The 72,089-nt window shown below is 42.2% G+C and overlaps 1 protein-coding gene across 1 annotated transcript; it reads left to right on the top strand.

Annotated features, from left to right (window-relative positions):
• Positions 1-48,308: 48,308 nt before the first annotated feature.
• lhx1a (LIM homeobox 1a) lies at positions 48,309-54,895 on the top strand. The gene is made up of 5 exons (XM_061073668.1): positions 48,309-48,478; positions 50,363-50,586; positions 51,121-51,404; positions 53,261-53,426; positions 54,516-54,895. The coding sequence occupies exons 1-5, from the start codon at positions 48,309-48,311 to the stop codon at positions 54,893-54,895; spliced, it is 1,224 nt and encodes a 407-aa protein (XP_060929651.1).
• Positions 54,896-72,089: the final 17,194 nt, after the last annotated feature.

Below are 72,089 nucleotides of genomic sequence, written 5' to 3'. Positions count from 1 at the left end.
CTTTTTAAAATTCTGTTTAAAGAACCTTTTTGACCCGGAAGGATTTCCTTACATCCCCAAAGCAGTTACACAACACCCACGCACACACACAAATTAGCACAATGCACAGGCAGGGCACCTCAGCTGGCCTCTACACCCCAGCTGACACGAGCCTGACCTCTGTTCTGTGTGTGTGTCTGGCCGGTGGGCCAATCTCAGAGGTGGGCTATCACTGCACTCACCTCTTGCTGCCAACAACAGACGATGGGAGGGGTCGAGGGGGGGGCAGTCTGACATGGCTTGAGACATGGAGAGGGAGGGCGGCAGGAGGGTGACCTAAAGGCGTGTGTGTGTGTGTGTGTTGCACTTGCCTCCTGGAGTTTCCAGGTCAATTAAATTCACATTGAGGATAAATGATTTGCAAATGATTTACAGACAAGTGAGCGTCCAGTCCTAAAGAGGCTATCGAGGTGTAGGATTGAAATGTAAAGGCACAGGGTCAGAGAATGTTCACTAATGTGAACATGACTTTTAGAAGAAAAAAAACAACCTGACGGTCTGCTGTTCATCCCATTCTCCCCCATTCTGCTTGCTTCCTTGGGCAAGAGGTGTGAGTGATGTATGATTGAGAAAGTGCAGCGTGAATGGGGGAATGGCAAAACGATACTGTAGAGCAGGATTAATGACTCTTTAAATACAGACCATTTAGCATTTATAACACATCTCTCTCCCACACAAGTATGCTCTAATGTTAGTTTGTTTGGTAATTAAAGTTTATTTTCAACATTTCGACTTTATTCTTGAGTCGACTGGCCAGACTACTCCTCCATAACATAACCATCATGGCAAATAGCGGGAAACCAAACAGCTTGGAACAGAATTACGTTCGTGCAAACACTAAAGTAAAGTAATTTGCATTCAAAATGTTTTTTAAATAAAAAAATATGTCAAACTGACCTTTTCATTTGCAAAAAAGCACAACTAGGTATTTTTTCCTATAAAGTAATATATAACAGTGTCTACTCTAAAGGTGTAAATATGACATTTATGAGGTGACATACAGGGAACAACACAATGTAAATGGGTGAAGGACTGATATCTGATGTTTCTGTGTTTAATTCTGCAAAATCTGCACTTGGTGTGTGTGTGCGCGCGCATGTGCATGTGTGTGTGAATGAGACGGAGAAGGAGAGACAGAGAGCATCAGGCTTGGAGGAGACCCCCTTCTGGCTATCCTCTGAGGGGTTGATGATACTAAAGACACTGGAGAGCGCCCCGTCTGTGACCCACCCACCCACACACACACACACACATGCACCAACCCTCCAACCATTCTGTTCTCTTTACAACTTTACAAAATAGGCTTTTAATTTAGCTGGGCGGCCGGGGCGTGTGGGGCCCGCCAGCATCAATCATCATGAGGAGGCTGAGGAGGCCAGGCTGTCCCCTGGGCCCTCTCACTGACGAGGATGTCCCTGTGCACTCCCGCACACACACACACACACACACAGACGTGCACACTCACACACACACAGGCTCAACACACTTCTTTCCCTCTGCTCTCTTATACAGACAGTCTTTTGCGAGACCCCAAAACCTTACCATTCTCTCAAACACACACACATTCACATGTACAAGCATGTTAGAAACCCACACACGCGCACACACACACACACATGCGCACACACATGTGCACACACAAACACACCACCCATCCCCTCCAGGCTGTAGATGATGAGACCAGACTGAACACAGATGGGTAAAGGGGGGAAAATGTGGAAATGAAGCATCTCTCCTGCTCTGTATCATTTCAATTTCGTATTATTTTTAATCACAAACAAGCCCGGACCAAACAACATGGCAGTACACACACACAAGTGTGTTCATTGTGTATGCAGCATAACCAGAGTCTCCTCTCCAGATCATTTCTCTTTCCCTCATCTTTTTTGGAACCCTTTGTACAGTCATGTTCTTCTCTAAGCCAATTTGTATTTACATTGCAAACATTCATTTCCATTTTGGGTTCATGTACACACCTTCTTTGTTAATTGGATTTGGATCATTTCCAAATGTTCAGTGTGTACCCAGCAATAATTATATTCCCGAAGAGATGGGTATGAATTTTTGTCACAGACTTTGAAGTCTTGTCGGCACATCACCAATGTGACACTGATGTTTTATTGCACGTAAAAGACCTCACATGAACCAAAATGTCAGCAGAATGTCTGGAAGCGACATTAGTGCGTTAAGACAGTGAGGTGTGATGAGTCTCCAGACAGTTGTGATTTTATAGTTAATTTTACATTTACTCAAGTACCGTGGAGAATATCTATTTATTGTACTCTATTCTTCTACTTCCCTACATTTGTGTTACTCCACACCACTTACTGGAGAGCTACAGTTTCTTTGCAGATTATAGGTGTTTGCCAATAACTTAGTGTTAAACCCTCACAAGAGACACAGTTAAAATAAGGAATGCTACACATTGATGTCTGAGATATCCTGACTTTTATTCCCCAAACACACTGAATCATGTCCTTGAAAAAGTCTTTCGAATGTCATTCAAAATGAAGATATATAAGAATCTCTCAGACTCATTTAAATATGGCATCAGAATGTGTTTATTGTCCACATTTTATTATGTTGTATTCGTTAATGTTTATGTTTGACTGCCCTCTTGTTACTGTAATATTTTAGGGTTATCTTATTTTATTCTAATAGTTTTCCCATGTTGCCATAGTCAAAATTAATTAAATTCTAATATTTTCTTTTGCTTAGACATTCACATAACGATGCATATGTATTCACTGAATGCAAGCAAAACCAATGAGGAAGTTTGGTCTTAATTTGCAGTACAGTACATATCGACAAAAACATGTTATTATATAAAGTACACAGGGAGAGTAGTTTTACCTTGAATGGGCAGTCTGCAAAGAAACTCATTCGACCTCCAACAGGGAGACAAAGATTGCAGAAAGCCGACCAGTAAAGCCATATTCAAGTGTTCAAGAGAACCACTGCACTTTCTTCACTGCAACAGATGAAAAGGAGATCTCAAAACATCTTCACACATACAGACACTCAAGAATGACAGACAGTGCTTATCCATACAATGACAGGAACAACATTCAAACTCCATTCCTCAAATAATGATCCAGTTATTGAAAGGATCCAAATACACCTTTTGCTTGCCTGATCCTGGCATTGGTGGTGCGGGTATTGACATCCTTCACTTAAGTAACAGTACTAATACCCCACTTGAAAAACACTTAAAGTCCTGCATTCTGACCCTTTCTTTGAGTTCAATATTATGAGTAAAATGTCCCTTAGTATCTAAAGTTAAAGTACTTCAACGTTAAGTGGTTGCCTCCAATGTTTACTCTAAGTTTAAGGATTAGAATTACTACATCATGAATGCGTATGTTGTATTTTACTGCTGTAGATGTTTAAGGTTGAGCCTTTTTTTAAAGTGTATTTATAAACTGTTGCTAGTAATGTACAGTTATGCATCATATTCTATACTCATGTTTGTAGCATCACTGTTTTGTGAAAACCACGTATCTCTAAAAAGTCAACATTTCATGAGCTCAGAAAATCGGCCTGTTTTCATTTGTGTGAAAATGCATTTCCCAGCTAATCCAGGAGGGTTTTAAACAGTTTATTCAGCTTAGGAAGTAGGAGAATTTGTTCAGCTCATAAAGGACAACTTAATCCTGCACTTTATCGCAAACACTCAAAATCAACATATTTGGAGATATATGGTTTTAGTTCTGGACAATGGAGGTTTAAAACTCTAATTTATAAAGTAACAAGTAATTAAAGCTGTCAGACATACAGTTGTAAATAGTGCATTATCTACATTGCAGTCAGGTATAACAGCTATATATTGCATTAAATGAAAATACTCAAGTAACTTAAAAGTACCTCAGGTTTGGACTTAGGTTCATTACTTGAATAAAAGTGAATATGATAAAGGATAGATTTTGGCCTTGTACTTTTGTACTGGTATCTGAAATTTCCCTAAACTTAACTTTAAAAAATCTGAGGGTCAAAGTATAAATAGCCTCTTACTAGAAATGTTCTTCATCAATTGCTAATCATTGTTTCATGTCAAATGTGCTGAAAATATCGAATAACCCAAAAAAATTTGTCATTGTCCAACAGAAACGTAACAGTATGAGATTAGTATATAATGGTATTTGATGATTTATATTATTATTTCCTGTTCTTATGGCCCTAAAAAGAATGAAAACAGAAGGGTTTTTCTTTGAGGGACCATGCTAGAACAAGTAAAATTAGAATAGTGCTGAGACTTTTTTTTTTTTTTTTTTATAAATATATGATCTAAATGTCTGAATATCCCAAACCAACCTTTCAGGATTTCACAAGTGGATCAGGAGATACAATGGGTAGTCGCTTAGAAGGTCAGTGGTTCGATCCCTGGCTCCTCCTTCATTCTACTTGTCAAAATGTCTTTGGGAAAGACACAAGATCCCCAAATTGCTTGTGACGTCTGTCGTGGCTGACGGCAGTGTATCAATGGTGAGTGAAGTGCAGCAAATGGAATTCCAATGTGAATGTGTGTGGAGTGTTAGACAGCACAAGAAAAGCATTGTATAAATGCAGTCCATTTACTATTTTACCGTATATGTGTTCATTATCATACTCTGAGCTAAAACGAATGCAAAACTCAAAATACCACAAAACAAAACAGTATTTATAAAAAACTAAACATTTCAGAATGAGAATTTTTTTTTATAAAACACAACATTTGAGAAAACATCCCTAAAGCAGCAACATTTCAGAAAACAACATTTTACAAAATATTTTTTCCAAAATGTAGAGATGTTCCAATAGCATTTTAACAAACGTACATCATGTATTTAATCAGCTGTATGCTATTAACCCTGTGATGATTGATATCATTGTATCTCCTGATTCAGCCTTTGAAAAATAATACATACAGAGAATATATGCTATAGAACATGGTGCTCTTTCATATGATGCTTCTTCAAATGCTTTATAATATTTTTTGTGCTGCAATTGGTAACACTGGTACCAAAAACTGAAGTGTTGAATACAGTGCACGTGAATGTTGTATATTTACTCCAGCTTAAAATATTGCCAAACTGCTGACATTATAGTTAGCTCTAGCAACTGCTGCACTATGTGAAATCACTTCTTCACTGCTCTATAAACAGTACTTGCAAGTGGCAGCTCAGCGCAACTGCTGATTTGGAGTGATCGATCGCAAGTGATTTCCAGGAAAAGAAATTTCTCGTTTTATCTGGGTGAAACTTAAATATTTTCAAAGACATGGTACTGGATCGGCACGTAGATTTGTGTACTTGCCAATCCCTGCGTTTTTTGGGTCGTAACTGACGCATTTTCGATTCTGGGATCGGCATTCATACCGAAATGTTTTCCAAAATATTCGAAAACTGGTATGTGGGTAACCATTGACATTAGAAACTTTAGGATCTAGAATTTCTAATTGGACCTTGTGTGATGGGACATAGTAACAACAGAGTAAAAAAGTTTGACATGTTACCTTTAATAATCTCAAACATAGAAACACTCTAATAGAGTCAGCCACATTATTCTGTTTACATCATGACAAATATCTGATGCTGGTGACAGTGATTGAATAGGAAAAATAATTTGCCATCAGCACCAATCCCCAGCACTCCATTCTCTCTACTTCTGTGTCTCCCTGTACCTCCGTCTTCCCAGTTGTGTGTAATCAGATAAACTGAGCCGAGAGGTGCGATAAGGAAGGGTCTCCCTGGGGTGCTATGTCGCTCCCTCCTCCCCTCACCTCCCTCCCCACAACCCCTCTTCCCACCACCCCTGCTCCCGTACACCATCCCCCTCCACCCCACAGCTCTATCTTTGCCGCCGGTGGCGATGGCGGTTTTAGTATGCATAGAGCTGAGCTATCTGCTCCGCTGCACCTTGACTCCATCAACACACAAATACAACCACATTCACACCACTCGCCACCACAATATTCATCCATGCACATGCTATTTCAACATGGAACACACGGCACAACACACACCCATACACACACAAACACACACTACCATTACTGACGCCAAGGAAAGGTTGTTCGTAGCCTTCATAACGATTAAAAAACACACACAGTCTACATACATTCACACAATAGGTCTACCTTAGAAACATTGTATGTTGTGCCGGATACTGTGATGTGTCAGACAACTGAAAGGAAGTGGCAGTAAAGTGTCAGAAGCTCTTTCATATGTCAGAGCTCTGAACTGATGATGTGAGCGACAAATAAACACAGCATCCCTTCCCTTATTGGGCCTTAATCACAAATATCCTCTAAGGACTTTAATTACATGTTCTCTTCGGAAGGTTCCGAAGAAAACTCTACAATTCATGAAGTGTTGGGTTAGGCTCAGTGCACGGTGAACCCACACACCTGAAAACGAGAGCTTTAGAAGAAACGATGAAGGTGGAGATGTTGCTAAAAGCTATTGTTAACTAACCCTAATCAACCTGTTTTAAACTGTACTCATCTGGATGTGCAAAATTATAATTATAAAATATGTTCTACTGTGTTTCTTTATATGGGTAGTAGTTAGCAGAGGTGGGACCAAGTCATTTGTTTGCAAGTCCCAAGTAAGTCTCAAGTCTTTGCCCTCAAGTCCCGAGTCAAGTCCCAAGTCAAGACAGGCAAGTCCCGAGTCAAGTCCAAAGTCAAGACTGACAAGTCTCAAGTCAAGTCCAAGTCCTGCAGTTTGAGTTTCGAGTCCTTTCAAGTCCTTTTGATCACAGAGTAATAATATATTTACACAGATCATGTATGCTTTTAAAATCTGTATTTATTTATTAAAACAAGTGCAGGGGCCGCTCCTATGCAGTGCAAAAAAGGACAACGGCTCATAAATCCAATCCAAAAACAGTTATTTTTTAATTAAAGGAGATCTTTACAAATTTAAGTGCAATGACATTAAACATGTCAAACATTAAACATTTAACATGTCAACACAACATTTAAGAACTTTTGGGAGGACATGTCAAGACATGAACCACATGACAGCTAAAATAAAAAGTTAAAATGCCGCTGTCCCACTGAATATTTAAACTTTTGGTTAAACTTTGGTCCACCTTTCGAGCACTAGTCTACAAACATCTTGTTGAGTTTGAGCAGCAGCTGATTTACAAGGTGAGTAGAGCTCATCTGGGCTCACTTTGCATTGAACAGCAATCCAGCACAGCTGAAGAGTCACCCGCAGGCGGCCGAGGCAGGTAGGCCAGTAGGCTATTGAGTTTCAGGCAGTGTTGTGCATGAACGAGTTCAAAAGAACGCGTTCATTGAACACGTTCATTTTTATGAGAACGTTGAACTTAACGCAACTTAATGACAAATAATGAATTTGAACGGTGAACACGTTTATATTATCTGAGGTCAAGCTGAAACGTTACGTAATGTTTTCCTTCTCCTGAGGAGAGACTCTGTCTAAAACGAATGCTTGCACCATGTCGTTGTGATCGTTGTTGTGTTTTTTTTAAATGAAATGCAGTCTTAAAGGGCAAAAATACCGTCTGAAAGTTGCAATTCCGTTTTTCAACTTTTTTTTGTTGAGGGGGGGGGCTCTTGCATAGAGCGCCAAATATGCTAGGACCGCCCCTGTGTAGCGCAGTGATTCTCTGTATGGTGCGCCCCGCCGGTGCGGCGCGGAGGCATAACAGGCGCGCAACCGGGAGGAGGAAATGAGAGGCGGATCTAATATTATAGCCGAATTAATGTTTTGACGTCCGCACTCTTTAACGGCGGAGCAGTAAACAAACAAACAAATCGCTCTTCCGCCGTAGCCAGGGGTCTGCAACCCGCGGCTCTGCAGCCCCTCCGCAGTGGATCCCTGTGCAGTGTTGTGCCTGTCGCGCATATTTTTCGCGAACAGTGAACTTTACGATCAGTTTTCATATGTTGAATGTGCACGTTAGGGAACGTCATCCACTATTTGCAGCATCTACCACTGCGGTGAGAATTGCCTTGCATTTCGTTACTTTACACCCCTGACGCACACATACACAATGAAAGAAACAGAGCGTTCCTTAATAACATACTTTTTAATCTTTGGGTTTTGGGGAAAGGAGCAAGTCTCATCAAGTCAAAAGGCTCAAGTCCATGTGAAGTCACGAGTCATTGATGTCCAAGTCCAAGTCGAGTTGCAAGTCTCTTTACATTTTGTCAAGTCGAGTCTAAAGTCATCAAATTCATGACTCGAGTCTGACTCGAGTCCAAGTCATGTGACTCGAGTCCACACCTCTGGTAGTTAGTTAACAAATATATAAGCCTCAAACTCTCTGACTTTATTTAACTTCAGTAATTGCTGAGACAAAACGTCTAAGCGGCTAAGAAGAGTCTTACAATCAAACATTTTGTAAACAAATGCACATAAGAGAAAAAGTAGGCAAATTAAAAATTCTAGAGCAAGTTTAACAATCCACATTTTATTTTTTAAATTACTTGCAGAACAATTTGGTCCATAATTTGTAACTAGTTTGTTACAACTTTAGTGTGCTTCAAAAAGCAACCACCAACAACCTTCAAAATAGAGATATTTTAACTGAATTACTGCAGCTCCAACCTGTATGAGATATACACTGCACTGTATGTGAATGGCATGTACAGTACATCAGTATGAACATGCATGAGCCTACATAACAGCTTTTAATACTAATTGTGCTTCACATATTAAAGAGCAGTTTGCCAAGGAAAGTCAACATGTTTATTCTGTGAATGGAATTGATCAAACCCAAACTTTGTAACAGCACAGTAAATTGGAATTGTCAGGTAGAGTGATGGTGTGTGTGTGTGTGTGTGTGTGTGTGTGTGTGTGTGTGTGTGTGTGTGTGTCTGTGTGTTTAGCCTGGGCAGCTAGAGTCTGGTGATAAGACAAAGGCAGGTTGTTTGCTGTCTCTTTCTGTGCTGCCCGTCATTAACCCATTGGCTGATGGAGGCCAGGCTGGACATGACCTGTCCGACTGACCAAACTGGACATACTCAAGACATGTGTGTTTGCTCACACACATGCACGTGTGCCTGTCTGCTCTCCAAATGTGGTTTGAAAAATTGTGTTTCTATTCAGCTAATCTGCAAAAGTAAATGTAATATCTAGCTGGATCATGTTCAGAGGCAACATCATTTTTTAAATTTATGATAGGTAATATTTAAGGCTGTGGAGGCACCAGGAGGTGATTGGATGCAAACCAAGACCTCAGCCATCACAACAGTGACCAGGACTCCCAGCCAGTCCTCTGTGGTTTGGTTTAGGCAACAAAAGCACTTTGGTTAAGGTCAGGGAAAGATCATGGTTTAAATGAACATGTATTTAAATTCACTTTGAACATGTGTCTGTATTAAACCAGACATTTATCTTTTACATTTTAACAAATTACCATTTTAGTGTTGTCCTATTCTCTAATGTTTGTGGAGGAACAGTGAAGAGAGGGATGTATTCATTTTGGTCTGGAGTTCAAATATCCCCAGAATCACTTACCCCACCTTTAAGTACTTATATGTTTAGAAACATATATCTGGTCAATTATATAATCCGTAACTCAACCTCTAATCAACCTGTTAATCCATAATGAGTGTGTGTGTGTGTGTGCAATCAGGCTTTATAGCAAACAAACAAAACATGTTTTACACATTCGGACATTTGCTTACATTTGCTTCTGTCACATTATTTATTAGAATTAGAATTTTGTTTGTCGGGTGCATTTTGTATTTGCAAAACAAAATGTATGAGACTGTTAATGGTGTTTTGCAAATCGCACTGTGTTTGCAAGTGAATGTTGGGGGATTTGTAAAACTTCTTTGTTTCTTGAATTTTGGCATGAATCTAGCTCTATATCTATCTGCCTTTATACATAACCAGTGGAGTGGAGCTCCAGCTATCGGCCCACAGCACTGCTTTGTTTTGTTCCTGGAGATTGGATGTGTGCTGTTTTAGAACTGGCTGGTTAAGTGGCTCTTCCCTCATCTGCTGCATCTAGTGTATGTTTGTGTGTGTGTGTGTGTGTGTGTGTGTGTGTGTGTGTGTGTGTGTGTGTGTGTGTGTGTGTGTGTGTGTGTGTGTGTGTGTTTACACCTGTTTCCAGTGTCCAGTCCTCCAAAAAATACAAACCATTACTAAACAACAGCACTTCAGCCTGTAATTCAGCCATGCTCAGACTTGGTTATGTATATGTATTATTATGTATGTCCATCGAGGTTGAAATGTCCTCTCTCCACTTCCACATGTCCATTGCTGCATGTCATTTGGAGAATCTGTGTAGCGAATGCAGGAAGGTGAACTTTGACCTCAAGCCTGCAATCGCAATCTAAATCTGGCTAGTCTAGCAGCTGGTTGCAGCTCTTCATAGTACGGATTTAAAACAATAATGTCTAAACAAATTTAGACAAAAGAGACTCAGGTAGGGAGTTCTGCTTTGTCTCTGACCATCAAGGGAATATTCCAAAAATATTTAAGCAAAGCTACCCAATAACAAAACCTGTTGGAAATGCATGTCATGTTTAATTGCTTATAACCTGTTGTCTTGCTAGAACTTGATTGAAACTACAAAATACTGCTCTTACAAAGAGGAAAGCACTGAGTCACACATCCAGTCCTCACAATACAGCTTTTATACCCTGGACACGTCGCCAGCATTTGGGAGCGTATCACAGGGCTGACATATAGAGACAAACAATCATTAACTCTCACATTCACACCTTCAATCACCATCAATTTAGAGTCTTCAAATCATCTAAACCGAATCTGCATAAACACGATGACCATACAGACTCCACACAGACAGACCCTGTGTTTCCCATTTCACCACCGTGCTGCTTACTCAACAAACCGATCACTTTGTTTGTGCAAGCATCTCTCCTTGTTTACATTTTTTAATTTTACTCACCAATAATTGAGTCTACATTGAGCTGAGTACATGTGGACATTAGTTCACCAAGAGTAACACACTGCTTTAAAAACACACACATGATGTAGTAGTACAACAGGGCTCAATGTTGTCTTCGACATATTTTATTTATACAACACAAATCAAGATTCAAAGAGACTGAAACTAATTTATTGCACAGATTGAGGTACTTCACAGTATATCTCACAGAAATGAAACAGAAACAGATTTGAAACCTCAACATTTAAGCGTGAACGTTACAAAAGTGGTTGTGAAAAACTTGACCAAAAAAAACACAACACGTTATTATACTCGTTTGCTGTCAGCTATAGACAATCAATATACATGTTTGGGAATTGGATATCTTCTGTGTTTCAGACAGCCAACATTCTTCAGTCATTGTGTTCTACACTGCACAGTAGATGACTGGCAGGTCTCTCAGGATGGATGAAAACACCATCTTTCAGTTCTCAGAGTAGCAACCTGTGTGCCAAGTGTTGGAAAAAACATGTGATGAGAAACATGCAGCTACACAATCCGTTCAGATTCTCCGTGAATGTGCTTATGTAAATCTCATGGTGACCATGAAGTTTGTGAGATTTTTTTCATAATTAGGCTACTGAGGTTAGGCCTTCACTGTCACGTTTAAAAGATGTGATTTTCTCTGATGAAAGTAAACAGGATATAGGTCTTTATTTGCCCAGATCAAGAGAGAGCACTGCCTCTTTTAAATCAAAATTACCAGGTAGTCGAAGAGAGACCCGGAGTGCGTCATGTTCAACGTCACAAGTACAACGAAAACCTAGGGTCTCACTCACCTCGCTGTCTTACCAAATTAGTGCGTCCACCCAGGTGTCATGTTTCCATCACGGCCAATCAGAGCCGAATAAAACCCACGTCTACTGCGGACTCGATTGACCTGGGAGTGAATGCCGATTAAATCCATTCCCATTTCAGAAAAAAAACAGATGTTAGCGGGTGTCCCTGGGTTTTTTGACCAGTGTAGAAGTGGCTTTGCTGACAAACACTACTGACTTAATAAATGAGAATATCAGAAAAGAATCACACGAGTTATATTTGAACCAAAGCTGAGCCTACAGCAATGTGGGGGTGTATGGAGTTTGAGCAGACATCAAAAACCAGGCTTCTGCTGACCACAACAAAATTCTAAACCAAACACACATACACACACACACACACACACACACATACACACACACACACACACACACAGAGTGTACTGTAGACAGCTCGGGCAGTGGCAGCAGCTTCTCTGAGCTGTGGCTTCTGCTGGCTTGGCCTCATGCAAAGCTGCTTAACAGGCCTCATCTGGGATCAGTGACCGATGACAACCTGTCCTGGAGGCCAGGGCACCCCCCAAGCTCCAGGTGACAGGTAAACCTGGTCAGAGCCCCGTGGGGACCCTTGGACGCTAATAGTGTAATCACAAGATTTAACTCTCGAGGTGCAAGTGCAAATGACAAAAGAGTGTGGCTGTAAGAGTTGGGGCATGGAACATCTTCAAGCTGCCTCCAGGGGGCTTTGAGGCTTTTAGAAAAAATTACTTTTTTGTCATTTCACTGACTGAAATAAAAGAAAAAGTCTAGTTTTCCTTCTCTCACTTTTCACTTTGCGTCAATGCGTTTGCCATGTTGGACCTGGCCTGTAGACATATACATAATAATAATTGTAATTGGGGGAGCTGGGATTTGTCTGGATAAAAATATTTACATTTATCAATTGATTTCAATGGGGTCGTTGTCCAAAAATTACTATATTTGTATTACACACTCCAGACAAACTGCAGCTCCCCTGTTTACAGGCCTGTCTTACCTGGTCCAATGTGGCTGCAATGTTGATATATGACCCAGGGACCAAAAATGTATATATATTCACACACACACACACACACACATTCTGAGATGAATGAGATGGACAAACCCTTCATTCAGGTCTTGCCTCGTAATCATGAAACTCAATAGTTTGGTTTTGATCAGAAGGTATCCCAGTGATCGTATTGGAAACTCAAGCAGAAGACAGAAGCAGAAGTATTTTACAGATAAAAGTAACAAGGGAAGTCAGTTTAAATGTACTCAGTACATTACCACATTACATTTTTAAAAGGGAGAAATGGGTGATGAAGACAAAAATGTTATAGGGTATTAACAATGTCATAAAATTGACCTATTTAATTAAAGAGTGAGCTACAAGAAGTACATTAAAACATCAGAGTATGTTCCACAGAAACATCTTCACACCATAACAGACTATTCTCTGTGAACTCTGCATCCATTGAACACAAGTGATTATCAGTTACAAATACACGACAGAGTGCCTCTTTACAGCCCCAATGGAATATACCATACATTTATATAGAGATAATAGGCTAGATAAATAAAAATCTGTCACTTATATAATTAACATAAGAATAAAGCATAAGTTAATCAGACAATGTGGACATACAGACAATATAAACATTGCACAAAGCACTCAGAGCTGTCCACTTGTGATCGGATCACAACATGTTAATACCAGGTGTATACGGACACACACACTCACACATTAAATAAAGAGCCTGTAAAGTTTTTTCACCCACACAAAATGCAGTACTGCTACAGGTGGGCAACATAGAGTTGTTGATGTTCTTCTCTGGACAGTGACTGTGTTGTCTCAAAGCAAAATGAAACGGGTCCACCAGGCCTCTCTGTCTGTCTGTGTTCGTCAAGGTGTCCAAACACTGAGCTGGACAAAGGTCATACAGAAGTCACAGCTGCAGGGTCCACTGTGAGCCTTTCAGCATCCAGCATTTGGCCTGTTGGTCAAGCAACATCATGGGGGGGGGGGGGGGGGGGGGGGGCGTCTGATTTGGGTCACTTGCTGTGTGGTGTATTAAATCAGGGATTAATTAGGATGCAACCCTTTTTGAAATTTTTCTTAACTGCTAATTTTGAATGATAAGGTCAGTGATTTTTCTTAATTTTTGTTGTATGTAAATCCCATGAAATGATCTGGACAGTCTTATCTCTCTTTTTCTCATTTGCCATAAAACTCTAACGTGGACCAACAACCACGTGCATATTTCCCTGAGTGAAACCCTTTTTGTAATGAAAAGCTCCACAATCTCTTTTCAGACCCTGGAGATTAGTTCCATTGTGGCCATTACGAAAAATCTTTTTATTTGCTTTGCCTCCTCAACTTGTACCAAGTAATCATTAGAACATGAAGCTCCTTAGCTGGCTGCAGGAATGTTCGGATCACATTAGTATCCATTGCAGCATCTACAATCTACCTCTAAACACCCCAAAACTTAAACCGTGCAAAAAAATCGACATTGTAGCTTCAACGGAATAAATGTAATTTGAAACTTCCTCCCCTGCAGCGAACTCATTCAGTGGCAACATTGTATTAAAAGCTAATGGAAACTCTCTAATGTAATGTAATGTAATTACCCCTACACAGGTCTGTTAATGAAACTCTGTCAGAGCATTCTGGTGCTGCGCGTGCTTAGAGAGGTGATGTAGCACTTTAATTCAGACAATGTCAGTATGTGAAAGTGTGTGGCTTTAGTCTATTTGGCTAATTGCCGTTACGAATATGTATAGAGATTCTGATACGAGATCAGTTTTCACACATGAACCAGCAATGACAAACCCCAGTGGGTAAACAGACAAAGAAAAGAGCGGGATCCACAGAAACTCCTGCAGAGTAAACCAAAGGAAAAATAAGCCACAGTAATGGCTGTGAAAGACAATTTTTAGATAGTGAAATGTAAAAATGGATCATTCTTATACATGCATTAGCAATGGAGGCTAAACCTAATACAACACACCAGGGGATGAATCAGTGACACACGCATATAGGTTGTCCCTAAAAGCTGCCATGACTATGATGGCAGTATATAGCGAGGATAGCCTCTTGTCTGCGTGCTGCCTCACCCAGCACTGTATGCCACGTTGCATTTCACACTCTTTGGGGTCGCCAGTTAAGTCATCAGCAGCTAACGGATGGAATTAACTCCATTGCTGTCATCCTTGGCCTCTTGTCAATGGCTCTTAATGCATTTGTTCTTATTTTGCTGTTGTTTTAGGTCCAAAACGGTATGTGTGGCAATGCCGGGGTGGTGCTGGATGGGTATGCGGGGAGGGCAATAATTAGTGTTGGTATTGAAAAGTAATAACAGTATGGATTAATGTGGGAGAAGTGGAGTGGAGCGCATCATCGAGTGAGACAAATCCAATGCTGGGAATTGGCAGACAAAGCGAGAGGCAGTCAATAGGGATTATGTGGGAGCTAAGCCGACCCACTTTGGCTGGGGGAAGGGAGAGGAGGTGGTGGTGGTGGGGTGCCTTGATAGTGGTGGTGGCAGCTTTTGGACTGGCATCGATACACGCTCATGCAGGTCGGCTTGCCGCCGCCGCCACCGCCTCAGCAGCCGTTGCACATGCTCTCTGGTAAACAGTGTGGGGCAGAAGGGTGGAGATGGCGCAGAGGGGTGGTAGGAAGGGGGAGGGAGGGTGGGTATCTTGCTGCGTCTATTGGGCTCTACTAACTCCTCCCACCCGGCGCCTTCTCCCCTTCCATGAGTCCGTGAGGCCCAAGATCCCTTTGCCCCCTGGGGGAGGTGGTGCATTGGCGATGCCAGAGCCGGGGTCCGTGCCAGCTGGGCAAACACCCAAGTCGTTGACAGAATAAACACCTTGCAAATAGAAGTGGAGATGACACCGCTTTAGAAACGGCGAGCAGCACGATTCCAACCACATCACTCACTCCATCACAACATGAGAGGAAGGATCCATATACCCAGTATCTGTTCTGACTCTATGAAGTGTAACTATGTTGTTAATATGTGAACTATAACTTCAGATGTTTAGCTAGTTTTATAGTGGTTTCCATTATTATCCCTCTGGTACTCTCCATTGTTTTATTAATTTACTAACATACAGTATGTCATCAACCAATGTGGAGATCATATGCATATGGGGAAATAAATTTAAATGGGGGGAAAAAATTGAAACACCAAGCTTAAGCCAATACTTCGACTCAGATCTAGACACTGGACTATTTTAATTTTCACTATTTTCATGTTGGTATCATCACATGAGCTTAATCGAGTCCTGAAGTTTGTACCGGCCACAAACAGTAAGCTGATGTGACTTGTGTGCTGCTTAGAAACCTCCACTTACATCTAATGCCCCTAAACTGCTAAAAAACATGCTTTGTATACAGTTCTGATATAGTCGTTAATGATACAAAATAAACATATTGCTATAGGTGTATTATTTTAAAAGCAAATCAAATGATTATCTACCAACCCTTATGTGTAATACTGTCTACAGGAGATTTAAGTAACAACCTGGAGATGCTGGGAATGTGTAACTCGGAAAGTAAAACATGTTCACGGATGACCTCTTCAGTATGGAAGCTGCAGTTTGACATGTCAGGAAGTGTCGAGGTCAGCGGGTCAGTGTGTGAGCTGGTGTCGGTCACTCGTGCTCCATACTGTTGATGCAAACCAAGCTTTGCCACAAATTTCACAAGTGAGTTTGGAACACTATGAGTGGGGATGTAATGCTTTCATATAGCTGATGGCTGATAGCTAGTTTGAGAGCATAAAACAAATGGCTAAGCCAGAGAAGTTGAACGTTCTCGTCAGTATGGGTCAGGACCAGTTGGTGCCAACAAATCATGTTTTTCCTGTTCACTGTTTGGCATACCCATCATTAGTTTGATTAACATATCCTAATGATTATTCTATCCACTTTACCAGACTATGGTCAGCCAGCACAACCACCCACATCACCTCCATCTGAAGTTGATACTTATTTGGTCATATCTTGAATTTTACACTGGACACTGATACTTTTCAACACTTTCCAGTTCCACCAATAATTAAGTGGACACTGTGATATGTAGTACCATGAACGAATTACATGAATACCGTAACACTATGATACAAGACTTCTGTCAACTGTCCACCCAAGGTTCTCAAGGTTAAAAACTTCTTCCGAAGATTTCTTCCAAAGGTTTCGATCAGTGGAATGTCCCCTCCTCTTTGCCTCAATGACAGTTGCTTGTCCTCTAAGGAGAAGAAGAAGCAAGGACTTGATGTTATGAATCAAATCTAAATGAATTACTTCAGCAGGGGAGACGAACACAACAGCATTCGTGGTTGATCTGTATAGAACCTTCAGGGCGTTTACCTTTAAACTGTCATGCAACTGGATAAAGGAAATACTATATGCTGGCTTAATCTTAGTTTAACAGAAGAGAAACCTGGCTCTAAACTACATATACATTCTGTAGTATTTACTGCAATAGTAGTCATTGTGGTACTAGAGTGACAACAGCAGTTAATTTCCTCTTTACAACTAAGCATAACAGGATAAGTAGCGTTGTCACGGTATACAAACCTGATGATAAAAGTGACAATTAGGAAATAAAATATCAATATCATGTCAATAATACACATATTATATGATATTGTGTGAATATTTGAGAAACCTCATAAAGGTTCAGGGTGTAAGATTTAGGTGACGGTGATCTATTGGCAGAAGCTGAATGATTGATGTTATCACATGCAACTTCACCACTAAATGTCACTAAATCTTGTCACACTGAACCTTTAAGCAATGTCCATTTCTCTCCAATGTGACAAATTTGTATCATAGCAAGTGTTATTATTGTCTTATATGTTGAGTGGAATTGATTTGTCATAAAACAGACAAACACCAAATGAGTAGAATATTGGGATAAAAGTTTATGTCGACTGTAGTAAAAGTCTGATATTGTGAAGGTCCTTAAAAAACATTGATATGTCAATTCATGGTTTATCAGATCTAATATGTTAATTTCCCAAATAAGCAGCGACTCAGATATAAAAATGTATGTAATTTAGTTTGGAAAAAATAAATAATGTCAGGAGATTTCCAAATTCAGACTATTCGACATGTATGGTGTTACATAGCCTTTTGACATGGAAAGTGGAGTGAGAGGACAACTTTCACTGGAATTTGTATATGTTTCCATGCATGGCTGGTGGTCAGCATTTCCTCTCAGCTTTGGAGTTGATCAGTTTTTGAACATTTACAAGCACATGAGCTACTGCGACACCTCCAGGGCGCTTGGGCGAGCATCATCCTCTCCCTCCCATCCTGAACAAACTGCTCACTGCCTGTTCACATCTCTGTCTTCCTGTAAGTCATTTGTAAACATGTGTTTAGGCTCACTTCTAAACAAATAATCCAATAAGATAGGAGCAGCCTCATTCTGTCACTTTCTCTCAGCAAAGAGGGGCGCCACAGAGCGGACCAGGAGATGGCTGGCTGGGAGATTTATACATTTTTCATTTATTTATTCATTCATTCATTCATTCGCTGCCCATTTTCTCTGCATATAAGTCTTTAATTTTTATGTTAATGGCCACATGGGGTGGTGGCCGGGTTTTGATTACATATCTCCAGTGGAGATCCTTGGACGGCTTAGCCCGCCCAGCCCAAAATAGCTGTGAAATCCGACGAAATAATGGAAGGGTGGTGGGAGCGGTGGATGGGGGCGGGAGGGGGGGGATTTGCAGCAGCTGAGGCTTTGCATTCGAATGGCATGGTCTGTCTGGAGTGAAGGGACCCCCCTCCCCACTCCTCCACCACCGCCACAACACCCAAGAGAGAGAGGGAGAGAGGAGGTGTTATCGGGTCCTTGCAGCCAGTGCCCCGACTTGTTCCTGAATACCAAATGTGGCAGAGGACCAGAAAAGTGAGTTGTCTTTGTTTTGTCAAGTGTGCCATGACAAAATGCCGGGGAGCCCCCTCCTCGTGACCCCTCTCTCTCCCCGGCCCGCACCCCCATGCACCCACACACACATACATGCAGGTGAGCTTGCTTGGCAAGGACACCTGCTTGTTTGACCTGCTAATTATCTTTGCTTAAATAAAAAGACACGCACACACACACACATAGACACTTAGAGGATGGGGAATTCAGGTGTCTTTACAGGAGCGTCCCCAGTACCTGAGGCATAAGAATAGCGGTCCCTGTGATCATCATGCACACATGCTTCCATACAAAAAAGAATACACACATGGAGAAATGCACAAATACAATTTTAAGAAATCTGTTAAAGCGTGTACACACACACACACAAACGCACACACAAAGACAAAGCAGAAACACAACGAACAGACTATTGGGAACTGTGTTTGAATATATACACACGCTTACTCAAACACACACACACAGAGAGAGAGAGAGAGAGAGAGAGAGAGAGAGAGAGAGAGAGAGAGAGAGAGAGAGAGAGAGAGAGAGAGAGAGAGAGAGAGAGAGAGAGAGAGAGAGAGAGAGAGAGAGAGAGAGAGAGAGAGAGAGAGAGAGAGAGAGAGAGAGAGAGAGAGAGAGAGAGAGAGAGAGAGAGAGAGAGAGAGAGAGAGAGAGAGAGAGAGAGAGAGAGAGAGAGAGCAAACCTCTATCTTCACTCCAACAAGTCCTGCTAAATATTCATGAAGCTTGACAACAACAGTGTCCTCCCTCTCCCCGTCTGCCTCGCTCTGTCCCTGGTGGTCTTTGTCTTAGTCTCTTGTCCATGTGGTGATTTTACATCTGCGTGTGTGTGTGTGTGTGTGTGTGTGTGTGTGTGTGTGTGTGTGTGAGAGAGAGAGAGAGAGAGAGAGAGAGAGAGAGAGAGAGAGAGAGAGAGAGAGTTTGTGTCACCTCAGACAGTCTTTGAAGGGTTTATTATTATTAAGCAACTGGTTGCTGTCTACCTCTGATGGTCGACAATGACATGAGCATGCACAGCCATACATCACACACAGTATCTCACAACACACACAAAATGTGCACACACGTGGAAGCCTCAATGCCTGTATCTGCACACGTCTGCACATGTTCGAATTGACCACTCACACCGACTAAATCCCAAATGCACATGCCCCCAACGGGGAGCTACAGCACGGTTCAGCCATGTGTAGTGTCAAGTCCTAGGAACAGAGCTAGTTCATTGGACATGCCGTGTTCATCATTGTTCTGAATGGCAGGCATAGTCTTGTGCTTATGAGAGAAGTAAAAACCCAGACTGCTTCCTCACCTACACAAACCTGTCCACTGCATGAAGTGGCTGTGAATGTAAGATTATTCATTTTTGAAAGATACAGTGGGCATTACCATTACCAGGGTTTGGAGACCATCCAAGTTCCTTTGAGTATTCTGGTGCCACAGAGCTTTTGTTGATGTTGTCAAGTGACTACCAGTCTAAGCAATTCCATGTCTTTAGCTTGCTGGCAGTAGAGTTCTTGAAAAGTTGAAGCTACGGTTTGGAGGTTTCACTTGCCTAGAATTTACATTAAAATTGCAAAAATAATTCATATTCAATAATAGTCAATAAGTACTGACATGTAGCGTCTGGATTTAGTTAAGTTCTCAAATTTGACAATGCTAGTGTATGTAAACACTAGCATGACAGTTTGCTGAATATTGTCTTATTTTGTTAATTTACCCAGACAGAAATTAAAATTAAAAAAAATGATTGGACAACCAAAACCACTAAAAAGTGGATGCGGTTGGAGTGTAATGGAAACCTCACCTTGGAAGAATGACAGAATGGTTGTTCAAATCTGTCAATTTGAAGAATGGACACAAAGAGATTGTGCAGTAGGCCTGCTGAAGACCTTAAGTGCAAACTCGGCTGCAACAATGCACCACATTGCCACTCTAACCTTTTGTTTCTCTCCGTAGTATCAACACAAGGTTCAAACTGGGCTAGCGGTGTACACTTTCAATCTCTCCTTGAAGGTATTCATCCTTTTGCATCAGTGGGCCATCAGACCAATCACTGCATTCAGCTTATGGACTGTCTGTTTGACAAAGTGTCAGATGCAGCCCCCTGAAGTCAACCAGTCAGATGACGTGAGACAGTCCAGCAAGAAGTTTGACCGACATGCCTGGATCACACTTTCAGGAAGCACTATACACTCCACCATCTGCGTAAATCTTTCACATAACAAAAATATTGTCAAAAGCAACCAAGGGCATCATCCACGGCATCTTCCACTGTTTATGTTTCTGAAAATTTTTTCAGGAGAGGGTAAGAGTGAGTGTTGTCACATCTGATGTCCTTGAATTGTCCCTTGCAGCTGCAAAAATAAGCTGCAGTAGTCCACAGTGAAGTGGATAATCCACAAACCTGAAGGTGGACTGTTTTCTCCTTTTTGGGAATAAAATAGTTCATGTGAAAACTGAAGTCTGTGAATTTACCACAGAAGGAAGGATATTCTATCTGGACAAAAACACCACTGTTGCGTTAATCAAATGTCAAAGCTAATGGTTGAGGTAGTGCTAGGGCTAAGCAGCAAGGGGTAAAGTTAGGTTTATGGTTGAAATGCCCAGATTCTGCATTCTGTATTAAGAGACTAATGGCAGATATGATGTACGGACTAAAATAATACAAATGGTAAAATAAAAAAGGGTAAAATAATGCTGATAGCAGCATATCACAAGCACTAAACTTGTGGCTTAGACGTGAGAGCAGATTGTCCACTAGTTGGGGGTTCAATTCCGCAGCTCCTCAAGTCCACATGTCGAATTGTCCTTTGGCAAAATACTGAACCCTGAATTGTGTGTGTGTGTGGGGGTGTGTGTAAATGAAGAGATGTATGTATAGCATAATGTTAATGAGTGAATGTGATTTGTACTTTAAAGTGCTTTGCGTGGGCCATAATACTAGAAAGTGCTATATAAATGCAGACCAATGAAACTGATTTCTTGTTTTATAGTGGAGCTGGATAAACGCTGCTGATATCCATCAAACCACTACATTGGTCTGACTCCAAGACACACACTCACAGGGTAAACAGGCGGCCCCTATTGTCTGTATGTGCTTGTGGGCATGGTGGCCGAGGTGTGAATGTGTGTCAGATGGTTTGGTGGGCAGCCTGGCAGCCTACAATGTGGCGCTGCCCACACCTACAGGGAGACACACACACAAACACACATACACACACACACACACACACACACACACACACTGCTTGACCTGCATATCAACCTTGCATGAATAAACACACATACTCATTGCCACAGGTCACTTTTGGACACATTACATAGACATAAATACATAAATGTAATAAATAAAACTTACTCTACCCATAACCACCAACTAACTAAGCCTACCTAGACCTAAGTTTAACCTTACCTTATTTAGAAACACACAGACACTTACATGCACACTGCTTTGGTCTGTCATCCAAATTTGAGTCTTTACTGTATAATTGATCCATATTGTCACTAGAAGTGAATTGAAATAACATTTCTGATTGCTTTGATATCACTTTATAGTTTATACGGTAAATAGTTCAGTCTTGGGCATTGATATATGTTGTAGTTCTGGAAATAGCTAGAACTGGAGCCTGAGAACAACTAAATCTAGGCAATTTAGTAGTAATCATTTATCTATTCACCCCTTTTTTTGTATCCTTGTCAACCTTTCATGGTAACAGCAGGCATTGGGTTTCCATGCAAATGCCGCAGAGACCCACAACCCACAAACTGTGAGGTAAACTAAAGGCTTGGTGTGGGTCAGCTCATCTCCAGAACTCATTTATGTAAGGATACATATTGTAGCAGCTGAAAACATAATATTATATTGAAATATTGACCTTTTTAATCTCCAAGACTATGCAGGAGCTATCATTTTGGGGATTTTTATTATTATTATGGGGAAAATAATGTGATTAATTCCAGTTCTAGTGTAACCTAACCCTTTCATGGTAACATCGTATCTGGCCTGCAGACCAAGAAGAGGACAATGCCTACCCATAGTATATATAACTATCTTTTAACCATTTAGTACTAGGGAAAACAAAGCTCAAGACATTTTTCAATACTTTGCTGTTAAGGCCAATTTATGAGAGGATTCAAGCTACCAGTAATGACAGAGTTAATTTGTTGTTATTTCACTGAAAATGAAGATTGATATTCTACCTGATATTAAACATCTATGTTAGAGACGGTGTGTGTCAAGATATGTTTGTCTTCAACCAATCAAATCACTTATATTCTAATGGACTGCCCTGTCTCCAAATCATGACAATGTATGCTCCTTGTTTGTATGTTGCTCCGCTCTCAATTTATCATCCCTCTCCTGCCCTCATCATCACGGGCCCCCTCTCTCTGTCTTACTCTCACTCTCCCACTCCCTCTTTTTTCTGTGCCCCCCCCTCCCCTCCTCCCCCTCTGTCTCTCTGTTCCCTCTCTCAGCAGTAAGCCCTCTAATCTCTCCTGTTCAATTGCCTGGCAGACACATGCCCTCTGTCTGCAGAGCCAGCGGGGATGCTTCCTGTGCAGGTGCACCACAGAGCGTGCACAATAGGTACAGTGAGCGCGACACCTTTGGTACGGCATGCAGGGCAAGGTGAGGTAGTTTGGTTAAGTATGCTCCGTGCCCCGATATGGTGAGTAAAGCAAACATGGCCTGTACGGTGGGAAATGCAGCAATGTGGGACATTGTACTCAGCGATGAAGGTGATTGGGAGGGATTTGCACCGGGCAGGGTGCACATGGGAAAGCAGGGTGGGTGCGGCCGGCGTGGTGGGCACAGTGCGACCGGCAGATGGTGGACACAGTGAGCACGGTACATGGCAGACACTCTGAGTACAGTGAGCGTGGCAGGAATGGTAGCCGTGGTAGTCACAGTGTGACCCCATGCAGGGTGGCGGGACCAGGGGCCAAGGCTGCCAGTCATGCCTGGACCTGCGCCCAAGCTGCCTGACGTCCAACATGACGTGTCCTCTCTTGCTGAGTCATTAGTCATTTCTGATAGTTGGTCGCTTTTTCCCCCCTTGTTGCTGGCATCTCTTAATCAATGTTAATTGGCTGGGAATTAGCATATGTTAATTAATGATATTTACTTCAAATTAAAGGTATGAGTGGTCCCACAGGGTTTCCTGTTCATCTAATTAGAACCAATTAGCTGCAATTAACACGTGTAAATGAGACGGTACTGAGTCCAAAACAAACAGTGGGTACATGCAGGCTGCTGCCCAGCTTCCCTTGTGTTGCTGAACACGCACTGGGCCTGTGTTTTCTTTCGTATTGGTATCTTTCTGTGTGAATATATGTTTATAAATATGTATTCAAATTACATTCATAACAGTTAGGTGTGTTTTTACAAACCAGATGAAACATGAAGCCATTCTAGCTCAGACAAATAACCATTCAGGACCTCCTTGCTCCCAGTTTTCCTGCTCACATCGTCAGCGCGTCTCCTATTTTTAGAGAGTGCTGCCAAACTAATTTGCTTTACAGACCTTTCTATCAAGTGAAGAAAATCCCGGAGGTGTATTAATTGAAATTCAGTCGACGGCACATCTTGTTTTGGTCTAAGAAACCACCAGCCGTGCTGAGTGTGGAGAGTAATCTCGCACAGGGAAAATTGCCAGGAAATGAGAAGATGTAAACAAGGGAGAAGGTAGAAAATAAACAGAAGTCATTCGAGCATCTACGGCATCTCACCATACTCTATTAAAGTATGCCGCCTGTTTTAGTTTCAACTTGCTCAGTATACTAACTAGCTCTTAGTTCACTCTTGTCCCAGTGTCTGTTGAGTCGCACAATAAGCCAAGATGGGAGAGAGGACATGTCCTTGTTTGTAGATACTAAGTGTAATGTGGGTTGGGCTTCACAGTCTGGGGCTTTGTTGGCAGCTGTGTGTTGTCGGTCTGTGTCCCCATCAGCCAATGGTAGAGGAGTTGAGTTCTGCAAATCCATTTTAAAATCAAATGATTCCATTGTCCTTATGCAACGATGTGAACTCAAAGAGGAAGCTATAAAGCTATTGTATGTATTACTAGTATTTATCATCCAAGTCTACTGGGTTGTCTTTACAGCATATTGTGTTTACACATTACCTTTGCCAAGAAGGTAAGACAATGTGGTGTTGTGTTGCTTATTTTTGTGTGCAGGAAAAAAAATAAAATGTACTCAACTGATTTACCCCAGACATGATGGAGGGATGGGGGAAGGGTCGGGGAAGGACCCATTGCAATTGTTGGCAGATCCAACTAAAGATATCAATAATATTTATCTTTTTTTTTTCAGCTGTACTTTTAAAAGTCACATTTCTTATGTGTGTAACTCAATTGTGCCAGGTCATTTGTGTTGTATCTCCATGCTGTTCTTTCCCCTCTCTCTGCTCTTGTATCGGGATTACAGGTCTGTCCGGATGAGTGAAATCCACAAAGAACTGCAAAAACAACATTCTCCGCATCTGTGCTCGGCTCCTAAACCGACCTAAAGCACTGGCTGGAGTGTTTTGGCAGACGTAACACTCGTCTTTTCATTCCACCTGGGTATTATAAGTTCTTCCTATGCACGTCCCTTTTGAAAATCCCCAGACTTCAATTATCCATCCAGCATTGGCAAGGTATCAAACGAAGAACCCGGTAGTGACATCCGCAACTTTCCACGCTGCTCTTTAATGATGAATAGATGCAGATTATATATTTCTTTTTGTGTCGTTTCATCACCCTCACCTAAACCCCGCCACCACCACCCACTGAGGTAAAAGAAGGTGTCTTGTTGAAATCCGTCTCAGCTCAGAGCGGAGTCTAATCTTGAGTTAGTGGTTGTGTGGATGCAGCATTGACAGGTCTCTCTCTCTCTCTCTCTCTCTTTCCTCTCTGTATGTAGCATTTGGAAGACTCCCCCTATTAGTCTCTAGGTTTAGCGGCAGGAAGCGGCAAGATGCTTCTGCGTACTTACCAATATAACAATCAGGGGGATGGAGGCTGTGGGGGTAACATTGCAGGAGGTTTTCGCTGCTGAAAATACAGCATCCGCCTCCTTTGTTGGGCGATAAGGGAAAGGTGGAGGGTGGGGGGGGGGCTGGAGGGATACATGCACACAAGGAGCGATCTTGGGAGCTGAACAAATCTGAGAGCGGCATTATGGGTTGGTAAACATGAATGCCATAAGAGGCTGCAGGATTTGCCAGTTTCCTATTTTCTTTTCTTTTTTTTCCCCCTCTCTTTTCTTTCGGAGGGCTGGAGTGCAAGACACAATGATGAGATTGGAGACAGACAAAATGAAAGGCAGAAAGAGAAAAAAAAAAGGGGATGGCAGACATGAGAGTGAGGGGGGGGCGGGGTGAGGGAAACAGAGGGATAGGACAGTGACTGGAAAAAGTAGAAGGGCGAAAGAAAAGGCCTGACAGAGGAGGACATGGAGAGAGAGCCCAGTGACATCCAAGCGCATTGTAAAGGCGGAATTTAGTGTAGCTTTAATTCACTTTCACTCACCTCCACACCCGCCTGGTGTCACTCCACTGTGGATCTGTGTGGCCTGCGGTTGTAGCTAGTTGTCACAAATCTGAATTTCGCAGCATAAGCAATAGGCGCCTGGACTGCACCTGTGTTGCGTAAAGGACAACTTAAGTGCATTTTCCGTCCTCTGCATTAAACAGGAGATTTTCCCAAAGCTTTGTTTCTCCCAGTGAGCTATTAGTTCCCATTAATTTTACTACTAATTCAAAAAAGAACATACATGTAATTTAACAGCAATCCATCACATTTTACATTTAGTATCGAGTGCCATTTTCTTCTTTCCAGTGGTCAAAAAACCCAATAACATCTGGCTCCCCAGGTTAAAAGACATCAGGTTTTTATCAGCTCTGGCTGAGATTGGCAGTTACTGAAAGATGACACCCGGGTGAACGTGTACATTTCTTTTTCCAGGTGTTGGTCAAATAACAATGAACGTTCGTGTACTTGCTATTTACAGCATCATGGGAACAATGTTAGACGGTGATAATGTTTGTATCATGCAAGATAAAACACTGGCAAGTAGGGTTGCAAAGGGGCGGAAAGTTTCTGGTAAATTTCCAGAAACTTTCCGGAAACTTTCCATGGGAAGTTAAGCTGGGAATTTTGGGAATTTTGAAAAGAAAAAAAAAACAAAACTACGCAAATTAAACGCTGAGCAATAAAAACATCATTCAAAACTCTATTTTAAAGATGTATGGAATGCAGCACACGCTGCATGTTGAGTTTCAACCCTCCACTGTGCATTCTTCCATCACATGCACCGATAATTCCCAGCATCCTTCACACTACAGCACTATTGAGGCCTGCTGTAGTGTGCAGGACTAGTCAGGTAAGTTTCAATGATATTACTGGGGAAAATATATTAGCATGCTGATTGAGGATTGTTCATCTGTTCATCTAGCCTATTTCCATTCATTTATCCATCAATTGTAAAATATTTTTACAGACGATTCCAATTGTTTGGCTAACTATTTATATCTCTGGCATTGCATTAGCGTTTTTTTACAAACTTTTTTTCTCATCTTATTCTACAGAACAATGCCACGTGCACTATCTCATGTGTGGAGACATTTCACCCCATCCAATGTAGAAGGAAAGGCTATGTACATTTTCAAATACTGTGCAAAGACCTATGTTAAGAATGACACAACGATGCAGATGCATATAGTCAAGTGCCCAAAGTTTCCTCAGGACTCAAAGCAGCCTATAACAAAACAAAAAGGTTTATATGTATATCTGTATATGACAAGGTAAATACAGTTAGTATAAATTTCCCACAACATTTCCAGTTTATTCCCCTTAATTCCTATTAATCCCCGTATATTCCCGTTAATTCCTGTTAATTCCTATGGAAAGTTTCCAACTTTGAATATTCACGGAATTTTGCAACCCTACTGGCAAGACAGCGAGGTGAGTGAGCTTCTGAGTTTCTGATTCACCTTAGGGTGGAAAAAACTAAAGGCAAACTCCTCCACGGACAAAGGGAAATAAGTCAATTAACTTATTAAGTGGCTTCACTCGCATTTTAAAAAACACTTGTTAATTTTTGTGAAAAAGAGGTATAGGATATTTGTTTCAAAGTACAGGGGATTGGCCCTGATGGGGGTGCGATCAGTGGCATGGAACTTATCTGGGCCTGGTTTGTCCAGTGTATATAAAGCCAGAGAGTAGAAGCAAGCAGGGTTGACATCTCCTCTCCCCATAGGCAACAGATGTGGCATTTGTTGCCTTTTCTATACATTGCCACTTTCCAGCAGGTAATTATTTATCAAACATACTGAATATTCGTCTGGAAAGAAATTCCCCATCGTACAACACATGAGCTCACATCATATTCTCTCGTGGCACAGAGTTATAAGTCCAGATGCAGTGTGGGCTGTTGTTACGGGTCAGAGTGAAGTCTTAACAGACAAGAACTAAACACATCAATAGGAAAAAGGTGGTGCTTGTGTTTGTATTTACCTATAGAATCCAATTCATGTAAAAGTTTACTTTTTTCCATCAAATATCAAACTGATGTTTAAAAAGCATACTGAGTGGGTTTGAGGATAGAAGTGCATCTGTGCAGCGTGCACACACAGGTCTTTAATCCGCCGTGCTTGTGTCTGTTGTGATTTGTTCTGGTCTCCGTCATGACTTGAATCTCCTTTGAAGCTGCTCTTAAAATTGACTTGATGTTCTTCTCCACAGATCTACATCCACAACAACTGAGTGAGTTTAAAGCATCTGTTGGGACTTGTGGGAAAGAAGTACATAACAGCTGCATCCCTGCCAGTATTCAGTGTTTTGGCTTGAGGGAAAGGAGAACTCTCACCCTGCCGTCGGCTGCTCGGTGGAGATAAAAGATTCCGAGTTTTTTCACCTGCGTTTGTCTCTGCCACTCTCTATCTGGGAATTACACCAGGGAGCTGGTCGATAACGCCACTACAATCAGGCTCGCCACAGTGAGTAGCGTGTTCTCCTTTCAGGGCTGTCACAGAGGAAAGACAATGCAGCACACCTGTAGGCTCCACTGAGAGCTTCCTCTGTTTTATTGTCAGCTCAGCGTGCTGGGACTGAGGTGTGAGCTGCTGCTAGCCCCTCTGGATACTCTCTTACATCGCACAGAAAAGACTCTAGTCAGTCTTTCTGTAAGACATGCACTGCATGTGTTGGATGCAGTCATGAAAATGGAAATCCTACTGCTGTAGTCAGGATTGTTTCCAAATACAAATGTAATAGTGTGACTAGGAAAGTTTATTCTTCAACTTGTAAAGTGTAACTCAAGCTTCACATACCAACTTTTGCTGTTCCTTTCTACTAAATATCGTTGTTTTCAAATAGATAGCAGCTTAAGCCTACGTTCACACTAACACAATTCGGTTTTAAAACACAACACATCTGTCCGGCATCAAGACAACAGCTGAGTTTTTGATTCCTGGAGACTTTTGGCAACGAAAGTTGCTTCACTTATGCTTGAAAACTGGAGCTTTGGAAACTGAAAAATTCCCACATTTTCTTCATCAGTCAGGACCCAACTACCAGTGGTGAATGCAAAGCATTGCTAAAACTTGTCAGTGTCAGTTCAATCTTATCAGTCGAGAAATCCCTGCTCTTAGTTTTCACAATTCCTTTTCCTCAATTGTATTATTTTCTTACTATAAGCAGCAAACTACAGAGTAGACAGTCTGCTTCATGTTTACCCAAGGCATGCACATCATGCCATATAAACGTGCATGTTCAATTGATATGTGTTGCACAGTGTGAATAGAAATAATATCTGATATGGAGTCTAAACGCTCATCTTTAAGGAGATCGTTTTCATTAGCGTTAGTGTGGATGTAGCTCAAATATTTGCATTTGAACGCTCAACATGTCGCAAGCAGTGTTACACGTAACTGCCCCACAGGGCGCAGGTAAGTGCCAATTCAAACTAATCACTAGGCAGTACAGTCGTCTATCACTCATCATGACCTGCTGGCTTGTTTTTCCTTTTTCGGATTCAGTGATTTTCCTGTTGAGTTGCTGTTGTTGAGAGCAGATAAAAAAAAACACATGCAGATGTGTTGATAGCTAACAGATACATTGTCCTCTGGGTTTCCCATTTAGGACAACCACAGAAAGGAAATGTGTTATTTATTTCTATATATGTGGTAGCTGCTGTAAAGTGTGAATGGCTCAATTTTTTTTTCTAGTTTTTAGCTCATTTGGGGTGTTTCTGCCTTCATTAAATAAGAGAGATAAATGCAGGACAAATAAGCCGCTTTAAGACATGAACTCCGGGGAAAATCTGGAGAATTGGCTCCAGAGTTGATCGCAGTTTGCCTTTCGCACATGTACAGCACAGTAGGAGCTTCTCTGTACAGACACATTCACAACAATACTCCACATTATTTAGGCGAGAGGTGGAGCTACCGGGTGCAGCAGACATAGGCAGGAAGTGATGTATTAACTCCGCTGTGTAGATCACGTCACCATGTTTACAGTACCTTCCACGGCGTCGTTTTTTCACCGGGAAATATTTGTTTTCTTTCTGCTTTTTTCATTTTTGCCTCTGTGAGTGAACCAAAACAGCGCTTCTGCTATGGTGATGTCATTGGAGTGACATAATGAGTGTTGACAAACAGTGATCAATAGACACTGACCAAGAGTGATCAATACACCAATATTATATATTATTACAGAGTATTGATTTGACACTAGCCCTCAGTGAATGTTTTTAGAAACACTGTTCATTCAATGCTGGATGAATTCACCTTAAAGGTCCAGTTTGTAAGATTTAGGTGAAAGGGATCTATTGGCAGAAATTGAATATAAAATAATCCTAGTGATGTTTTCACAAGTTTTTGTTCATCTAAATTGCACGAATTGTTGTTTTCTTTACCCTAGAATGGGGCCTTTATATTTAAATACTTTTTGATGACAACTGGAGGTTACCACACGTTCTCTTTCATGTTTGGAAGGTGAGGGGTATTCAGCTGCAACATGAAACTTCACCCCTAGATATCACTAAATTCTACACACTGAACCTTTAACTTTAACAGGGTAACTGCTATCCACAGTGTGACTAGTGGCTTTAGTCGTTAGTAGACTTGAACCCATGCTGCTTAACACAGGACAATACAGGGCTGCAGTTTGTTTTCGGGTTCGGATTCAGTCTGTACCATAGAATTGACCTAAATCCAAACCTTGAGGTTAGTATCATCTTTTTGAGAGAATTTGTCTTCACTTGTTCTTTCATGTTCTGTGGTAGTGCAGTGTGAAAGGTTAGTGTTCCTTAGGTGTTCATGTGCTGTCGAGAGGCTCCGGTCTATGAGAGTTGAATGATGCTGTGCTTACAAACTGTGCTGATGAAACAGAGAAACTCACACACGTACATGGTGGTATATTTGTTGTTTTTAATTCAGTATGATAATAGAAGATAGTCCAACTGTTACTGTAATGCATCAAGATCCCAACAATCACTGGTCAGGTCCACGATCTGGCAGACTCCTGCTGGGAAAGAGAGAGAGGAGTGTTTGCCTTATTATCCTCATTATAAGCCCCCAACTGCTCTAGTTGCGAACCTGCCTACTAAAAATTATGTCTAAACATTACAAAATTGTTTTCCCAATTATGTGGTTGTAGCAAAGGAAATCACAGGCAACATAATACTCAGAGGAACTGCTTAAATGTTTTTTCTTTAATGAATGAATGAAGTAAGGCATTTACGAAGTGCAGGTTGCCAATGTATGCTCTGGGGTTACACAGCATCATCATCATGCTGGGCAGTTTTCAGGTGAATTCTACAACACATAATTTTAGTAATACACGACCCCAGAGTTTCTGAGCCTAAATATTTTGGAAATGCCTGAAAACTCTGGACCTATGGTAACAATTGTGGACACCTACGATCTCTTCCTGATTGGGTCTTATCCATCACAATGTGATTGGTCATCATAAGATCTGTCTCGATCACTAGTGTTGAATGCAACATGGATGCATTGTGGACCTTTTCTTTGCTAACAACTGTTGTGTAGTTAAATTATTAATTTGATAATATACAAATGGCATGTGCCGATTACGTGAATGGTTATGTTATATGCGTTGTCAGGCCTGTCTGTTTGGACGAACATTATTTCTTAAGCTAAAATGCTTGTCGGATGGAGATAATTTGGATGGACCTAGCATTATGGCTCAATGTTAGATTCGTATACAGAAACGATCTGAGCATTTTGTCTGTAGTCTGTGTTTATTTTGTGTGTATTTATGCACTTCTGAAAGCTTACAAATTCTGACAAAACAGACAAAATGGAACAGAACCACCGGAAACCACCGGGGCAGTGTAGCCAATATTTCAAGCAAGATGACCATAAGACACAGGGTACAAAATCCAACATCGGCAGAGCTTTTTTGAGGAGAGACTGTACGAGTTGGCAAAAAAAAAACTGCGTCTACATTTTGTCACATCACCTGCTTCAAACTGACTGGTGGACAATACTCAATTGCTAAGAAAACCATATGCACCATGTGTCCTCTACATATTTTGGGGAAATAGTGGTTTTATTCTTGATTTCGCCTTAAGACATCTTAGCTGGTCGTAAAGTATTGGCACATGCTATTCTTGTGACACATAAGCTGGCTTCAATACGTATTTATTATTCTCAACTGTACTTTGTGATTGCTCCAAGGGATTAATAAAAGTTGTGTTGCGTGCCGTTGTATCATCTGTATGAATGATGGAGCATCTTCCTTGATCATATTTCTGTCTCTCTGAATTTCTACTTCTCCCTAAAGAGCTGCTGAGCCTAAAACAAACTTTATTATCCTCAGCTGACATGCAGAGTACATATATTTCCCCCGTGAAGCAGAACACGGTCAGCGTGAAACAGGACGAGATATTTTATTGATGTGTGCTGCGACATCATTAACCATTAAAACATGCTATTTTCCAGAGGTGAGAGCAAGGCTACATATATGCAGCCAGAAGATATGTTTTTTCATTTCATCGCTGCTTCTAAACTAAAATTCAGCTTAGATTAGTTCACAATAATTTTTCTCTGCTGACACATTTTGTTTTCTCTTCCTGTGCTGCCTTCAAAACCTCCTTTTAAACCCCCTGCACCTTTTTATTATTGAAGTTCTACTGGATTTCATCTTATTTTGCATCACTATTCTCATCCCAAAAACCTTGCAACTTATGAACTTGAGGAGCACTTAATCCCCCATCCCTACCCCACCCCCGCCATCCTGCACGAGGGACACACACACACACACACTCACACACATACACACGTACTTGCACTCATGCACAATGAGTGGCAGGTATCTTATGCATTCACGGGCTGATGATTCCGATAATCCGAGTGAAAATACAATTCCTGGATCACTGGATTTAAATGACATTATATAGAAATTAGATTTCACATCTAGAGCAACTGAACCTCCCCCGATCCATCTCTTTCTAATTATGCTACTTCCCCCTGAATCTGCACCAGACTCTTTCTTCTGCTTCCCTTTTTGTTCATTCTGCTTGAATACAGGCTGGGATATTCTTTAGCGGCACAATGCATCTATTACAATAGAAAGTAACCCAGGAGCTGCTATATATTCCCAGCGATGGCTCCCCGATGAATTGGCGGCGTGTTTGATGCATGGTGGGCCGCCGTGTTACACAGAGCAGAGGGGGGGCCCACACAGTCATCTACCTGTAACTGACACAGTGAATATTAACAAGAGGAAGCCCAGTTCAACTGAATTCAGTTCATGTTTATAAATAGTTCAAACTGATATGATAAAGATGTAAAAGTATACTCTGGTCAATTTAGAGTTTGCTGTTACCTTTATCAACATTCTTAGGTTAGGCTGTGCAGTAATCATCTGGGTTTACAGAACACTGCTGTGTATACATGTCTTCCAACCGCCTTTTCCCCCTATCATTTTTATTATTTTATGACTATAAAACCTTTACTGCAATAAACCAGTATGCAAAGTGTTCTAACTTTACTCTGCCTTGTAGACTCTGCACACAGTGTCCAGTACGTAAAAATGATTAGAGAACTGTTTGAGGAGGGTTCACTGATGAAAAGGTCGAATTCTCTTCCTACCCTAATGTTGTTAAAACCTTAACCTAAGCAAAAGTTTAAAAAGTGATTCTTTATGAGCATGATATATGAAAAACAACTATATTTTTATTTATGTGATCCATTAATACGTTTAAATGTCAATATCATTGAACTGATTAAAACTTCAGCTAATCAGGGGAGAATATGCAGCTGAGACGTGATTTTTTTTTGTATTTTATTTCAACACATCCTTTCACAAGACCAAAACCCACAATGATGAAGTTGATCTCACAGTATTTCCTGATTTCCCTTCTTTTCTGCCAAGTCCAATGGTTTTATCTTTCACAGTAATCAAAATTAATCTTTAAAATCAACATGATGGAGCTCTGGGACACAGAGGAACAAGATGTACTGGGATCTGGATAAACACCCATTAATTGTTAGAGTAATCATTGTTGGTGTGGGAATATTTTGACAGTAAAACTAACAAAAACTACCGAGATGGTTTACTATCCATCTATCAGCCATTCCAATTGGCTGTGTACTTCGTGTGACCAGGCTGGGCCCAGATAAAAGAACTCCTCCTGATTAGATTAGATCTGCTCCTATGTTTGTCTTCCAGTGTCAGGGATTACATGATTTGCGTGTTCGCGGGTGTTAACTCTCCCACCTACGCACCGCTGGGGGGTGCATTCCAGCAAACTATGCAAATGAAGCCAGCATCTTTTTTACTGTGTGCCCCTGTATCATGTGTTACGCCATACTCCCCACCTGAAGCACCTTGGGGTGACTCATATAACTTCCCCTGTTAATGGTCTCCATGATTCCAAGTCTACATCAATTGAAGAAATGGCACATGTGAAATCAATGTGTTCAAAACAGGCCAACCCTAACCCCAATTTACTTTATATTATGAGCTTTTATGGCAATAATGTTCAAAGCTATCCAAAAGAGACTTGTCTTTTTTAATCTACGTCCACACTAATATGTCTTTCTTTAAAACACACACTTTACAACAATGGGAAAGGTACTCACATATTTCCTCCTCACTGAATGTTGCATTCATGAAAAGAAAACCTGCCACAGGTTTCAAATTTTTGTCACTGAATATTGCTGGAACAATATATTGAATATGAAGATCCAAACAAACTTAAGAGAAATCTGTGTGTTAATGTGTTAAACACCATCACAAGCCTTTAATCAGCATTAAAGCTAGGGTTGGTAATCCTTGAAAAAGCTAGCAATATGCAAGCTACACTTAGAAAACATGCAAACGATACATCCCAGCCCTCCCACTGGCCCTCTCTTCACAGCTACGTCTCAAGAACACATGAACACACACTGCCTGACAACTTTGAGAAGCTGACTTTACATTGACTTGCTGGCTAACTTCTGGCTATCATCTCCGCTTTAGTGGCGTATGTGTCCAGCTGAGCAGACAGGTACGCCAGGCAATCATTTCATTCAAATCAAATGGTCAGTCGTGTCTATAACAGTCCTGCGCGGGAGAACACACGTCGTTTTCTCTTATTAATTATCGATGGCTGTTAGGATATGAAGAGGATTTCAACAGGTAAAATGAAAAGTGTTTCAGAATCGACTTACCAACCCTGATTTTAGAAGTCACGACCTAAACGCCAACTGTATCCTGAGTTAGTGAACTATGATCTGTTTATCACAGGGAAATAAAAGTGAATCTACACAGTCACATCTGATGTTCGATAGCTCACACTCAGCTGGACGTTCGGGGGGGGGGGGTCAAAGTAGGCGCTGTTCTCTGAAACTATACCGCTGACCATCAGTTTGCCAAGTCAGCTAATTTACAGTCCACCCTCCTCCACCCTGTGACGCCTAACCTCAAGCAACCAGCGACCCCCCCCCCCTCTCCATCCCACCCGGCCAAACAACAGTTTGCCTCTGTGCACACACTCTCTCTTTCTCTCAACCCTCTCTCTATTTATCTCTATTTCTCTCTTTCTCTCTGGCTGGGTGTGAAGACGCCAGCAGCACGCTCCAGTGGAGACAAATCAGACCTTGCCAGCCATGTCATCGTAAAACATCCCCCAGGAAGGTTGTGACCTCCTCACCCTTTCAACTCATCTGCAGGCATAGCGAGTCGAGAGAGGAGGAGGGTTCTCCATGCAGCAGCATAACCACCTCATCTACATTATCAGAGGAGAAGAAGCAGGGGGAATGATGTGGACTGAAAAAGAGTTCAGTGTCTCACACAAGCAGGGATGGAAATATGACTAAACGCTGTCCAACACATGCTGCATGAGAAGCACTGTCAAAAATCAATGTAGAGGAAATGCCAATAAATACTAGATGACTGTCAGCGGTCACCTTGCTCCTGTGTAGTATTTATGTCCTGAGTAAAGGAGCACTGTGCTCCTCATGTGCACATACCTCAGGAACAACCTGAGACCCCTCAGCTTACTCAACTTCAAATATAACCATGTATATACATTATATATATATGTATAGCCCCTCATTTGCTAATTTGCAATAACCAATTAATACTTTTTGTTGTTTGTTTGTGTTTCTGTACACTTTATAATGAAACACTCAAGGGTCAGTGTTCTCTCCAGTTTTTTCAACATCTATTTTTTTCTTGGAAACTGAAGTATGGATAAATGAATAGTTCTTAAATTAAGTCAATTCACTGTTGTAACAAGACTGAGTTGAGAAGATTGAAATTAACCATTGCTGTGTGTGTGTGTTAAGTGCAGAGCTGGAGTCAGCATATGGCTCGCCTTGCTCAGCATGAAGACTGGAAGCAGGGATATAGCTACTTTCAGACATGCACTGAACTCTGCAGTTCCTCCGTATTTTCCCTGGAGGAAGTGCATGTATGAACGATAATGTCAAAGTGAGAAACTCTCCAGTTTCTGTGGACTTTATCCGCTTGGCCTCCGTCCGTAGAAGTCAAGGAAGATCCACCGCTGGATTCGCCTCGAGCGAGTGGGGGCGTGGATGACGCTTCTAACATGCGACAGAAACAAAAATTAAAAAAAAACTAAAAGAAAACGTATCTCTCCCGGTGAAAAAGAGGTGACCTTAAGGCTCTTTGCCCCAGTGGGGTTATCAGAACTGGTGATATTGTACCCGTGCAGAGACCAAAACATGTGATCACTGATATAGGCTACAACCAGAGATACTACTCAGATGTAGTGGATTACCTGTTAATAATTACAGATCATAATCATAATGAATGTGAGTATTTCTTATCCTTGGAGAGATCCGGCATAACTTTCCCCACCTCTTATCTTAATGCTGAGTGAGGCTAACCTCGTCCTCAGCACATAGATATAGACTGACACGATGTTCAACCAATCAATCGATTTTTATTTGTCAAGCTCATATTCAAAAATCACAATTTGTCTGATTTGAGGGTGAAACTGCACTCTATTATCAACACACATCAGTGTACAAGATCACACAGAAGCAGCGACAACAATACTCCTTAAGACAACAGGAAGCATCATGCTTATTGTGCATTAATGTGGGTTTTGTTTGTAGATCAATTACATCAGATAAAATGAGATTTAATGTTGGGATGCTCACATTGCGTAGTCCGTGAGTTCTTTGTTTTGTAGTTTGTCACAGTCTTTCATGCCTAAAGCATTTTGTGTCCATCTTTGGTTCTAACAACTCAGTGAAACATTTTGTTTTGTACTGGGCTACCGAATCAGTTTTCAAACTCTTTTAAACTGCTTAACTTGGTTGTGCACAGCATCACCCTTTACACCTGGAAAGATCAGCCTACCTCTCCTAAAATGCCAACACACACACACACACACACACACACACACACACACACACACACACACACACACACACACTCAACCTCATCCAGCGTCAGACTCCCTGTTGCTCTAACCTGATGGAGCCATCAGCCAGAAGCCAGACAGGGAGCAGTTGTTCTCATGGTCTCATCCCCGCTGCAGAGCCTTGACACGGGGAGAGACAAACAATTTGGCCTCCCTCCCACAGTCACAGCTCTGGAAGCCAGCAGGGGAGGCAACTAGGGGTTGGTGTGTGTATGAATGCGTGACAGAGAGAGAGAGGGAAAGAGAGGGTCCCTTAGTGTAAGTGCCTTTCAGTCAGTGGAAAAGGAAAGACAAGTCATATTTCTGAGCGTGTGTCAGACACAGGCATAGGGGATCGATTTGCAGCCAAATAATTTGTTCCATGAATGTTAAGGGCATTCACTTTCAACAAGTGGGGCTATTTCCACTGTATTTCTTTGCATATATATACAACATCTCCTTTGTCCTTTCCAGGAGCAGAGGGTGTGCATGTGCAGGTTGTTTGGTCAGCGTTGAATATTGCCATAGGCATGAGAAGACTGCAAGGCTTTTGACACAAGGGCTAGGACAAAGGGAAATGGGGTCATGTGGTGAAATGGTTAATGTGAATCTTAATAGAGGCGGCAATGTCATTATCTCCAAATCCCTCTCGACTGGGGGGTCGCACCGTCGACGGCCACTTTACATCCCGAGCGTGTCAGGCCGAGAGACCAGGGGCATGACTGCCAATCCCATCCGGAGGATTTGTGTCCTCCTCCACCAAATTCGGTAAGCGCATGCAGGCTCATAAAGGTGTTGAGAATTGAGGAATTTGTCTGGGAGACATGGCCAAAGTCAACGAGCTCGTTTTATCCGTTTGGATGCAGGAAAAAAATGGGGCCAGGAGTCCAGGGCCTTGGGAGGAACCTGAATCCACCAAAACAGGCCCGAGCAGAGAAAGCACGGCTGCCTGCCCCTAAATGAGATGAACACTGTCACACTTTACACACTGCCATGGTTTCAACCAACCCCTGATAATCCCTTCCCAGAAATAAATTGTCCCATTAAAATGAAATGTTGCCCATATAGGTTTAATAAATTGAAAACGCTTGTTTGAATCCTCGGTAATTTGGACGGAATCCCAAGCATATAGCAAAGGCTCTAGCAAAATAAGATTATTTGCTGTGTATAATAATGTATGCAGCAGTTTTTATGCAACCAAACAGTGTCAGTGAACCCCCCAATGAAATGTGTGCTTATTTATATGCAGTTATTCAGGTATGCAGTAAATTCCAATTACTTCTTAAGATTTCTATTTAGCATGAGGGGGAAATGTGACAGGGAAGCTCTGTGTTTTGAGCAGCATTGTAAATCTTGTTAACTCTTTGCAGCATACAGCGGGAAATCTGCATTCATGTCGGGGGGGTGAGCGGTGCACACGATTTGAACAACTAGCTAATAGTCCTGTATGGGGACGAGTTAGAGAGATGTGAAGTGGATTCAGCTAATGTGTAGATTTCAAGGCTGATTTCAACAGATTTGTTTCTGCTTTATGTTTTGTAACGCTGTACAAAATTTGACTCTTTGCATGAATGCATGTTAATGTAAATTGCTGGCAGAAAAAAGCCTCTGAAACCATATTTAGACCATCGTGGGACACTACAACTCTGCACTAACATCTCAACTATTGAAAAAAATGTACTAACCCCCACTAATGCATTTATTTTAAAAATGTAATTAATGTACTGTCATGGCAGATTTTCGTGACGTGTGGTGGGAGATGGATTTATAGAAACTCCCTCCCCCCGGCATAAAGGAAACCTACTTGGCAGATCTTTTTTGTTTGGTTGCAATGCAGACATGTCCTTTTTGTTTATTTTTTATCCATATAATTTTTTCTTTAATTCCTTAAATTCTACCTTGATAATTTCAGGATTCAGGAACAATTGAAAAAAAGTTTCTCAGGATCCAACCACTGAGCAATGTCGACAGTCGGCCGGGTGAGTTACAGTCAGTTGTCCTCATCAGGTGAAAGCTCTGGAAATGCAAGTAAGTTAACAATAAAAATGACTTGTGTTATTGTTGTACCCATCACTTTACTGCTAAACTCATTAGAACCTTAGCTTGTGTTTTTTGCTAATCTAGGCTGCTGTTTGTGTGAAGTTGCTTTTAAGCATGTTACATTCCCAATGACACTGGTTTCACCCTCCAGTATGAGCTGTGATAACATGTTTGAACATCAGGAGAAGGTGGATGGTTGTTTGGGGATGTCCTGAAGGTGATCTGACTTATGACTGTGACCAGGACGTGGATGTTGCAGAAAACAAATGTGCTAGTCTAACTGGGATGTGCGTGTATGACTGTGTGCTTGTGTACCATCCACTTAATGGACTTTGCCTGAGCTTCCAGGTGATGTCAACATGGGTTTGATTCAGTTGTCACCATCGGTTGACAGCTCCAGAAGAAGCTAATAAATTATTCATGTTTTAATTTGCACACTGTTACATGAAACCTAAAACTGGTACTGGAACGATTTCATTTTATTTGACATTTTGGGATTTATGGGGGAGGGGTATACGTTACTTAAATGCACATCATACAATAGTTTAATGATGAAAATGAAGTGTGTGCATTTGTGTGTGCATGTGCGAGTGTGTGTGTATGGGGGGGGGGGGTTCCTGGGTGGTTTTAGGGCTCTGTATTTGTCCCTGACCCTGGACAACATTCAAAGCTCATTGAGACACGTATTTGACTTTGATTCAACCAATAGCCAGATCTTTTTTTTAATTATCAAGTTATTGGAGGAAATTCAATGATATAAATAAAGAGAGGGGGGGGGGGGTAAAAAGGAAGCAGAGGCCTCTTCAAAACACTGGAGCAGCCCTGTGTGTTTGTCTCAAAAGGTAAATTCATGTAGGAGTTTGTGTATCTTTTAACGGTGCTTCTGGTTTTTTTCCGACTGTGTCATGAGTTACAGTAGGAGTTGAGGCTGGATGCCACCCCTCCCCTTCCCCTCCCGCACCCAGCACTCAGTCCCCCCGTGTGGGACCCCAGGGGCCCTAAATCCCCGCTGCTCTTCCCTGCAGCCCCCCCCCCCCCCCCCCCCCTCTGACGTGCCGCATGCCTTGGCGAGCAGCGTTTTGCCTATGCATTAGCCATCCATTTCCCCCGGCTGACACCTCTCCAACATAAAACCGTAAGGCAGAGGTAAAATATGTCTCTCCTGGCGAAAATAAAGCTTTGTCTGCCTGCTGATCTATTGGATATAAAAATAAAGCCGCGGCTTTGATGCGGGCTTTACCTTATGCGCACGCCTTTGCTTTTTACGCACACAAAAGCTCCAATGAAGATGGATAGCGCGGGATCCAGCGTCCAGCGCAGCAGCATCGCTCACTCCTCTCCTCCTTCCTCCTTCCTCCTCCTCCTCCTCCTCCTCCTCCTCCTCCTCCTCCTCCTCCTCCTCCTCCTCCTCCTCCTCCTCCTCCTCCTCCTCCTCCTCCTCCTCCTCCTCCTCCTCCTCTCCTTCCCTCTCTTGCGGTGTTTTCCCTCAGACGCCGTTGAGGACTGAGCTGTCTGTTATTGATCAGTGAATGTCGGTAATTATGCAGGGATTTCCAGGCTAATCGGCTTTGGAAAAGTTGCGCGCGTTCACATTAAACAACAATCAGAGGCTTCTTGGCTTTTGTTTTGACGCCAGTGATTTTTTTTCTTTCTTTCTTTTTTTCCAGGTAAATATGGACATCTGTGATTCCACTGGGTTTATTGTTTGTGGCGCTTTGGGACGAGGGGACATTCGAAATGAGAACAATGGCTCTTACAGGCCTGCGACTGCATTTACAAGATGCACGCACATGATTTCTCATTCTAAACATATCCAGAGATTTCAAGAAAAAAAAAGAAACATTCTCTTCTAACAGTTGGAACCACAGAGAAATTAAAGCAGCCATAAAATCACATTTTAAGTTGAGCTGCGACTGTTTTTCTCTTTCTAAAGTCGCAGTGAAGAATTCTATTGTGTGAAATCACAGAGTTGGAAATAAAATACAACCTGGAACATTCACACCTCCTCACTAAAAGAGCTGCTTTCGTCACAGGATGGCGACGGCCTTAAATCACATTTTAAGAATCATTCTAAGCTTTTTATTTATCTCTTACACTGGTTTCATTTTACGATGAAAGGTTTTAATCAGGACTGTTTAAAATACACCTCCTCATTTAAATTCAAGAACTCCCTTCTGGGCTCAAATAACCCATTAACACGGTTTCCCACTGGCCCTAGAAACATGTAACATGCACAAAATGTTCCGGGAAGAAGGAAATAAATCACTGTAATAAAAAAAAAATCAAGGCCTACTGATGTTTTTTTTTTTCACCATGATTTATAAGGTGAGAATTAGAGGCCGGGCGCTGCTGGATAAAACTCCCCGTCATCTCATCTGTATAATAACACACAGGAGTCCGATGGGTGGTGGATGGGCCGCGTCATGGGCCTCTCTGCTCGGCTGTATGTGTGTATCAGCAGCGGCCAGTTCTCCCCTCACGCTTGCGGGCTTGTTTTATATCAGGGCGCAGAAATCCGCAGCAGCAGCAGCAGCAGCAGCAGCAGCAGCAGCAGATATCTGGCGCTCTGCAGCCATGCAGCTCGTCCCCTGAGCATTGGCCAGCGGGCGATAATATCTCAAAGGCACTGGTTATCGCCACACATTATATTATAATCATTAGTGATCCTAGCCCTTTCACCCCGACTGCAGAATAAGCGCGGAGCACCATTAATCTAAACTAGGGGAAGTGCATTAGAGGCTGCTTCCCGTGCATGTTCACTTCTCAGCGCCTCGGTTTGCAGCGTACATGGGGGTGGGGGGGGGGGTGGGGGGGGGGGAGGAGGAGAAAGGAGCGTTTTCACTTTTGATTTACAGTGACGGCTCTCAGTCAGTGATATGATGGGAACGGCGGCGTTTTGTGTGAGCCGCGCTGTTGATTTAACGGGCTGTTCTCGGGAGTTTGTGTGAATATTGTTATTTATGGGCGACAGGAGGGGAGAACTTGGGTGTCTCATCAAATACATTCACTGAATAACAAATCTGAAACGGGATATGGTGACGGTTCATGACTTTATTTACATTTTGTCAATAGATCGACAGATAGATAGATAGATAGATAGATAGATAGATAGATAGATAGATAGATAGATAGATAGATAGATAGATAGATAGATAGATAGATAGATAGATAGATAGATAGATAGATAGATAGATAGATAGATAGATAGATAGATAGATAGATAATTTGATAGATTGATAGACGTAGATTCTGGGTTAAAATTAAGGATATAAATAGCAATGTCTTCTTTAGGTGTATAATAGGTGTAGTTATTAGCCTTCTCACAGTGATGGTGATATAATGGCCTGTGCAACCTCCCGTTGCCAGGATTGATTCGCCCCCTAGAGGAGTGTGTGGGACTGTGGTGGTGATGGTGGCCTTGTTTCCGGGTGACCCCGGGGCCTCATGCAGGGTGACTGCTCTGGAACCAACGTCCCCTCCCTCCTCGCCCCCAGGACCCCACCTCCACCCCCAGCCCACTAATTCACTGAGTCATATGATCTCCTTGAGAAAACACACGGGCAGTGGAGACAGCGGTGGATGATGCTGCTGCAGATCATGGCAACCTCAGAGTATTGGCTAGTGAGTGTGTGTGTGTGTGTTTGTGCAGGGTGGGTGGGGGGGGGGGGGGGGGGGACTGACTGAGAAAGGACAGCTGTAGGGAGATGATCTATAAATCCCATTGGATTTCTTTCAGTACAGGCTGGGACCGTAGTTGAAAAGTCTGGAAAATGTTTGCATAGAGTTGCTGCTGGCTCAATAATCCACGTTGAGTTCACATCGGCATATGTTTGGCCCCTGATCTACAGGAGGAGGAGGGACACACACACACACACACACACACACACACACAGCTTGGCCAGTCGACTGTGGGACTTTGCGTGCTTTGCGGTAGCTGCTGCAGCCCATCCAGTCACGTGGGTTACACGTTCAGAATCCCCCCTGATGTGTCAGCTCCATGGCCCTTTCTGCTGCGTGAGCATCGCGCACCGCGGTGGACACACAGAGGCACGGATGGATGGATGGATGGATGGGTGGATGGATGGATGGATGGATGGATGGATGATTGGATAGATGGATGAACGGATGGATGGATTTCGGTCCTGGGAGGGCGTGATAACGCCGTGAAGGATGATTGACAGCTTGGCAGAAACAGAGAGATGCCCACCACTCTCTCTCTCCTCCGACATCTCCTCTGCAAACTCACTTAAAGTTTATGAACATGACGATAAACTTTGGGGTAAATGTGCAGTTTGGGCACAAAGCTTTTTAAATAACACATTAATTGTGACGACTGTTTTCTTTAAATTAAAACGTCGGTTTGTTTATAAAATAAAAAACAAGAAATAAAAGGCTTTTTTTTAAAATTCGTTTTTAAAATGTTTATTTTAAATTTTCTTTAAATCACATCAAACCCTTCTTCGAGTAATTCATCGTTTTACATGCAATGAAGTTTACCTATAGTGGGAATTAAAATGTCAACAGATATTAACTTTTTTTTTAATGGTCCGTTTATTCCTAAAATAAAATAAAAGTCGTTAATCAGAATGATCAATGCACCTTAGTATGAAATATGAATACCACCACCTTATAATAATAATAATAATAATAATAATAATAATAATAATAATAAAAATACAAATAATATAAAAAAAATAATAATAATAACAATAACAATCATCATCGTCATCTTGCAGTTAGGCTGCCAACAGCAGAACAGAGCAGCAGACCGGTTCCCACACCCCTCCCCCCCCACAACACCCACCTCCACCCCGGTGCGCCCAGCGGATCAAAGCTCCAGTCCTCGGTCCCATGCTCGGTCTCACTGGCCCGGGTTAGGACCTGGGTATTAGGTTCACATCCTCACGGTATCACGTCCTGGCCACCACGGGAAAAGACTCTCTCATAATTTAAACACCCCCCCCTCTCTCTCTCCCTCTCTCTCCCCCAAACCCAGCTCATCACCTGCTCCGTGCAGCCTTCAGTCTTCCCTCCGTCCTTCCTGCAGCCGGAGCCCCTCGCACACTGTTGTGGTGACACTGTGTCGCTAAACTGAGCCTGGGGGAGAGAGAGAGAGAGAGACGGGAGACAAATAAACGTGTCATGATTAGAATTAATGATTGCATGCATCTTCACAGCCTCATTCATTATCTCAGATTAATTATCTCGCAGTGTACCACTTCACTTGCCTGCACTTCATAAACGCCAAATCTCCTGGGCTGCTGTACAGCACCGCGGCCCCGGATACAGGAGGAGAGATCCCTGTTCTTATCTGAGGCTGCACGGCCTGCTGGGGACGGAGAGAGAGAGTTTCCAGGAGCTGAAACCAACGCCTCGGAAATCAAATGTAAATTTAGAAATCTCCATTCAGATAGGGCAGCAGTGAAAAGACATTTTAGATAAAATTTGGGTATTTATGTTTGAATTTGTCACTGCTGCTTTACTGTGATTTTCATTTTGTGAACCAGGCCTGCTGACGAGGCCTCCTGCCATCGAACCCACCTCCAGTCACTCGGAGACAAAAGGAGGGAGACGTGAAGTTTTGTTTTGTTTAACGTGAAGTTTTGTTTTGTTTAAGGTGCTGAGCCACGAATTCTGATTTCCAACTTCTGCCGGCCCCAGAATGAAAATATGAGAGCATAAAAAAAAATCTATCGCTTATAGTGAGGGATTACAGTGGTAAGGTTAAAACCATTTTTTTTTGCATTTAATAGTGTCTCTGCCTTGAGGGGAGCTGAGATATTTTTAAGCCCATAGCCTATATTTTGATTTCCCTCTGTTCGTGGATTAATCTTCCTCTGTGCGCCTGGCTTTCTCTCTCTCTGGCTTATTCTAAATCAGGCAGAGATTATCCCCACTGACAGACTATCGAGGCATCTTCTACACATGGAAATAACAACAACTTTTGTCGTTTACATGCTGCATTTACAAGTTGCTGCGGTGGTTGGAGGCCCGCAGACTGCCAGATCTCAGTGGCTATTTCCAAGCACGTCCGGGGAGGTTTTAATGCAGAAGCAAAACAGAAATAGGAGCTCTGTCGCCGAGAAGCTCAACGAAAAATATTTCTCTATACGCTGCTTGTCCTCATATGCAGATCTATGACCCGCCAAGTTGTCGCGGTGCGCAATGACCCACACTGTCCCGGTGATGGAAACATAAGCAGACGCTGAGCAGGATGCGCTCGTCCCACACACAGAAGGGAAAAACAAGTATGGAGGTAAGAGAAAGGAAAGATAAACGGCTGACTGAGGAGGTGGTGACGTGAAAATGAAAAGAAGAGAGGGAACAGAGAGAGGAAGAGGACGGAGAGTGCGTGTTCCGAAGCCTTATCTCTTGTTCCTGCAGCCAGTAACACATGTCCTGTGGAAGGGGAGCTCCCCAGACGCCGAGAGGCAGCTGGACGGGGACGGGCTGGCGTTTTGCATGAGAAGCAGCCCATATGCATGGAGGATGCTGGCGGGCTATTGGTACAGAATAAATGGGTGTCCCTGGATCCCCCCCCCCCCCCCCCCCCTACCCGACCCGAGTCAAAGTGCGCAGCTGATTCCATCTGAAGACGAACAAAGACAAAAAAGAACATTTCCTTATTATTGTACTTGAGTGCGTGTACTCAGCTCGTTGTCTTCTCGGAGGCCACAGCAGAAGAGTTCGTGTGTAAACAAACGTTTCACAGAATTAATAAATACAAAACTTGTTTCCTGGCAAAACGCAAATCTTGATTAGATGGTAGAACGAAACGAATTTGTTCAGCAAAGCAAGCATACTTTTTTTTTTCTTCTTTTCCTTCAGACTAGACTAAATCTATTTAAATGAAACCGAACAAGGAAAAAAAAAAAAAAAAAATCTTTGAATGGTTAAATACTTCAAGGTCTTTAAATATCCAACTCGGTAATACTTGACTCGATCTCTTTGATGGGGGTGGTGGGATACATAATCCGAGAGGCTGTTCGGCTCACGGTGTTATTTACTTAAGGTGGACTTGAAGTGGATTGAACCTCCCTTAATGAATTGTCCGAGGTGTCTGGGCCGCGAGCCCCATGACGAGCCGAGCTGCCGGAGCTGTCAACTTTAGAGCCTCTCTGTCTTTCACTTCCACGCTTCCTCTGCTTCGCACCAAACCGAAAAGTGCTCGAAGTGCGCTACTGCTGATGCGCAGGGAAACACTCTGTTGTTAAATACACCTGACAGCCTGGAATGTTAGGGAGTGGGGGGGGGGGGGGGTGGGGGGTGGGGAGAAGTTAACGGCAACGTCTCCAAACAACCCATCCCCTGAATAAGATCACAGCTTCCGGATGTGTGATCAAACATCCACCCGAGGACTTTATAGTTCCACCCACAGCCGCTTTATTTGTGATATTAACAACAAACACACCCGGTGGAACATGTGCCAAAACTGGTGTGCGTAATTCTCTGGCACAAAGTAACTAACACGCAGCACGCACCTCCAGCCTCTCGGTCCCGGGGACGCCTCCGTACCTACCTGCTCAGAGTCCTCCGTCATGTCCTCCGTCATGTCCCTCTCATGTCCTCCACCTGCGCGGACGGATCTGCTCCGCGGCTGAGAAGTGGCGTCTCTCCCTCCTCCTCCTCCGCCGCCTCGGCAGCTTCCTCCAAACACATTCACTTACATATGACAGTTTGCAGGGAAATTCTTGACAATTGGTGTCTTGGAGTGTGCGGCATAAATAGCAGGCAGAGACGTCGCTGGGTTATGATGGGGCGGCTTGCTGATTGCTGGCACGGCGCGCCGCTGATTGGTCGGCCCGCGGCCTGACGTCAGGAGGCTGGGAATAAGGCTGGGTTGGAGCTTTAGGAGCAAGACAGTGTACTGGAGACCCAGCGCATCCCAGCATACGCACGGTACTGGAGACTTTCGGGAATCCCAGCATACACACACGCCTACTATACCACCGGAGCCGCCGGCGCAAAGCACAGCATCTTCCCGGATCATCCGAACACACCGATTGGAGAAGCACTTCCCCGTGTTGTTTGAATCTTTTTTTGGGGGGGTGTGTGAGATTTTGTTTCTCGCCGGGTTGTGGACAGTGGATACGCTGCCATGTCAAAGTACACTGAATTATTTATAGGCGTGCGTGTCTTGTTGTGTGACAGCTCTGCCCTCAAAGAATCGTACTAGACGCCTCTTCCAGCTGAGACGGGCACACGACGCTCTCCTCCTCGGCCGATGCATCCCAGTGAAGAGCGCCGGGACAGCGACCGACCTGGCTCCGCTCCCCTCGCCTGAGCCGACCTGCGGCTTCCTGCCTTGAGATCTGCGTTTTTGGCTGAATTGTGCTCGTTTTGCTCCGGATGCAACAAGGGACTGATTTATTTATTCACCTCTTTTGCTTTTTGGCTTTTCCACACGAGAGGGGAGAGGACGCCGCTTCCATCCGTTCTTCTTGTGTGTTTTGGTGTTTTTCTTTCTTCCCTCATCTCCCGTCATCTTCCCTTTGGACGCTCCAGCCTTTTTGTTTTTTTTACGCATGCAGGGCGAAATCTGTGGTGACACCTGATCGACCGGCTCCTCCGCGCTCATTGACCCGGGGAGCTCCAGGCGAAGCGGGAGGGAGGAAGCAGATACTCGGTCAATGCTCGGCCTGCGCTGTTGATTTTGGGTTTTGTGTCTGTGTGCTTCATCTGCGGGGTTGTAGCCCAGCACAGCCAGAGCCATGGTCCACTGCGCCGGCTGCGAGAGGCCTATCCTGGACCGCTTTCTGCTCAACGTGCTGGACAGAGCCTGGCACGTCAAATGCGTGCAGTGCTGCGAGTGCAAATGTAATTTAACTGAGAAATGCTTTTCACGAGAGGGGAGACTGTACTGCAAGAATGATTTCTTTAGGTAAGCGCGGAGAAGGTGGAAGACAAACTCCACAACAGTGTTTCTGTGTATTTGTGTGTGTGGTCTAAGTGGACAGCGAGCAGCAGGCTAACACACACACACACCTTTAATAATTGTTTTTTTTATTATCGAGAAATATAAAGAGCAGCTTGAAACAAGAGCAGAGACTCGAGGGCACAATCCTTAAAATAGATGGAAACCGTATTAATTTATTATTTAATAATAATAAATAGTTTTGGTGGATACAGTGTTTATCACAATGATCCTCAATATAATGGTCAACTTTTACACAAGTTGTATTGCTGGACAATAACCTGGGGAAAAAAATCAAGGCATATTTAAAATGAGTCAGACTTTTTACAGAGAATTGTTAAAATAAAATAAGTGAAATCCTTAATACATTTTTAGTTTGAAAAAAAATTGTTAGTTTTGATTAACAAGATCTTAGGAGAAGATATAACAAATTGTAAAAAAAACTCCAGTCTGCATCCAGTGTTTACAGTGAACTCTGCGTTCAGTTCATTTAGTTTTGCTCTTGATAAGTGAACAGAGTGAGCGGTCCGTGCCTGTAGGCGTGAGTGAGGACTTGCAGGTGATAAGCCTTGATTAAGAGCGAGTAATTAAAAGCTTGTTAATTTGGATTCTTATGCAAAACAACAACAAAAGAGAGGCGGCCACATTAAACGCGTGTGCACTCGCTCTCAGCAGGGTGGGGGGGTGTTAGCAAATCGAGGAAATCACAGTTTGGGGTGTTTCTTTTTACAGCACGCAGGGAGTCCGGCTGGGGTAGTGGAGGTGGTGGTGTTGGTGGGGGGGACGCTCAGGATCAAACCCCGGCCAGAGGAGCCGCTGCCCGGTGTGTTTGCTCAGTCCGACTGAGGAGGACGTGATAAGTGGATTTGAATAGTAAACTAGCTGAAAAGATCAAGTCCGCAGACAATGCAATCACAGACGTGCAGTCAACAAGCGGTGCACGCAGCTCAATACACATTGTTTAACGGGGAAGTCAATGGCACGGCCGTAATTTATTATTCCACAGCACAACCTGCCGAACCAGCGAGTTCACTGAGCGTCCGTGTGCAGGAGAGGGTAGGACATGGAAATGTAGAAGAAGGAAAAAAAGTAGCGGTGCACTGGACTCTGGAGAAAAGAAATCATTTGTTATTAAAATAATATATAGAAAAAAAATAGATTGAGCCCATGCACAAAATGATATATATGATAAATAAAGTAATGAACATATTTAACCAGAATGACCAAACCATACAATAACAAGTTTTAAATTATTATTATTATTATTATTAGTGTCATTATTATTATTTTTATTATTATCAAAATCATCATCATTATTATTGTTATTATTATTAACATGTCAGTATTGCAGCTTCATTCTTGATTTCGTAAATTGCACAATGTTTAAAAAGGCTTTTTTAAATTCCTGTTTTGAAGTTTGAAAATAAGCTGCTTTTTTTTAGTCAACACCATGAATATCTGGTGGTGATCTGTTCTTTTCACTGTTGATATTTATGCTTTGAATATTATATAATAGAGTGAAATATTTAAAGTTTAAGTGTGGACACCATATTTTTAAATGGTCTAACAAAAGCATTAGGAGTCAGGTGCGACATCACGTCTAGACTCTGTTATAAATTATTTGGTTTATTTCAGGCCCACACAAAAACCGTAAACATAATGTTAATCAGCGTTTATGTTCGACAAAAGGCGGATAATTCCTTCCCACAATCTCCGCCTTATCTCCAAACCTGACCTGAGGATGATTAGCTTTTTTTTTTAATCCAAATGGGTTTATCTGTGAAACAAATATAATGTAAATACATATTTTATGATAATAATAATAACCCTGGCCCCCCTCTTCTCCCGCAGGCGGTTTGGCACCAAGTGCAGCGGTTGCTCGCAGGGCATCTCTCCGAACGACCTGGTCCGGAGGGCCCGGAGCAAAGTGTTCCACCTCAACTGCTTCACCTGCATGATGTGCAATAAGCAGCTCTCCACCGGCGAGGAGCTCTACATCATAGACGAGAACAAATTCGTTTGCAAAGAAGATTATATAAGCAACAGCAATGGAAAGGACGCCAGCCTCCTCTCAGGTACGGAGGAAGCCCTGCGAGTGCGTGTGTGTGTGTCCGTGTGCGTGTGTTTGTGTGAGCACAAGGCGGAATAAATTGTGATGGATGTCATGTGTTCAGCCCCACAGTGGCTTCATCATTTCCATGACCAGGACTTAGACGGCATTCTGAGAGCAGAGCCCGACAAAAAAGCATATAGATCATTCTGCTCCCTAATGCGTAATATGTCCACTTCAGGCCGTTTCTCCTTCTGAGCGCTGTGAAGAGGCTGATCAGTGAATCTGTAAATGTGCTGCATGGGTTTGTTCCATAATATGTGTTAAATGTAGGGTTCTTAGCAGAGTAAAAAAGAAACACACACAAATAAGCTGTTCTTTATTTGTCAAATTAATGCTGTTCTAATTAGTACTGTTCCAATGCGTAGAACCCAAATTAACATATCAGAAAATATTGTTTACTTCCTACTAATGTATCATCGCGGACCTGAGGTCATAGTTCAGACTCGGATGAGGATGGATTCCACTGCTCTGATCGCCATGTTTCCTATTCCTGCAGTAACGGCATGCAGCGACCCGAGTTTATCACCGGACTCTCAGGACCAGCTCCAGGACGACGTGGTGCTCAAGGACACGGAGATCGCGGCGCTGTCCGACAAGGAGACGGTGAACAACGAGAACGACGACCAGAACCTGGGCGGGAAGCGGCGCGGCCCGCGGACCACCATCAAGGCCAAGCAGCTGGAGACCCTGAAGGCGGCGTTCGCGGCCACCCCCAAACCCACCCGGCACATCCGGGAGCAGCTGGCCCAGGAGACCGGCCTCAACATGAGGGTCATCCAGGTAAACACACGGCCGTCTCCTGCAAACCGGAGCATCTATTTGACTTTAAGTTCATTCATTGATTCACCAGTAAATACATATTAATTTAATAGCACGTATTTAATGGCAAATTGGACCATTTCTCAAAGTAGGGGGCCACGTGTGCCACGACATAAGCTACTACATGATTTGATAGTAAATCTTGAAAAAAAAATCTTAAGTATTATGGAAATAAAATTCAGACACCCAGGGGTTAGGGAGGTGGGCTCGCGCCTTCTTCATTTTTTTTTTATTTTATAGGGTGTCACGCACCCATTAAAAGGTGTGATGTAACAGCTTATATTTTATAGGAGAGAGAGAAAAAAAAATGTCCCTGCCAAGATGCCAGACTGCCACGACCGCGCAGGCCTTATCCCATCAGAGAGGCTCCACCTCCCTCCCCCCCACCACCACCACCACCCATCCATCCATCCCATCCCTTCACCTCACCTCCCCCTCTCACATCTTTCGCCCCCCTCTTTAAAGCAGGCCTCTTTTCCTTCCAAAACTGCGCCGTCACATTGATTTCATTAAGCCAAACGATTGGCCTGAGCGACGAGGTGGATTTGGAGACGGGTAATTTATATGGGCTTTTTTTTTTTTTTGGTTGGGAATTCTTGGCGAGCGGGACGAGGCAGAGTCGCCAACTGGCGCCGGACTGCTGGGAGCGCTGGGAGCACTGGGAGTCCTGGCACAGCGCTGCCATCACGTTTTGCGCGCACATTTAGCCACGCTGAGAGCAGCTCAGCCGAGTGGAAGAGGCAGGACTCGGTTTCAAGGGTCCTCGGTCTCCTCACACCTCCGAGTTACAGCAGGCCCGCGATGAGTCAAACAAGGAGCAGCACAGACAACTGACGCACCATTCTCATCATCCAACTATTATCATTATGACCACTGATTTGGTATGAAGGGCAGTTTGAGTTTTTCTTTTGGCGATTTTCTAAAAAAAAAAAGTGTTAAAAAACGGGTTGACACAGAACGATAAGTCCTGTGCAAACGACTATTATCTCCTATCACACATACGCAGGGGAAAATAGAGCCTTTTTGCATCTTTATTCCGCGGACGGATTTCTCTTTCCTTTTTTCTGGAGTAAAAAGGGGATGATGTAGATAAAACTGCGGGGCAGAGCCGAGGTAAAAACGGTTTAACATAACAGATTAACAGCGATAAAGTGAGAGTGCCGACGCACGGATAGATAGGTAGACTATCTAATATGTATGAGCACGAGGGGGGGGGGGGGGGGGGGGAGCGTAATTAAAGGAATCCGGCCTATAGATTAGGAAATGATAACCTCCAAGAGCCTGGTAATATATTGGAAACAACCCTCCTATTAAGTATTAATTGGAGATTTTAAACCCCCGCTGCTCCAGCCTGCAGTCGGAGTAAATGGAGGGTTAAAGGACCATTAGGGAGGTTAGATGTGATGCTCGCTCCTGTACAGATAATTGGGCGCGATCGCCTTCCTCCCGGAGCAAAGCGGGGTAAACCGGCTCATCACGCACGCGCTTGTTTACTCCAGCGAGGAGCCAAGCGTCGCGGGTTAAAGGCAGCGCCAAGGTAAATATGACACCTAATGACACGTTCCTTTCCACGGGTCGGGTCTGCACAGCCGCGTTCACCTGCTTAGTCACAAAAAAATAACGGCGCGAATTTTTTAATGGTTTCTTTTCATTTTTTATTCCAACATTGTTTTTCTCCATCATCACCCCTCCCCTCCTCCCTCCTCCCTCCTCTCACCTCCCATGAAAAAAAAAGCCATTGACGTGCAATCAAAATGGCGTCATCAGCAGCATACTGTGTATCAGGAGTTGACCTATGTGTGTGTGTGTGTGTCCAGGTCTGGTTCCAGAACCGACGGTCCAAAGAGAGGCGCATGAAGCAGCTGAGCGCGCTGGGCGCCAGGAGGCACGCGTTCTTCCGCAGCCCGAGGCGGATGAGGACGCTGGTGGACCGGCTGGAGCCCGGGGAGCTCATCCCCAACGGGCCCTTCTCCTACTATGGAGGTAGGCTTACAGTTTAGCTCATTTTATCAAAGAAAGAAAATGTGTCTTATATTTTTGTAGTTCATGTCTACATTATGCATATGTGTAATATAGGCCTTATATACACATTGTTTTACATTATATATGGATAATGTAGCCTGTTGTACCTTTTTCTACACCTTTTCTCCTATTTATTTATTATCAATGGTTTCAGTAAAACGCTTTATTTAACTTTTTTAAAAATTCATATTTGCATGTTTCTTATTTCCTCTATCAGCAAAAAAATGTGTTCTAGTTTTCTGACCTCTTCTTTTGATATGACACAATTCTTATACATTGTTGTATTTCATCTCATCATCAGCTAAGATGTTGAATAAGTCGTATGATTTAGGTCTTTGTTATTGTCGTATAAAGACACACTCTCAAGGAAATACTCCGCCTGCATATGGTTTTCTTCCTGAGCTTCTTTCACAAAAAGCACACGATAATTTAAAATGCAAATCCACAATAATATATATATATATATATATATATATAGAAATCAAAAGTGTAGCCTACAGTTATTATGGCAGCTTTGGATATTCATCCGAAAGGTTCTTTTAAAAACACAGCGAGAAGAGATGTTAGTCAGTGTGCGTCACCTCATTCACTGAGTTAAGTTTAAGTGAAGTTACTTCACATTTGAGTGACTTGATACCACGCTCTGCCTTCAAGTGCCTTGGAATATATGATAATTTTCAGAGAATTTTCATTTGTGCTCAGGCCTTTGTCTTTTTTGCTGAAGCAAAACGTCTAATAATATTCTGCTGAACTTAAAAAAAAAAAGAAAAGATCTGTCTCAGTAGGTAGAACTGCTGATGAAATGGCCCCCACTTTAATTAATTTTGTGGCCACGTTGTTCTCCCCACCCAATTGCAGTTTTGATTTAAGTGTAACGTGCACTGTGACTAATGTAGCACGGCGAGGGTCTTTCTCCCTCACTAATACAAATCAAGCTATGTATATTGAATGAATTCGTCAACGTCTCTGGATTTTTTTATGCAAACCCATTGTTCTCCTAGCTAACGTTGATTTTTTTTTGTTATTATTCTTCGTCTCTTGGATCTACAGATTATCAAAGCGAGTACTACGGCCCAGGAGGGAATTATGACTTCTTTCCACAGGGGCCTCCGTCGTCGCAGGCCCAGACCCCAGTCGATCTCCCCTTCGTGCCCTCCTCAGGCCCCACGGGCACCCCCCTCGGAGGTATGGACCACCCTCTGCCGGGCCACCACCCCTCCAGTGAGGTGCAGCGCTTCTCCGACATCATGTCCCACCACCCGGGGGACTCTCCGAGCCCCGAGCCCGGAATCCCGGGGGCCCTGCACGGCCTCTCCTCTGAGGTGTTCGGCCCCAGTCCACCCTTTACCTCACTGTCGCTGAACGGCAGCGGATACAACAACCACCTGTCCCACCCGCCCTCGGAAATGAACGAGGGCACTGTGTGGTAGCTTTTTCAGAGAGCAGACTTTACTGGCAAGAGATTCGGTAATGGAGGGTGGAGAGGTTTCGGTGGTGACGGGGGGGCTGGAATGGAGAACAGGGACTTGGATATCAACAGGGTTAGGGCAACACCATTGAATCTTATTTTTTTTTAGGGGGGCGGGGGCAGTTTTCATATTTATTTATTTATTTCCCCTCATGATTTGTTGGTCTTATTTGTGGGGAAAGATTATCTGGCATTTAAATCATGCTGCTCAAAAACATTGTCGTCAGTGTTGTGTTTGGGTGTTTCAATTGCTTCTTTTGCCCACTCCCTGCATCCAAAACTGGACTTACCGAAAAGTAATAATATAAAAAGCCGAACAAAAAACAATTACAAAAAAAAAAAGTGAGACTGCTGAACAGCCCCTTATTCTGCCCTCTTTCCTCGGACCCGTGGGGAACCCTGTCACCCCTCCTGATGCTGTCAGTGGCCCAGCATAACGACCAAACCCCCCTCAACACTCAAAAGTGGGGTAGAAAACAACCCTTTTCGAAATCTCCTAGTATGTTCTGAACACGAAAACATCATTAGCTACTGTCAAAGACTTCAATAGCTTTACAGAGAGACAGAATGAAGGGGCTGAGGATTGGTTGTGTGCTGACCTGGCGCTGCAGAAAGGCTGAGCAGCATTCAGACTATGTTCGAGGCACTAGACACATCCCTTGTATTTATTCAGAAGCTCCTCAGACCTCTTTGCCTCTCAAGGCTCTGCCATATTGACACTCAACCTTTTTGACACTATGTTTCTGAAGGCCAGAGGAAATGACTTTTTTTCTTCTTTTCCTCTGTGTGGACTATTTGTTTTGTCCTTTTTTTTTCTCTTGATTTCACAATTTCCACCAAATCTGAAGAAGGCCGCCTTCAAAAGGCAAACAGTAAAACCCTCTCTGGATTGCAAACCCTTTATTTAAAATGGAAGTGAACTTGAAATGTTGAAATGAAGTCTACCTTCTAAAAATCTTCTACCGGGGTTCTAAATGTGGGACTTAGAACAGTCAACTGTTTACGTAACCTATTTAATTCAGGAGTCCAGAAGTCTCGAAAACCATGTTTTAGAACCTCTTGATCCATATAAAAATGTTCCAAGCAACCAACCAAACTTTTGTATTGATTTCATTTATATTGTATGGAGATAAAAACACATTTGCTGGGGTTGTGGTTCACTGTGCTAGTTTGTACAAGATGTTGTTTACAAAAAAGGTTCAAAAAGAATAAAAAACATAAGTAAAGTAGACATTTGCCAAATAAAAAAAAAAATAGCACAAACACTGTTAAAGTGCTTTGCACCATTATCTGCAGAATGTGTTGAGACAAAATGTAAGTGTTAAAAGGAGTAATTGACTTCTTAATTTTTTAGTCTGCTGACGATACATTCATAAAATTGTTAATACAACATACTTAGACAGGTTTTATTTTTGTGTCTTCAAAGGAGAAAAACTATTAAAAATTGATGGTCAAATATGCAGCTAGTAGCTGCTACGTCTCTTTGAATATCGAGCCCTCATGATATGTCTTTTAATGTTCCAATAAACCTAAGCTTATGTGACCTCCAGTGCATATTAGACCATTCACTGTATAAATACAACATGTTGACAAGATGTGTTTCTAATAAAACTAGAAAATATGCATATGATTTTCTTCAACACAGTTTCTTTGCAGCAGCGGCCCTGCGGTGTATTACATCACAGTGTGTTCATGCATCAGGCAGTGTCAGCACAGCCGTACATCACAGGACTCTCTCTGTGAAGCACTTATCAGGCCAGTGTCACTCATGTCATAATGAACGCTTTTTGTCTCCACGTCTCATTTTCCATTCACTTGGAGTGGGAAATAATTGGCTTTTGCCGACACGGTGACAGGTAAACATTTGTCAATTCGGATTAAAAGGATTCGGAAACTTTCAAACGGCAGTTAGTGGAAAGTGACAAAAAAGACACCCAAAAGGAAAAAAGGCTTTTAGCCGAGCTGTAGAAACATGCTTTATGCTTTACAGATTGAGTTTTGTAATGTCAATCTTTTTTCCCAGCTGCAGGGTTGCACAAGGTCCTGATGTCGTGAACAATAATTAATAGACAAATGGAATAAGGGTCTGAATAAATAAGAAGAAATCTGTTGATTTTACTTTTCTCCCTGTCAGGAAGACACTTAATGGACCGGCTGGCTCCAGCCGACACGAGGGGGAGCGAATTCACAAGTTATGCAGGAGCCACTTTCCATGTTCTGTCCCCATCTTCACTGGCTCGGGCCTCAAATTCTTCCATTCAGTTACCCGAGCTCGTCAGCTAATCACAAGCGGTTAGCTGGGCAACTGTGAAGGACAATGATGAAATTGCCGTGACCACGGCTGTGCTGCTTGTTATGCTTTTATTAGCCCGCTCCGACATTATTATTCCCTGCAGCTGACTGTTCTCGCAGTGCGGCCCGGCAGCTGGGAGGGACTTCTCCTAACTTACTTCGGTGAACATAGCCGTAATAATAATCAAGACGGCCAAACACTGAGGCGTGATCTTTTGCAGGAAGCTAGAGAAAATTATTCATACTTGTAGGGAAATGAGTCGGGCAGTGGGATTGTGGCATGAATCCGGAGGAAGCTTTATCTCCCTAACCCTTTGCGTGCAGTTAGGACTGTATGGCATCCCAGTTTTCTCCCCTGCCTCCAGACTGTAATCCACCATGAATTAATCATGGTCTTGAGTGTTAACCAAGCTTTGGGAGGTGGGGTGGAGGGTGTGTGGAAGGATATAGGTCTCTGTTGAGCCCTTGGGCTTAGCCCCCCCTGTGGTAACACCATGCACCGGCGACTGACCGCCCTGGGGCCACGGCTCTTTAAATTCAAATCTGCTATTGATCGCTCATCAGCTGTTGGTGCAAACTGACCTTGTCGTAACACTGGAAAATAAAACAAGCTTTAACAGCATTCAATGGGTTTTAAATGGCATTTTAAATCTCTGAGTCGGGATGTTTGAATAGTCCACACACCCACTGGGATGCAAAATCCCAAAGTGTACAGTATGTGCATGTTTGTTTGTGATGAGAGGAGGTTACGAGGGGATAAATGCTTCGAGGAAAGAGTGAGCGGGGGTGTACAAAATGGTTTACTTCAGGGTACAACAGGGGCCAAAATTTTGAGCCAATAGGAAGATCCGGCCCAGCAGGCGAACACTGAGATACTTGCATTCAAACTGCGAAGGGATTTTTTTAGAGCCCCTCTCCATATGAGAAGCATTTGGCTGCTAGCTTTAAATGCAGAGTGGCTCAGCTGGAAGTGAACCCTCTCCTCAGAGCAAACGTACCATAAGCACACAAACACATGCCTGCCGCTCCTTGTTGTTTCTCCTCAAACAAACGACACATGTTGGGGGAAGCCAATTTCTTGGCCAGGAATGAGAGAAACGCTGTTAATCAATGGAGCAGGTTGGTTGATCGCTGAGCCACATTTCCCTGGCTCAATACTCAGCGAGAGGGTGATACAGAGATATGAAGCCGCCTGATAAGCCGACCACTGCTGACGAGCTGTGGGGCCACCACACTGCACTGTGCACTGCCTCATCCTTCACACACTAAAGACAGAAGACATTGAACTCATAGGACCATTTATTTTACTGTTATATACTCTATTATTGCATGTTATTAACTATTTGCGTTTTAAGGCCATTAAAGAGGGATTCTGATCAACTGTGGTCATCATGGCTGGAGAAAAGAGTGGCATCTCGAGAAAGTCAAACATATCCGACAGAAAATAAGAGGAGAGATGAGGCAGAGACAAAAGCAGCAGACGTAACCCAAACTGGAAAGAACAATAAAATAAATCTTCTGATGCAGATAAAGTGCGTCCAAGAAAAGTGTTTCCTGCACGATTAGAGTTTGGCTTTCAATCTTTCTGTCTTCAAACACCTGACGCAGCAGGAAAATAAAACAAATGAAGTGACATGTGATGTGTTCCTGTTTCTGTGCAAGGAGAGATGTTATGTACAGCTTGGAGAAATCTGATTCATGCCATGATTTGAGAAATGATGCTCCTCCCTCCAGACAACAAAGAGAGAATATATATTTGTCTGCTAACTTCTTACTTACTTCTCTCTCCTCCCTCACACAGCCTGGAATTAAACTGAATTAGTTACATTTTCACAAATAGAGTCTAAAGGAAGCGGAATCATCTTATAAAACTGATTTGACCTCAGAATCACGACCGGTGCGTCATCCAGCTCTTTCCCCTGACCTCCGTCTGGTGGTTTTTCAAAGTTCTGTTGGGACAATCATTATCTCCAGCCACTCATTCTTCTGTGTTGGGTCAATAGTTCAGAGTGGGAAGGCTGTTAGGAGATCCTGGTATCACAATCACTCAGATATTTCTGCCAGACAGTGCAATGCTTTTAGTTTTAATTACAGTGAAGTTGTGTGGTTGTAGAAACCAGAGCTGCTATGGAGCCAGTACTAATTTCATTAAATGATGTGGACCTCTATAGGCAGAGCCTTAGAGAAATAAAAAAATAGACAAAATGAAATAAGCACTGCATGTGGGAGGACTTGGTAATTAAGTACACAACCACAGCAGAGAGACAGGTCAGACTGAATACCAATTGATAGAGGGCCTGACTGCAGCACAGCACTCACACAGCACTACTTAGTGTTGCTTTTTCTCCATACCATTCATTTTTGTCTATCAATCAATCAATCAATCAAGTTTTATTTGTATAGCCCACATTCACAAATAACAATTTGTCTCATGGGGCTTTAACATTGTGTGACATCCTCTGTCCTTAACCCTCAACAAGAGTAAGGCAAAACTACTAAAAACCCTTTTCACAGGTAAAAATATGTAGAAACCTCAGAGAGAGCCACATGTGAGGGATCCCTCTCTCAGGACGGACAGAAGTGCAATAGATGTCAGGTGTAAGAAAACATCATCAGGATTTTTAGCAGCATCCATTAGGCTAAACATTTTTCAATACTATGTGTCAGGCAGTCCCGCTGCAATCACAGTCTCTGGCCAGCAGCAAGACCACGATCCAGCATCAGGATGGGATCCACTATAATCCACAGTCATTGTCCACCGCCGCCAGTTAGAATCCATTATCAGCTGCCGCCTCGGTCATGGTCCCTCATCATCCGATGCCAACGCGACAAAGGATCCTCCATTACAACGACGATCAGCTGGCACGATACAGAATCCACCGAACTGGATCCACCATTGCGACCTCTGACACGCGATCCACAATCATAATCCATGGTGCGGCCACAGCTGTGGCCCTGCATCCGCGGGCGCTAAGGCACAGAAACTCCGGGAAAGGGGTCAAGTTAGTAACATGTACTGATGAGATAAGAATTATCTTGATGTGATAAATATGGAGAAAAGGAAGGAGAAGCAGGAAAGAGAAGCTCTCTGTGTCTTGTGTCATAAATTCCCTGTGCGTCTTAGCATCATCAGGGGTTTTTGCCATTTAATCAAATTTGGAACATCGCACAAATTAGCTCTAACTATAAGCTTTATAAAAAAGTTTTGAGTCTATTTTTAAACGAACAGAGCGTGTCTGCCTCCCTAACTGAAAGTGAGAGATTATTCCACAGCAGTGGGGCTTGATGGCTAAAAGCTCTGGCTCCTACTCTACTTTTAGAGACTTTAGGGACAACAAGTAAACCTGAGTTCTGGGATCGGAGTGCTCTAGTAGGTTGATATGGAACTAACATCTCTTTAAGGTAAAGAGGTGCCATATCATTAAGGGCCTTGAAGGTGAGGAGGAGAATTTTAAATTCTATTCTAGATTTAACAGGAAGCCAGTGTAGCGATGCTAATACTGGAGAAATGTGCTCTCTTTTCTTAGTTCTCGTCAGGACACGTGCTGCGGCATTTTGGTCCAGCTGCAGAGTCTTTAATGACTTGCTGCTGGAGCCTGATAATAATGAATTACAATAGTCCAGTCTCGATGTAACAAAGGCGTGGACTAGTTTTTCTGCATCTTTTTGCAAAAGGACATGTCTGATTTTTGAGATATTACGCAAGTGGAAAAACGCGGTCCTAGAAATTACTTTTAAGTGACTATTAAAGGACAAATCAGGATCGAAGATCACTCCCAAGTTCCTGACTGTGTCATTAGAAGCAAGGGCAATGTCATCTAGCGCAGCTATATCATTAGATAATGTATCTCTAAGGTGTTTAGGGCCGAGTATTATAACCTCTGTTTTATCTGAGTTTAATAAGAGAAAATTGCGGGTCATCCAGGTTTTTATGTCCTTGAGACATGCTCGAAGTTTAGTTAATTGATTACTTTGATCAGGTTTTATTGACAAATATAACTGGGTGTCATCCGCATAACAGTGAAAATTTACCGAGTGTGTCCTGATAATGTTTCCTAGTGGAAGCATATATAATGAGAATAAAATTGGGCCGAGCACAGACCCCTGTGGGACACCATGGTTAACTTTGGTGCGCACCGATGACTCATCATTGATTTGAACGAATTGGGAGCGATCAGCAAAATAAGATTTAAACCAGTTTAAGGCCGTTCCTTTAATGTTAATTAACTGTTTTAGTCTCTCTAATAAAATTTGATGGTCAATTGTGTCGAATGCTGCACTGAGATCTAACAGAACGAGGACAGACACTAGTCCCTGATCTGAAGCTATTAGAAGGTCATTAGTGACTTTTGCCAGGGCTGTCTCTGTGCTATGATTGGTTCTAAACCCAGACTGAAAGTCTTCATATATATTATTTTCCTGGAGAAACTCACACAGCTGATTGGCTACAACTTTTTCTAAGATTTTAGATAGGAAGGGGAGATTAGATATTGGCCTGTAATTTGCTAAAACCTCTGGGTCTAGGGTGGGTTTTTTGAGTAGGGGTTTGATTACAGCTATTTTAAAAGACTGTGGTACATAACCTGATGATAATGACAGATTGATTGTGTTAAGTAACGAATTATCTATTAGGGGCAGAATTTCTTTAAGTAATTTAGTTGGAATCGGATCTAAAATACAGGTTGTTGGTTTAGAACCTGAGACTATTTTGGTAAACTGATCACGGGTGATCAGAGAGAAGCTGTCTAAATAATGGGAAGGATTCTCAGCCGTTTCTGAGATCTCTATTGTTGGGAGGGTATTAGTGCCAATTGAGGGCAGGAGATGATTGATTTTATTTCTAATAGTTAGAATTTTATCATTAAAAAAGGTCATAAAGATATTGCAATTTAGGGATCGAGGAATACTGGGTTCGGTGGAGGTGTGACTCTCTGTCAGCCTGGCTACAGTGCTGAAGAGAAACCTGGGGTTGTTTTTATTCTCTTCTATTAGTTTTGAGTAATAGGCAGCTCTTGCTTTGTGGAGAGCCTTTTTATATTCTGTAACACTACTCTTCCAGTCTAGGAGATTTTCAACACTGTTGCTGGAGCGCCACTTCCTTTCTAATTTTCTTGATATTTGTTTCAACTCATGTGTCTTGGAATTATACCACGGAGCTAATTTACTATGTTTTACACATTTCTTTTTTAGAGGCGCTATTGAGTCTAATGTTAATCGTAATGAGTCTGCAGAGCTTTCTACGAGGTGGTCAATCTCAATAGAGCTCGGGTTTTTAAAGAATTTGTTGTTTAAGTCGACGGATAATACGGGTTTAAATGTAATCGGAATTATTTCCTTAAATTTAGCTACAGCACTATCAGGTAGACATCTAGAAAATGAGTTTTTTATTAGTGGCATATATTCAGATAGTGAAAAATCGAAGGTTATTAAATTATGGTCTGATAGTACTGGATTGCGCGGAAGTACTGTTAAATGTTCAATTTTGACACCGTATGATAACACAAGGTCAAGTGTGTGGTTACAACAATGAGTAGGTTGATGCACACACTGACTAAAACCAATTGAGTCTAGTATTGAAATAAATGCTACGCTCAGGCTATCTTTATTATTGTCAACATGAATATTAAAGTCACCAACAATAATAATTTTATCTGTCTTTAGGACTAGGTTTGATAAAAACTCAGGGAATTCTGTTAGAAATTCAGTATAAGCCCCAGGAGCACGATAAACTACAGCAAAAATGATTGGCTGTTGGTGTTTCCTGGATTGACGTGGAAGATTAAGAACAAGACATTCAAATGAGTTGTAGCTAAGTTTAGGTTTAGGATTAATTGATAGACTGGAGTTAAAAATAGCAGCAACTCCACCTCCTCGCCGGAGTTCCCTGGGAACGTGTGAATTTATATGACTGGGGGGAGTAGATTCATTCAAACTGACATATTCATCAGGATGCAGCCACGTCTCAGTAAGGGACATTACATCTATATTGTAGTCTGAGACTAGTTCATTAACTAAAATAGCCTTTGAGGACAGTGATCTAATGTTTAAAAGACCACATTTGAAAGTCTTAGTTTCCTGTGTTGTTCCAGAGGTTGTGTTAATTTGTATAAGATTATTGTGAGTTCTCGCTCTGTTATTGTTTAATTTAAATAATTGAATCGGACGGTAGACAGAGACAGTCTCTATGCGGTTGGGTGACTGATCCAGAGGGAGCGCAGAGAAGTGTTTAGCACTGCAGCTCTGCTTCCTGGTCCCAACTCTGGGTTGTCATGTGATAGACTTAGTAATATTCTTAGATAAGAGAGCTGCTCCATCCCAAGTGGGATGAACGCCGTCTCTCCTAACAAGACCAGGTTTCCTCCAAAAAGTTTGCCAATTATCTATAAAGCCCACACCGTTTACAGAAGAGTCTACACTCTTCTGTTTCCTACGTGGTTTCTTAATGTTTAAAACTTCATTTAAATATGAAGCAAATTTTGTATTTCCACCATTGTTGTAATTTGGCCTTGTTATAGCTCTTTGCATTCATGCTATTTAAATGTTATATCACAGTGGTCGGAGCCGACCTACGCTTCCGATCAAACTACAAATGACAATGACTCTTAATTCTTGTTATTACTGAATTCTAATCCATATGGTCTGCTAATAACATCCCCATTCTCATGCAGTGAGCTAAGACAAGGCGTAAAGGGGTGAGATATTCATGATAAATAATGTTCTTTATTGTTTTAACTGTTTCTTTTCTTGCTTGTTTTTTTTCTCCTCACATGTCTGTCTTATTATCACATTGTCTATCATATGTGAATCGCTCTGAATTGCACTAACCTGCATGAAAGATGGAATATGAATATAAGTTTGATTTGATTTGATAACACACCATCCATCAGAAATAAAAGCTATAGCGTTACACTTGAAAGCCAACTTCTACTTTATCTAGTTAGCCTGGGTAACCTTCCAGTGTTCAACAACCATGTACACACCAAATTTAGCAAGCAGCTGATATAATGATAAACAAGATCCTTCTCCCACACTTCAGCTTTTATCACTTTTTGCAGGTAGCTAACTTGCACTGAGAAAAAAAGCAATCAGGTTTTTAACTTGAATTGAATAAATCATTGTACATATTGAGCTCATTTCTGCCTTTAGTAGTTTGCCCCTGAGAAAATGTGCATAAATGTACCTTTAATTTGCTATTCATAATCAGTACAAAACTGAATGTTTTACTTATAATTGGTTTGTTACCCATTGAAGTGCAATTTACATAAAGAAATTGCCCATGTAACAAACAATGCATTCACCCAGGGAGGAAAGTATACTCGTTTCGCAAAGTGGAAAGTACTAATTTCCCCCTGGAGGATGTCCTGATGGTATGTGAGGTCTGTAGGTTGGCCTGATTAGCACAGAGCATGGAGTGTGTCTACACCATCTGACCCACTGAGTGATATTCATTTGTCATTCACATATTGGAGACCAACTGCTGTGTTTTTTGCTCGGGGCAAGGGTTTTCTCAATGAGCTGTTTGTGTATGATTGCACTGGCAATTTCCCCCATCGTGATATTACATGGACTACACACTGCAGCGCAAAATCTGTTTATAATTTACACAAGCTGGTTGAGTTGGTACATTTCCCTTCATTAATAGGGTCTTTCATTTCTGATTGAAAATACATTTCATCTGAAAGAGTGCTTTAATGAGTACTGTATGTCCATTATCATGTACAGTAGTCACACAGTTTAAAACAGTAGGACACCATTTGATATCAGATGTGCTGGGTTGAGTTTGTCTGCAAAACAATTAATTGTCTGATCTCAGCGAAGACTTCCTTTTGTAACATTTTATGTCAAATGCTTAAAAGCGGAAATTGGCATTAGTAATTACCTCCTTCTTTATTGTGGTGTTGGTCTCATGATCCCTGGTTTGTCCTACAACCGTCCTTGCTCAGATCCAGCCTCAGCCCGGTCACCTGGTCCTAGTGTGGCTGCAGACCTGCACACCTGTAAACAAGTTCTTTATCAGTGTATATATTTATATCGACAAACATCTGAAGAGCATCAGCCTGTGCAGGCATGACTGTGTAGCCAACACAAAATACCCCCAACACACATGAATTTAGAGTTTCACAGGTAAACAGGGTGTCGGTAGCACAGTGCCAAAACATAAAGGCCAATAAATATCTTCTCGGCAACAAGGGAGTGTTAAAAAATAATGCCAATTGACTTTGTTTTGCCTTTTACCATTCTTCTTTGACATTTTTACCATTCAAATATGAAGAAAGAAATATATGTATTTCTTCCAGTGCTGCAAATCGGTCATTTGATACTCATCTGTACTTTATATGCCAAAGCATAAAAACCCATATATACATTGTTGCAGCCAGCTGATGATACTAATTATAAATTGGTCAAAATAGTTAATGTTTTGATTCCATACCAACTCTCCTGCCGGCTCACTACTGTGATTGACAACATGGCTCAGACAACACAGCCTTCCGAAACATTTACAAAGTCTTTGACCTTCCACCTTCCTGAATCTACCTTGAACGTATTTCCTGAGCAGTTGTTCCAGAAGCTTGTGCCCAAACTGGGCCGCGAACACAAGCCATTCCATTTTCTCCCGATATTAGGTGATTGAGAGAATGTCAGCTAGATGCTCGAATTAAGAAGAATCTACTTTGCCAAAAATGAACAAATAAAATTTGTAATGGAAGTCACAGTATTGTAACTGTTGGAAGCTACATTTCTTAATTAAAAATACTACAAATATACACAGTGTTAGAACATGGAAAACCCAAAGCCAAGACACCAAAGCTCTAACTCTCTTATTTTTTTTAGAATTGTTCACTGCTCTTGGCGCCTCCTGGGCAAATTGAATTTTGTTATGTTCTGCCAGCTCAGCATTTTCTGCTGTGGCGTTGTCTGAGTGTGTTTGAGGAAGTGTTTAAACGCACCACCGAAGAAAAGCCCTTATCACCCAAATACAGTGTAACTTCAGCTCCAGGTGTTCGCTGCCATGTTACTGTACCCATCACACACTGCCACGTTGCTAATTAAAGCAATCCCGTGCTTATCCTGAGAGGGAAATACCTGGATTAGAGGGAGATTTGCAACTCAAACCTGAGACATGCCTAATCAATTTAAAGCCATTAGACAATTAATTCACTTTGGTGGAGGGTGGATATTGCACACGCACTAATCAGGCCCCTAAGTTGTCACCGTGTGTACTGATGAGTATTGAGCGTGCTGTGTATACATACATGCAGTGATGAGAACGGGCCAATAACCCAAGCAGAGGAATAAACAAATCGTGTTTCCTGCTTAAACATCACGTCATCAGGCGTCCGTGGATGACATCACGATTATGTAAGCAGCAGCCTGATTTACTGTGATAATGTCAAAGTTATGCTACATATTAATTAATGTATTTTAGACATTTTATCAACGGGAACCTGATGGATTATCAGTCAGTTTTGTAATTCTATGAAATAGTTTACAAATGCTACACCAGCATGGCAGTATACACCGTCACCATCAAACTTGATAAGTACTATGTAGACATTGAAAGTTAGCATTAGTCAAGAAAAATGTCTTTAAAATCAGATGGTTCCATAGATTCCTACTGGTCCATTTGAGCTTCTATATCTTTATTTATACTTCTGTTCTCAGGGGTTAAGGCTCTTATATACTACTACGTGTCCGTTTCTCGGAGAGGTCTCAGCGGTGGGCAAAGAGTCTTTTTGATTTTTACTTCTCCGACACAGTCCGTCGGAAAAAAATTCATCGCCAAACCCATAGGTGGCGCAACGGAAGACGAGCTCAGAGAAGCCTAAGAAGTCAACGTGTCTCTGTTTACATGTTAGCTTGCGTCCCACACACTGAACCATGGCAACTAACAGAACTAAATAAAGTGACACCCAGCGTGTCAAGATGCTGATGTAATCGTTTCTTAGCGCAGCGGTTCCCCGGTCTTGTTTCCGAACTGTGTTGCTGATTCCACAGCTTGAATCTGCTTGAGGCTACATGTAGCTAGAAGCTACCCGGACCTAGCTCCCCCCCAGCTTCCACACACAGTCAGCAGGGACTCCCGGCACTAACTACTACTATCCAGTGTTTGCTTCTAACCTGACGGTATTATAGAAACAGTGTCATGATAGAAGTGGAATTAAAGTCGTGACGGCGGGTTCTTGCACTGTTACCACCGCAGTTAGCATGGTGGCTAGCCTAGCCTGCTAGCGCCGTTTTGAAAGCTCGTTATAACCGTATGTGACCGTGCACACATGCCATCAGTGCTCGAGCGAGCCACCGTCAGCCGGACAACTCCGCTGGATTAACACACACGTCACATTAATCGTAGAATCATAGTTGTGTTTGGGTTAGCTGTCAAGCAGGACGTTTGAGGCCGGAAATGACGTCGAACAGAAATGACGTCGTCGTATGTCCGGTCCGTCGGGTCTCCAACATGAAGACGGATAGTTAGAAAAATCAGACGTGTACGAAAAGCTGTCCGAAGCATTTGGAGAGGGCGTTTCACGACGGATAGGGCGGTCTTATCTGTCCGTAAAAGAAAAAACGGAGAGGCAAAAATTGGCCTTTAGGCTGTACTGGAATGGCTAAGATAAAGAAATATGCATTCATGATATTTCCATTTAACCATAAACTTTATAAAAAATTACAATAAATAAAATGAAACATTAATAAAACAAAGCCTTTAGAAATGAGTTAAAAAATGAACATAAAGATATTTTAAAATTAAAATGGAAACATAACTGCACATCTATTCTGCATTGTTTATTCTGTAAAATTAAAGTCATAGTGGACGACTTTTATCAGCTAACTGATGAATTGTCAGGCTCTGAAAATCAAATTCAGAATTAGGTGCCTTTAACAACATGTAAAGCTTTGTTCTGACAAAGAAGTAGGCCCAGCTGGCTGCCTGCGCATAATGCATGGTAGATGCTTAGTTTAAAAAATGTAATGTTTTGCAGTTTATAGATCTCCGTTGTGTGAACCTCTCTCGGCTCAATCCACTCCTCCATAGTCACACCAAAGGTCCAAGTTGATATTCTGACTGACTCTGTATACAATGGCAGCTGAATTTCCCTTACACAATTCAGTAAGTGGGAACAGCTACTATATCCCAACCACAATCAGATTGGTTGATTTGAGCTTTCCATTTTATACTGTGTTGGACTGTTATATGATATCTGATAAATATACATACAAACTGCCTATATGTCTGCAGAGACGGCAACACTGACTGATACTTGATGCACACATTTTAAGTTCAGAAATACTGGCCTGATTTTTTTTTTTTATTAAATAATAAAAAAAACATTCATTCCAATTAAAGCAGGCCTGTGCAAGTGCAGCCAAGCAGCTCTGTTATTCAATTCCATTAGAATGAACGATGCAGCGGCATGCAGCCATGCAGTTAACAGGAATTAAAACCATAGGCAAGATGACGGATTACACTAGAATAGAGGTGTGTGTCTCTGAGTGTGCATGTATGCATCCATGCACACATGTACCTTTTCTGACTTTCTATTTTGCCAAAATTGTACAGATTGAATATTTTTACAACATGTGTACTTATATTAAATCCAAATAGCTTGAACACTGAAACATGCTGTTAGGTCTACGCTGTGGCGCGGCATCAGTGTACTTGTCAGTATTTGCCAGCTGTAGTTATTGCATGATACATGGCTCTGTTCTTGATGCATGCATGACAGTTGGCAGTCATTAATCATGCTTAGAAGATATGATATGGTATAAGGTCCCTTTTCTCGTTTGCGGTATAAGTTGTGGTGCTGTTCCTGAAGTCCAAGCTGCTGCAGATGCAAGAAAAAAAAAGTGACAACATTCAAATGTGTGTGTGGATGCGGCTTTGAAAAAAAAACGTGGCTCGTAAACACACAGAAGCTGACAGGCTTTGACAAACACCTTGTGTCTTTCTGTTGATTTTACTGCAGAAGAACTTTCTTGTACTTTTCCTTCCCACACGTTCCTTTGTTGTGCTGCTCAGCATCGTGTTTCTTGGAGATGCGTGGGTGTGACAGTGGGTGCCGGCCTCACCAAGTGTGTCTGTGCTGGTAAAACAGCATTGTCGCGACACACCCACCTTCACAGAGTAGACTAACCATGCATTTAATTAGAAACAAAAGCTGGAAATAATTAATTAGACAGCGATTCCCCTTTTTTTTATCCTTGCCAAAGTTTATAATGGAGTAGATAGGCTGCTGGAATTTCTCTGAAAATAATTCATTAAAATTAAAAGTGAGCGGAGTCCACAAAGACAAATGGTCACTGTTCCACTTCAGTGTTCCTCGGTCATGCTTGGACATGTTTTGGTGTTCTCTTGGTGCTTCCACTGTTGGTCAATTCTGTTTATGAGATCATGCATACAACATACCAAAGGACTTGTGCTCTAGTAGTGTTTGATGGTAAATGTGATGACCTCTTTTATCATTGCCAAACCCACCTGTATAATTAACCATTAGATTTAATTCTGTGACTATGTTAAAGATGTATACAAGGTTGTGAAGGTTTTAGTTTATGTAGATGTTTTTTGAAATGTGTGTTGTGTTGTTTTACAGCATGTTTTAACAGTTTATTTAGTTATATCTGTGATGTTGCTCTGTTTGATTGTTGTTTTGCCAGGGTTCAGATCAGCAGGTCGATCAGGGAGAGTGACAACAGGTTTGGATGATCAGGTCTCTGATCAAGGAGGGGCTGGGCAGATTCAAGGTGACAGAGAAGGGGGGAAGTGGCTGCATTGGATTAAATTTTAGTCAACCTACTGCATTTATCATTTGTATTTGTGCAGATAGATTCAATTGTGAGGTCCAACATACATCACACCTTATTTTCACCCATCCAAACACTGTTAACACCACTGACGCGTAACATATTTTACACATCCCACTACGTAGTTAGAGCTATCTTGATTTGGAGTTAAATAAATTTACTTTTGGCTTGAGAGGTTTGTGTGTGGCCTCCCTTCTTGTTGCCATCTTTGAGCTAGGTGGTAACAGTAGTATGCATGAGAGAAGACGCCGCGAGATTTGTGGACTTCTATGTGGTGTCCGCTGATAATGTAGTGGGCAGGTCTGGACAGACAATGCCAGGGCTGAATTTTTGTCCCAGTCCACCCCTGCCCAGAACCCAAACTTGGTGTTGTCATGAGTGTGGTTTCTATTTCTCTTTCTGTTTAGCTCACTTTATACTTACCAGCACAGGTTGTAGGTTCCGGGCAGGTGAGGCTATAAAGGGGGGAGAGAGAGAGAGGGAGGAAAGAGTTGAGGTTGAAGATTGTTCTAGTTGTGTGCTGTATGATTTAGTTTTGTTGTATTTCTGTTGTTTTACCTTTTTGTTAGTAAAATGCACAAAGTAATCATGGGCACAGTCACAAAAGTGCATTGCACCCATTGGTAAAACATACACTTTCAACAAGTCTCTCTTGAACTCTGTAGCCAGGCTGACTGAGAGTCACGGCTCCATTGAATCCAGTATTCCCACATCCCTGAATAGCAATGTCTATGTACTTCTTTAACGATACAATTCTTACTGTTAGAAATTAAATCTACCATCTCCTGCCCTCAATTGATGCTAATACATCATCAAGCACAGAAATCTCAGGAACAGCTGAGAATACAACAAATTATTTAAGCAGCCTCTACCTGATCACCCTTGATCAGTTGACCTCAATAATACCATCATCTGAACCCGCAACTTGTATCTTCGGTCCTATTCCTACAAAGTTATTTGAAGAAATTCTGCCCCTTTATGAATATTACTTTACTGTACAATCATCATTATCAGGATATGTACCAAAGTCCCTTAAGCTATCTGTAATTAAACCCCTTCTCATAAAAATCTCTCTGGACACAGATTTTAGCCAACTACATTAACCAACCTCCCCTTCCTGCCTAAAGTCCTTGAGAAGGCTGTAGCCAATCAGCTTTGTGAGTTTCTCCAGGACAGTAATGTATATGAAGACTTTCAGTCAGGGTTTAGAGCTCATCACAGAACGGAGACAGCCTTGGCAAAAGTCACTAATGACCTTCTACCTGCCTCAGATCAAGGCATTCATCAAATTTTATTACAGAGACTAGTACAGTTAATTAGCATTACAGGAACCACCCAAAACCGTTTTGAATCCTACTTATCAGATCGATCCCGATTTTTTATTTTTATTTTTATTTTTTTACTGATATGCGGACGACATCCAGATATAATTTTCAATAGAAAAACAGAACAATGTCATCAATTTACTGAACTACATGCATGTTTCAAGCACATAAAAACTGATTTGTGAATATGGGCTGTGCAAATAAAATGCGATCAATATACTTTCCCAGAAACATGATTCCATCCTGGTGTCTAGTAATGTATTTTGTAACATTGTTTGATAATGAGCCACATCAGCAAGTATCAGTTGTTAAACATAAATTCAAAACGACATAAAAAACTGGATTACCTGCAATTTTCTCTTATTAAACTCCGATAAAACAGAGGTTCTCATACTTGGATGATATGGCTGCGCTAGAGGACATTGCCCTTGCTTCCAATGAAACCGTCAGGAATTTGAGAGTTATCTTTAATTACGATTTGTCTCTTTTGATTCTTACTTAAAACAAATTTCTAGGACCGCCTTCTTTCAAGTACGTAACATCTAAAAAAGTCTAACATTTCCTCTCTCAAAAGATGCAGAATGAGTCCACGCCTTTTGTTTTTTGATTCTTATTGTAATTCTTTATCAGGCTCCAGCAGTAAGTGGTTAAAGATTCTGCAGCTTGTCCAAAATGCTGCAGCACGTGTCCTGACAAGAACCAGGAAAAGGGACTGCGTTTCTCCTGTATTAGCTTCAC

This window comes from Limanda limanda, chromosome 6 (assembly GCF_963576545.1).
Source record: "Limanda limanda chromosome 6, fLimLim1.1, whole genome shotgun sequence".
Taxonomy (NCBI): domain Eukaryota; kingdom Metazoa; phylum Chordata; class Actinopteri; order Pleuronectiformes; family Pleuronectidae; genus Limanda; species Limanda limanda.
This window is presented reverse-complemented; position numbering and strand designations above follow the sequence as displayed.

Coding starts and splice junctions, on each gene's coding strand:
- lhx1a (XM_061073668.1), top strand. CDS start 48,309: ATGGTCCACTGCGCCGGCTGCGAGAGGCCTATCCTGGACCGCTTTCTG. Junction 48,479..50,362: donor TGCAAGAATGATTTCTTTAG/GTAAGCGCGGAG, acceptor CTTCTCCCGCAG/GCGGTTTGGCACCAAGTGCA. Junction 53,427..54,515: donor GCCCTTCTCCTACTATGGAG/GTAGGCTTACAG, acceptor TTGGATCTACAG/ATTATCAAAGCGAGTACTAC.